This window comes from Pleurodeles waltl, chromosome 11 (assembly GCF_031143425.1).
Source record: "Pleurodeles waltl isolate 20211129_DDA chromosome 11, aPleWal1.hap1.20221129, whole genome shotgun sequence".
Lineage (NCBI taxonomy): Eukaryota > Metazoa > Chordata > Amphibia > Caudata > Salamandridae > Pleurodeles > Pleurodeles waltl.
This window is the reverse complement of record NC_090450.1, coordinates 256,850,410-256,922,498: the sequence shown is the minus strand read 5'-3', so window position 1 is coordinate 256,922,498 and position 72,089 is coordinate 256,850,410.

The window sequence follows — 72,089 nt, the reverse complement described above, 5'->3', positions numbered from 1 at the left end:
ACATTACTCTATCCCACACAATCCCATCCGGAACTGGTACAGCAGAAATATTCACAAAGGACAAGTCTCTTCGGACCATATGTGATGAAAAATGTGGTTTCAACACCTTCTCCACATGCTCAATTTCAGATCGTTCAGGAAGAAAATGACCATGTATCACCAGAAAAAAAGTAACAACAAACCCCAGCCACAGAAAAATAGTCATCACAGCCATGAAAAGCCACAGATAGTTCCACGGAACAACAAAATATGTATGTTTGAGCCAACACAGCATCTTACGTGGACCCAGGGCTGACGTTGAAGAGGACGTAGAGTCCGACACGGTATCATCAGTGGTGTTGAAGCAGCCGGAGGCAGTTCTCGCAAAAGGTGCAACCGTAAACAAAGGAGCAGATTGTGGCTTTCGCCTTGGTACGCTGTAGACTACACTTTCAGTGACATCAGTAGTACTCACAACAACTTGATCAAAAGATTCCAAATTATTCGCCGTCAGTGGAACAATTGCAAGATCAGCTTCCACCCTCCCCAAGCTCGGAGAGGAAACAGCGTTGGTGCAAATCACCTGCAGCGGAACTTCTTCCCCAGTAGTGAGAGGGATTCCGGAACTACTGGGCGTCCCTCTTGGTCTGCCGTGCAAAATCGGCCACATGTTGTAACTTGACATTATCAATGGAAACAAAGCGATTTCCTTTGGCCCCTTGCAGTGGTGGCAAAATCACAGTTCTCGTGCCGTGGATCCCTAGCACAGGGACCGGCACTGGATATGAAGGACCAAACTCCTTTTTCACTGCGACCTTTTCACGCACAAGATCCCCAATCCTGGGAATCCAACCAGTAGGCGTTACTGGTTTATCCTTTATTCCTGTGGAGGCAGCACTGGCAGAAGAGTTATCTTCACGGAATTGTTGTAAATCCTGCAAAACAGTGACACGATCATTTATGTCAAAGGGCGTATCTGCCGTCTCCACACCAGGACCATCTAGATCAGGAACATACATTTGTGTTCCATACAGGCACTCATATGAAGTACGACCCCCCAGGGACCTTCTAGGCAAGTTATTAAGTGCTCTCTGTACTCCATACAGGTGGGCTAGCCAACTACGACCCGTACCTATAACTCTGGCCGTTAAGGATTGCTTTAAATCGCGATTTAAACGCTCCACAACAGAATTTCCCTCAGGATGAAATGGAGACGAGAACTGGAGCTGGACCCCCAACGAAGCCATGGTGTCCCTGAATGCCTTAGAGGCAAAAGCAGGGCCCTGGTCCGAATGAAAAGCCGCAACTGTATATGTATCGACAAAGATGCGTAAATCTTTATTAACAGTTCGAGCATCAGCCGAGTGCTGTGGCCAGACCCACACAAATCTGGAGCACGAATCTACAGCTACCAATATATATTTGTATGCACTATCAGGGGTCAAGGAACCACAATGATCCAAGTACACACACTGTAATGGTTTATTCGATATTAGAAGGGGCGTCTGCTGCGGGCGTCTAGCCGTGGAAACTTTAATTTGTTGACAAATGTCACAACAAAGGACATACTGTTTCGTCTCTTTATAGAGACCAGGCCACTAATAACGAGCCTATAACAGTGAAATGGTGGCAGCCACGCCGACATGTGCAGATGCCGCCCCCTCATGTGCTGCAGAAATCAATCGAGGTCGCTCAATCTTATTGGGCATTTCACGTACACCAATGCCTGGAATTTTAACTACAGCGTTCAGCATACCACCCATGCAGTAACTATATTTAGAAGGGAATCCTTTAGGAAATGGTGTGCCATCAGCTGTAGCCTTTATAGCAGCCAAAATCTCTGTGTCTGGTTTGGAACTCGAACGAGTTACTGCGGCCACAGTGGCAACTGCCACTGCCGATTTCGCAGCTTCATCAGCCAAAGTATTCCCAGCAACGTGTATTCCAACGCGCTGGTGTCCAAGTGTATGTACAACATGGACTTTAGGAAGCGTCTCCTTCAGATCCGCAACCTTCCCCCACAGCAATTTGTGTTTTATGGTGTTACCCTTGGAATCTCTGAACCCATTCAACCTCCAGTAATGTAAATATTCATTGAAAGACTGAACACAGTAATAGGAATCACAAACCAGCAGTGTAAATTTTGCCGGATCCGCACGCTTCAAGGCTAACAACAGAGCCTTCAGCTCAGCCAACTGTGCTGTACAGTCTCCCAAGGTCTGTGTGTAAGTATGTTGGGGGCAGAACTTTTCCCCCTCCATATAGCCGCTCACCACCGCACATGCAGCAGAATAATGGTTTTATACGTGTAGCGTAATCAGGAATGTACGTTCTGCCAAAATTTAGAAACCCCAATAACGACTGGAGTTTCCGAACCGTATTAGGAGGTTGTAACTGAGCACATTTTTCCAAAAAGTGAGGCGCCAGGCACTTGCCCTCATCTGACAACTCATATCCCAGGAAAATGACGCTGGGGAAGGCAATCTTCGATTTTTTAAAATTAAATTTGTAGCCTATTTCAGCTAATCCCACAACAATGCGCGCTACCCGCCGTAAATGTTGCAGTAACTCGTCGTCTGTCAGATAGATATCATCAACATATGATAAAGCTTCAGGGTCCAACTCATGCAGAATTTCAGTTACACGAGCCGAAAATAGTCCTGGGCTATTTTTATACCCCTGAGGCAGACGACAAAACTTTTTTTGAGAGCCAAACGCACTAAAGCTCGTATAGTCCCTACTTTCGGGTGCTATATTTTGGCAGAAGAATCCATTCGAGATATCTAATGTGGTTTTGTATTTCTTACGCACTATATTATTCATGAGCGCTGCGCTGTGTGAATTTTGTATTGCATACGTGCGTATATGTCCATTTAAATGTCTGTAATCCACTACTATCCTATAAGAATGGTCCGGTTTAGCTACTGGAAATAAGGGATTATTCATCGGCGAGACACAGGATTCAATTACTCCCTGGTACTCCAATTGTGTAAGTATTTTCCTTACCGATGCCCTTGCTTCAAATCTTATAGGATATTGCGGTTGTGGCTGAGGCTCGCCTTTAATTGGAATTACATGGTAAGGTGAATCCCTATCCCATACCACATGATTTCTATATAAGGCGGGTGCTTGTGCCAGAGCCCATTCGATGCCATTGGACCCTGCGAGTTCTCCTGGAACAAGTGGTGAGAATGAAGGTGTAATCACCTCCTCCCCAACTGGACAATTGCGAACAAAGTCTGGGGGCCAATCCTATTCGGCCAGCAGAATGTCATACAATTTGACCACACGGTCCCAAAAGATGGCGTTGATACTGCGCTCAATGTCCCCTTCTAATTGTAAAGTTACTGTATAAACTCTATCGGGATCAGAGACACGCATATCTGCTGTTTCGACTTGTATGAAGTCATCAGTTGCTTTCACCTCCAGATGCTCTAGAAGATTCCGGCGAACTATTGTGACCTCTGCCGCGCTGTCTAACAGTGCTAGTGCCCATGTCTTGTTCTTCAACAGAACTCTCTTCTTGTGTGGCATGTCTAACTGAGACCGCCGCCACTTTCTTCTTTTTAAATTGCTGTTTTTGTTGGACCGGTTTCTCTTCCTTCTTGACAGAAACCTCCGATGAGCGTTGTGATTCCTGTCTCGGTTTCACGTACTCCGTTCTCCGCTCTGACCTCCCACCTCTCTCATTTCTCTTTTCCGATGAGTCCTGAAAGGGACGAGATTGGTGTGTATCAGTATTTTGATATCTATCAGGCGTTTTCAAGTTATCCCTATTCCTGAGATTATACCTAGCCTGCGGGGTCTCCGGTCGCGGAGATTCTCCCCTTTCCTTTTTAGGTGTTTGTTGTTTTTTCTCCCAGCGCTTTTTAGTACCCTCAGGTTGCTGTTGTTTAGTAGTATCCTTACTACCTTTACCCTGAAACTGTGGTTTCTGCGGTCTAGCCCCTAGGCTATCACGACCGATACTAGAATATGTTTCCGCTATTATTCTCGGCAGTTCCCGCTCTTGATTTAGCTGCGGGACGTCTCGAAGACGCATACGCACCACCAGTGCTACTACCTCCCCTTTTAGATTACTCAATATGATGGAAGAAACCGTGGCAAAATTGCCTATTAGTTGCATCCCTAAATCTGAGGCCGGGGCAGCCCCATATTCATCTTGAATTTGATTGAGCACCTCCGGTAAATTAGCCAATGTCGGTGTACCGTGTGCTGTAGTGTAGAGCGCGGCAAACACCGTGCCCCAGGTATTACAATGATCCACAGTAGGAACCATTCCATATGGTAAACACATCGTCAATATTCTATGTTTATCCTGAGGTCCCGTATGGGGAAATACTGCTTCCAGCGTATTAATTTTTTGCGCCAGCCAAAATGGAGTTTCCTCCCTTTTAGCCGGTACTTTACCCATAACTGAGTGTACAGTGGCCGGATTGATACCCGGAACCACTGCATGTGGTTGTGCCGGAGCAGCACGCGCTGGGTTTGTGTTGAGTGTCTGCATCACAAATTGAACTAACCGTCTATATGTAGCCGTTAATTCTGTATATAAACGACGAACTTCAGCCACCGCCAATTGAGCAACCGCTGGATGTGGTGTATATGTAGCCAATAAAGGCCAGGTAGGACCATCATTACTCAGTGGGCCGAGCCGAACTGATGCTATGGTGTGGGTTAGGGCGCCATCAAGCCAATTATTATGTTCTTGATAAGATAGAGGTATTTCTAAATATGCATATGCCCTGTATTGTCCAGGGACATTTGCCAGAGTGTAATCGTGAAATGTGTGTGTATTCCCATCAACTGCCGGAAATACTACCCAAGAATAAAAAAGTTCTGTTTTATAGGCCGCATGGGCGTCCACCACAAACGTAACTGGACCCCCCTGGTTTGTCAAACCATGTGCTAACAGATGTACCGTGAGCGGTTGTCGCATATTAACTGCAATGTTCATTACTTGGGGATTCGCCATTATGAATACAGCGCTGGGTCAGAGAAGGCACACCAATATTGGGGTTTTCCTTTCAAAGTTCAAGCTCGAACAACCGACCACAAAACAACAGGATATAACTATATTGTGGTGGCGGAAAACCTCAGCGCCACGGACGTCTCCGTTAACGGAACTGAGGAGTCAATATATATATGAGACCGAGAGAGTCAGCTGGACCCGAAAATTAGAGCCAGACCAATCGTTGGCGGCGCCATGTCACGTTGGCTCTCATTATCCTAAATGAGACTACTGGATTTCTAGGTAGCAGGATCGTTCACGTGTGGGGGACTGAGTCTGACCCACTTGGAAGGACCTCTGTCACCCTAAATCCGGTTTTGCTCTGGCTAACTAGCAGTGCCTCATCTCTCCCAAGGGGAAGGGGTGATTGGGCAGCCGAGCGCATGACATCTTAAGAACTTCTCAGGGAAGTCGTGGTCACTCAGATCCAAACCAGCTCTCTCATTTACAGTATGATCTCATATACAAATGACAAAGGCAGTTGAAGTTTTATATATTGTTTTAATAAAACGACTGCATTTTAGATATTAGGGCGTGAGCCGCAATAACCAGAACCATACAACACAGTAGGAGAGTGAAACATAAGAATAACGCTATCTTATGTTAATAAATTCTACTCTCTCTCAGTTAGTTATATTTTGAGCACAGCATGTTAAGCTTCTAACTTGCCTTTTAGATTCCCCGGGAAACCATCAACCCTCATACCTGAGCAAAGACCTGTGATCTGCTTCAGCATCTGCAACAAGGCAGTCAGCGTCTAGTTGTGGTTTTCTGGTCGGAATCTCCCTCTTGCGTGTATTGGGACAAGGAAGTGTTTTTATAACTAACATGTCAGCGTGATCACAAAATGTCCCTACGCAAGAATGCCAAAGACTAAACTCCTACCACGTCTATCCGCAATGTACCAGACTGTATCCTTGACTGAAGCACAGAGTGAACAAGAATGTGTTATTGAGAACTCCAGTGCTGAATTAGGCTTAACAGTGTGATATAAAAAATAAAACAAGACCGTAGAACTGGTTATTTGAAAAATAACAGTACGAAGCCGAATAAAAAGCATTTAGAGCAAAGTGCACAGAGGCTCTAAGCTGCGAGCAAAGGAATAAAATACATCCAGGGCAAAGTGCACAAAGGCCTAAAGCCTGAAGCTAATGCGCAAAGGATACATAAAACTGACCACACTACACGTGCATGTGTGCGGAGGTGTTTGGGGGATATCCCGGCGACAGGAACACAATTTCCTGTCATCTGATACTTTTCTGCCAGAATTTTCGTGGCCGTGAGACCAAGTCGCAAAAACCTCAGCAGCTATTCGACTCCCGCCAGGTGGAAACCTCCAGCCCGGCGAGCCACGGTAAAGTACGGGCAGGGAAGCAGCGGTTTGGCAGTGGCCAAACTGCCGTGGTCATAATATGGTGGTCTTCACCACTGGTCCGGCAGTAGTGAGACCGCACCGCTGCCTGGCGGTCCATGAACCACCAGGGTCGTAATGAGGGCCATTGTGACATCCCTGCAGTACTCTGTTCCTGCACCTCTTCCCTGCATCTCCGCCCAGGTTATTACTTTGCTGCACCTCTCCTATCAGCTGAATAAGATGCTGCACCATACCCTTTATGGAAAGTTGGGTGACCTCCACAGATTACTTTCTTTAGGATCCCAGACATGACTGCACAGCAGTGAACTATGGAAACCTGGGGCGCCTGCCAGAGTAATAGAAAGAAGAGTGAGCATCACTGCAACGGAAGGAAGACTGGCATTCCTGTAAAGAAACTGCTCTTTTGATGTATTGCTATTTTTTTTGCCCTCCGGTATGCTGAACTCCCAAGATAACAGACGCCGAGATTGGGACACTTAATAATGTTGTTCCACAATTCAATATTTTGGGGACATTTAACTTTCCACAAGGAATATATGATAGGAGTTTGAACAGTAAATAAAGGCCCCGATTCTGGTAGGTGACAGGCTACAGCAGCACAGCACCCAAAGTTGCAGTGCTGCTTTGCGTGAAAGGTAGGGAGCAGGAAAGTGCCATATTCACATAGAAATGGCACTCTCCTAACCTCTCTCTAACGCTGGCGCTGATTTCAGCTTCTGTGCGGCACACACACACTTTAGCACCATAGTGCAAGGGTGTGAGTGTAAGTCTAGCATAGGTTTTGTACAGCAAGTGTATCCATCCTGTACAAAATACTATTCTTAAACAAGTGGAGATGCTTTTCGTAATTTGCATAGGTTGTGGGTGCATGTCGATGTTTGCATGTGCTTTGGTTAGGGCTGGTTTGAGGGATTTGAGGTGGAGAATGGGTGGGAATCCCGAAATGGCGTTGGGGTGAGTGGGATGCTGCGGTCAATGAGGAGTCCAGACCCTGGAATGACTGCTGTAGGTCAGACAGGGCAGCGTGAATGCCATCCAGGTAAGTCAGCATCTGGGTGTTCTGGCCAGTCAGCCCCTGGATGGCATTGAATAGTGCAGTCTGGTCTACAGCAATCGTTCTTAAAAGATCAACAGCTACCTGACTGAGCGCAGCCTGGAACACTAGAGCAGGGGCAGAGGTGCCTGCAGCAAAGGTGACACTGCCCGTTTTAAGGAGGTGGCTACTGTCAACTGGGGGGGAACAAGAGAGAGGATGGAGATTGGAATGGGGGGGTGGATGAAGACACAGGTGTCACAGTCTCTCCAGGATCTGCCCCCAGTAGGGACTGATCTTCATTGAAGGCCTTCGAGGAAGATGTTGAATCACTTGTGGCCCCTGGCCAGTCCCCTCACCCTCCATGCCACTGGGTCCCTCAGTGTCTGCGCTGTCCACACCCGATCACCAGTGGCCAGCCTCACCTCCATCATTGTGGTTGCTGTCACCTTCACCTTGCCCAGCTGATGCCGAAAAAAAGTTGCAACAGTTTTAGTGTATCTGTGAGAACACAATTGGACACCAATGTACATCACATAACATTTGCAACACGTTCGTAGTCCCCCATCTCAGCTCCCATATCATGTATGCCTTTGCAACTTATAAACTTGTAGTTCACTCCGTAACAAGGGGTTTCAACAGCATGAGTAAACACATAGGCCTGGCTACATCTCTGACCCACTGAAATACAGAGCTAAAATTGATTCACTTCTCCCAAAGGGTAAGATTTTTGGATGAAAATTTACTGCTCAAGATGGGACACAACAACATCTATGTGATGTTACCTTCCATATGCAAATGGCTCTTTCAGTATCACATTACTCTCCATCATCATGTTCTTATCTGAGCAGGACTAAGGACACAAAAATGGCATCTGTGGGACATACAACTCTCTCACCAATGTGGACACATTCCTGTCTGTTGCAAATAATATAGTTTGGCAGCCACATTCACGTTGACAATCATAGACTGGTTTGCGTGCACATTTGTGAAGAACTAAGGACTCAGGTCCAACTGCTACTGTCCACATTAACTTACAAGAAGTTTGCTGGATAAACTGCTTTCAAACATGTGTCAGATAAGGAATGATGCCACTGTACACAGAATACCAATACTTTCAGTGCAGATGCACATTCTGATATTGTCATAGCACCAACTTACCAATGTCAAATCTCATATATCAGCTGCATCATAATTGTGCAGTTTGCCACAGTTACCAGTAATGGACCCTACATTCACAACACACATTTGTGACAACCATCTCACCTGGCTCAATCATGACATGAGGCATGTTTTGTGAAACTGTCCCTTATGTAATTGTGAAAATGTTGGTGATCTCTTTGTTTGCATGCAGCCACGTTGTTGCCCATAAAAGAACGTGCCTTGTGAGGAGGAACCTAGTGGCATCCTTCAGCACAAAGCAATACACCACACACAGGCACTGTCTGATCAACATACATCTTTGGAAATCCTCATGGATTTTGGATGTGTGCCAACCTCAATGTTGAGGGCATACAATGTAGCTGGAAAGCAACGAGATCAAAACATAACAATATCTACAGACAATGACTTACCCCCTAGTTGCTGCTGTTGAGCCCTCAACTGCCCATCAATCTCTGGGCAAGCCACCGCAAGGATGCGGGCCGTGAGGGAAGTCAGGGTGTGGCTCACCCACATGGATCGTTGGGAGGACCGCCACACCTGGCTCTTGCTGACCTTCTAGTTGCCAAACACTGGTACTGACACTTCTTCCGACAGTGCAGGCCTGCTGCTTGTGGACCCCTGGGTCAACAACTTATTTGTGGTGGCATCCAGATTTCCCACTTCTGATGGACAATGACCTGTATAGATGGCACAAAAGAGCAAGAAAAGAAAATTCAGCGTTACTGTTTGGCAGTACTGCTGTGACATTACCTTTTAGATATTCACACATACACTCAACAGACAGTTAGTAGACTTATTTTTCAACCAGCAAATTGTTACAAGTAGAGCGGAAATACTGATTTGTGGTGATTTCATGTGTACCATCAATACTTGCTAGCTTCTTATGTTACCTAATCAGACCTACAACGTCATCATGGCCAGAACTATGCAGCCTATCCTGTTGTGAGAGTCACCCCTGATTACTCACAATCATTGTGAGCTACTAAAGGCCTAACCACCTGTACAATCCTTTGACATAATCATACAAACAGATACATTGGCTTCCTGTCTAAACTCCCAAGAGTCAAAACCCATGGTCTGCATCGCATACAGTGACTGAGGGCAAGATAGAAGGGCTGCCATGTGTCAGTAAGAGCAGGGTTTTGTTGGTTGTATGAACAAGTGTGCTTTTGAATGGGACATACTGGGATGGATGATTGTGAGCCAGTGTCATCTGAAATTGATGGACCTAAAATTACTTTGCCTATGTGTGGCTCTATGACAGGTCTCAGCCATACAGAGCAACCTAATACTCATTATCTGCTGGAATCCCATGTGACAGGTGACCCTACAGCATCAGAAAACTCCCGACCCTCTACATTTGTAAATCAACATCAACACCATTCTAACATTGAATGCATGTTGTCAGTCATACTACTGGTGCATGGTCTACTGGCCACTGGTAGTCAGTGACCTGCTGTTTTTGTGATGAAATAGGATGTGTGTCTTACATAGACACAAATTACAGCTTACATTCTCAGGTTACTTAACATTGCCATGCACAGACATTTTAGTCATGGGTCAAAAAAAATCTGTCCCACCTACATCATTCTGTCAACTCCAAACATAACACTACCCACATTACCAAAAAGGAACCAAATAGCTTGTGAATCAGTAAGGAAGAGGTTACTCAGTCAGACATTCCCCAATCAGAAAGGAACCTGTTCCTCTGGGGTCCCATAGAGCTGGCTGTAGAGGGCCCTGTCATGTGCTTTGTCCAGCATACAGCAGCAAAAGACTAGGAGGTCTTGATGGCTGCAGTGTTAGGAGGCAAGTGAGTGTTTTTTCACAATGCGGCATACAAGTACACGGCAGAGGCAATGCACGACAGAGAAGGTCACAGCCATTGACTGTTGTGAGTATCCGTCACACACATAAACCTATTGCAGGGCCCGTCGTGAAGGCTACCACCCACTACACAGTCAACTTCCACTGATGGCCTTCAGGTAGCCAATTGTAGGAAAGTAGCCTCTTTTTAGCATGGTTACCCCCACTTTTTGCCTGTTGTCAGTGTGTTTGACTGTGTTCACTAGGATCCTGCTAACCAGGACCCCAGTGATTTTGCTCTCTCCCTTTAAACTTGGTTACTTGAACCACATACACCCCACATTTGGCATACTGGTGCCCCCATGTTGTATATGGTACCTAGGTACCCAGGGCATTGGGGGCCCATGCAAAGTGTATCTGAAGGACTGCCATTACAGCCTGTGTGAAAGGGTGCATGCCCCCTTTTCACTACAGGTCACTGCACCAGGTCACTGTAAGTCACCCCTATGGCATGCCCTTCTAGCCCAGAGGGCAGGGTGCAGGTTGGTCCCCCTGCACTAGCAGAGGTGCCCCATGAACAGAAGTTCAATTTTCCTGGATTTGTGAGTGCGGTGATACCATTTTATACATGTACTGGACATAGGTCACTATCTATGTCCAGCTACATAATGGTAACTCCAAACCTAGGCATGTTTGGTATCAAACATGTTGGAATCATACCCCAATACTTTTGCCAGTATTGGAAGTATGATTCCATGCTCTCTGGGTGTCCTTTACGGACCCCCAGTATTGCTCCTACCAGCCTTCTGGCGTTTTCTGGGCAGCCCAAGTTGCTGCCATTCGTCAGATAGGTTTCTGCCCTACTGCTGTTTTAATAAGGATTTCCTTTGGGAGAGGGGAGTAACACCCTCTCCTTTTGGAAATAGGTGTAACATGGCTTGGGAGGGTTAGCCTCCCCAAGCCACTGGTATGCTTTACAGGGCACATTTGCATAAACCAGTCTACACCAGTTCAGGGACCCGCAGTCCCTGCTCTTGTGTGAAACTGGACAATGGAAAGGGGAGTGACCACTCCCCTGTCCATCACCACCCCAGAGGTGGTGCCCAGGCTCCTCCAGAGTGTCCCTGGATTCTGTTATCTTGAATCCAAAATGGGCAGGGACCTGGGACCATCTTAGTGGCCAGGTCAGGAAGGTAACGTCAGAGCTCCCTCCTGATAAGTGGTCACTTGGCTAGGTGACCAATCCTCCTTTCAGGGCTATTTAGGGTCTCTCTCTTGGGTGGGTCCTCAGATTTGGCTTGCATGATTCCAGCAGAACTCCTCTGCAACCTCTACTTTGACTTCTAGCCACTGGACCCGTGATGGGACCATCCAGGAACTGACAATCTGCATCCACGAGAAAGACACTGCTTGCAACATTGTTTCCATGCCTCCTTCCAGATTCTGTAACATTTCCCTGGCTGTGCATCCTTTGATGGTAGGTAGTCTTCAGTCTGCATGAGAAGGAAGAAGTAATCTCCCTTGGAGTGAAGGAGTCATTCCCCTGCATCCGCAGGCACTAACTGCAATGATGACTGGCTGCATGGATCTCCTCTCATTCTGAGCTGCATGGTGGTCCGGAGTAGTCTTCTTGGTCCCCTCTACCAGCTGTCCAACCTTGGTGGAGGTAAGTCCTTGCTGTCCCATACAGGACAGTACCCATGTGCACCGCGTCTCTTGCAGGTACCAAGGCTTGTTGGCATCTCCTCCAAGGGATCTTCAGGCTCCTTGTAGCCGCAACCCCCAGCACTCCTTCATGTGATGCACCGCCCTCTGCATGCTTCTCTTGAGGCATGGGACCCTTCTCCAGTTGTGCTGTGTGGGCACCTTTGTGACTCCTGGTTCCTCTTCCAGTGGGTCTCCAGCAGGGGCTGCCCCTTCTTCTGTGGACTCTCTGCCTGGCTAAGGGTCCACCTAGGACTCCCCCATGGGTTAGGTTCTCCTGGACCATGCTGGTCACCAGCAGCTTCAGTTTTGCTTCACTGTGACTTCTGCCTTTGCCAAGGCTTGTTGGTGGCTTTTCCATGCCACTCACTGACTGCAATCATCCATCCAGCATGGGATGTCGACTGCATCCTCCAGGAACTCTTCACCTGCTCTAGGGCTGCATTGATGACCGTCTTCATCCTACTGTCGACCAAATCCTGCAACCACAGTTTAGTGGGTAGTGGCTCCTGCCCCCACTGGACTCGTCTGTGACTTCTGGACTTGGTCCCCTTCTTCAACAGGTCTTCTTCTTCAGGAATCCACTGCTGGTTTCTTGCAGTCTTGTCTGGGTGTTGCATTTTCTTATTTTTCTTCCTTTTGGGTGGTTTGGGGAAAATCCAGTAACTTCCTCCTTTCTTACTTGTGGCTGGGGGGCACAGTGGTACTTATCTTTGGGGTTTCCTAGTACCCCCAGCTCCCCTCTACATATTCCACTTACCTAGGTGGGAGTCTTACCTCTGCATTCCATTTTTTAGTATATGGTTAGGGCCCCCCTATGGTCACTATTGCCAATTGCCATTTGCACTGTTTTCTAACACTTTTTATGCCTATTCGTGTACTAGTGTACACATCTAGGCCCTTATTTATACTTTTTTTGTGTCGCATTTGCTTCATTTTTTTACGCAAAAGTGGTGCAAACTTATAAAATGTAATTGTATTTTGTAACTTTGCACCGCTTTTGTTTTGCTGCAGTGTTTTACTTACTTCCTAATGGAGGGTTGCCTCTCTAGTACTTTTTGGTAATAGTGTCATTAAAATAAAGTACCTATATTTTTGTAACCCTGAGTGTTTTCTTTCATGTGTGTAGGTGCTGTGTTACTACAGCGGCAATGCATGTGGCTTGCATGTCTGCAGAATAAGCCTTGGCTCCTCACCCACAGCTACCTCTAGAGAACCTGGCTTCTAGCGCTGCCTACAGTACACTAGTAGGGGATACCTGGACTTGGTATAAGGTGTAAGTACCTCAGGGACCCATTACAACCCAGGCCAGCTTCCTACACCAATATCCTGACGGCAAGGTCAGACAGCTGCCATTTTAGGGTGTGAAGCTGCACATTTTTCAATTGTTAGTAGGCCTGGGAGGAGTTATTGGAGTTCCTTTACGCAGAGCTCTGTGAAGTGCCAAAAAACTCTGCCGCGCTACACAAAGTTCCACAAGTGGAGTTGTGCATTAGATCATGTTGTCTGCTTATTTTTAGCATTGAGTGTTTGTCCCGCACTGAAAAATCTGTACAAATGGCTCCCTGCTTCTTTTCTGCTGCTCAAATAGATTTTCTACCCAATCAATCAATCAAGCAGTCATTTGTAAGGCGCGCTACTCACCCGTTAGGGTCTCAAGGCACTGACGGGGGTGGCGATCCAGACCTTAAAACAAGTGGCAGCTTTCTCAACGCGAACGGAAGGTTTCTCAACGCGAGCGGTCGCAACCATCTGCAACCTACCGCATTGAGAAATCTTGTAGGAGGTGGCCTTGACTAAGATTTTCCTTGCTCACGCTTGTCAACTCAATCTTGGCAAGTGCGAGTGAGGAAAAACTCCGCTACGCAGAGTTTTTCGGAACTCCGCACCCTAAGCGGAGCGCGGAGTGGAAAAAACTCAGCAAACTGCTCGAGCGAAGCGGAGTTCATGGCTCACCCCAAATTGTTAGTGCATCACCAGCTCTCTAAATGGAGGCTGGTGCATTTCTAAATGTCAGGCACAAACAACACATTTCTTGGCAAAATATGACACAATAAAATGAGAACCTTGACTGTGTTTTACCATGATAGTGCCACAGGGGAAGTACTACCTCAGTTGATAAAAAAAAAGTGCAAATAATATAGTTCAAAAATATTATTTGCACATAATGACAAAAATAAGATTTAAGATTTTTTTTTTAAGTCCAATTATTTGATGTTAGTGTGTGTGCTTGGATTACCAAATGACAATTCTACTGACTCCATGAAGTCAGATGTATTTTGACATTAAAAGTATTGGGTGACCAGTCCATCTGATCTTTTCTTTGCCATACATACAGATGTCTGAACCCAGCCATTGGCAGGAAGCGACAGCCTCAGGTGTTCCGGCTCTTTCCAGACCTTGCCACAATGGAAGAAAGGGACATCATCAAACAATATCATCTAAATAGGCAAACTATCCTGGATCTGTGGTAGTAGATGGGTCTCCTGGCTCACAATTTGAATCCAACAGCCATAACACTAATAGTAAAACTCATGGCAGCTCTGCATTTTGAACCCACTGGCACCTTTCCATACACTGTGACAGTATCTGGGGGCACGTCCTAGCCAACTTTCAGTGGTGTGCTACAAAACCTCTTTACTTCCTTGATGAAAAACATGAACAGCTACATCCAATTTCCACGTCCACAGGATTTGGTCACCGTGAAGAGAGACTTTTATTATTTGGGTGGAATACAACAATGTGGTTGGAGCAACAGATGTTACACCTATTGCCTTGGAGCCACCGCACAACAGAGAACAGGTCTTCCACAATTGGAAGAACTTCCATTCCATCAATGTGCGAGTTGTCTATTTACCAGACTTATACATCTCAACTGTGTGTACCATTTTCCCTGGGTCAACACATGATTCATTCATACTACGGAACAGCAATATAATCAGGCAGATGTCACAACTTGGGCCTGAGAGGGCCTGGCTGGCAAGTACAATATTACTTGTTGATCTTCTGCCTGAATACTAGTTTAGGAAGAGACAGTGGCTTGATATGTGAGTAATATTTTTATGTGCTGCTTCCGTGTAGGGGACTCAGTGTATTCTTACCGACCAAGGTTATTAGCACTGAGTGGAAATCTAACAATGCCAGGGGAAGTCTGCTTCAGTAAGGCCCATGGAAGAGCAAGAGGCCTGTGGAGCAGGCTTTCGGGCTACGTTTAGGTGCCTGGAACAGACAGTTGGAACATTCCTCTACTCACCCAACAAGGTGTTTCAAATCATGGTTACCAACATCCTATGCTCTCAGGAGCAACATCCCTATAAGTGCAGAGGAAAGAGACTGTGCTGAGCCCCCCGGTGAGGATGTTGAAATGCCCAAAGAAGATGACAGCGGTGAAGAAAGAGTTGACTTACATCAAAATGTGATTGACCATTTCTTCACCTGAGTGTAAGTTTACCTTTATAAGTTTTAACCTCCAATGTCAGTACAACTTGTGACTCAGGGAATATATATGTCTGCTAAGGTAATTTGTTAGGAACGGTCACAGAAGAAAAATCCAAAGCAAAGATGTAGTATATCAGAGTTTCCCTGACTTGAGTAATATTTTCATTGACATAGATGAAATGTGCTTATACTAAGTATGTGTGTCCTCAAGACTTGGCAACTGAGTTCAAGTTAATATGTGGTAAAAATAATTTTCCCTTGTTATTTTGTTTCAGGGTCCTTCACCATGTCATCTTCATTTGGGCATTTCAAAGTTGTGACATTTGCTGTGATGTGTTGTTGTTTGGAATCACAAAGTAAATGTGTTGATCCTGGGACAGACACCCACTTGAGATGGACACATCTTTTACAGAGACAACTTGCACTCTGATAGTATGGAAGTTCAGAAGAATGTATCAGACCTATTTTCTGTGTGTTGCTGCCATCAAGACAATATGTGCCACTTGAGTTGCTCAAACCACATATGTATGTAAAGCTCTTGCATACTGTTTTTCCTTCACATTGGCTAAATATTTAATTTGTGGATAGTGGAGGTAGCTGTTAATGTGTTTCTTCATAGGTGATTGAACTTTTTGTTAGCACATCACTGAATGGTGAATGTGTCATTGCGTCAGATACTGCCACAGTGTCCTGTACTGGTCATGTGCCCTCAAATGCTGTTACTGCCATGATGTAGACTATCGGAGTTATTGATCAAGGATTCCTATTGTGAGGGGAGGATTTATGGTTGCAAATGAAGTCATGCATTAGTGATAGTTTGCCTATTTCATTTAATACTATCGCATATTTCCTTTCTTCCATGGTTTAATGGTTGTGGAGCGTATAACCCTAAATGGCACAGACCATTTGGGATAGGCCTGGTTTTTGTAACCCAGATCCCATTTCTACAAAGACTTATTGCCAACATTTGTATGTATGAATAACGTAAACATTTCATCAATTCAGTGTAGCTATGTTAAGTGTCAACATGGCTGAGATACACAAGAAGTGGCATTTTAACCCATAGCATGACATGGTGACTGAGAATTACACTAGCTTTTATTTAAATGTGTGTAAATATGTAAATGAAGGACAGTGACACATAACATTCCACTATTGTTTTTCAGATCCAAAAACAGAGCATTATGGTAGTTGTAGTCATCCATTGACATCATAGACAATCCATGTTTGAAAAGTAAGGTACACAAATCACTTTCAATGGCTATTTTGGTGATTAACATGTTTGCAAACATGTTGTATAAACATATGGATATGATGTAAGTAGGAGAATATGCCACTTAGAAACACTATACTTTCCTGTGAAAAAGAATGTAGTTTTGGACCTGTTTTTGGAAGAACAACAACATGCATTGATAGAAAGTAATAGGCAGAGTCAATGCAAGGGATGATCCATGGGGAACTACACACAATCTGACTATAAAAATTGCATAATGTTTGAAGGAGAGCTATAGCCATGCTGCTAGTAATTTGCATGACACAACATATTTTGTGTTGTCAAAATTAGCAATATCTGTGTTGCTAAGGTGTTTGCAGCACACTACACATCTGACCTAAGGGCAGAACTCCATTAGTTATTAGAGAGACATATATAGGTCTAACTTACCAGTCTGCACTCAACCAGGTATTCCAGTCAAGCCTTCAGGATGGAGGATTTGAAGACCTTCTTCTCCCAGGGAGATAGTTGTACTAGGAGGAGCAGAGAAACAGCACCATTCTTCTGGGATTCCAGGTGACACTTGGAGGCAAGGGAACAAACATTCCCCTGCAGGTCATTCCACCTCTTCCTAATCTCCTCCTGTGTGCACAGATTGTTAGCTACAGCATTCACTCTGTCCACTATCCTGGCCCATATTTGCATTTTCTGGGAAATGGTGGTATTTTGGACTTGTGCTCCATACAATAGTGGCTCTACTCTAATGATTTCATCCACCATGACAGGCAATTCTCCCTCTGTGAAAGGGGGATGTCTCCCCCAAGCCATTATGAATTTTTGCTAAACACATCTAGTGCTCAAAAAATGAAGGGTACTAAATTAGGTCAATCTAACCAAAACACAGAGGGAGTGGAAAACTGAAAAAAGCATGCCTCCTGAGTTGTGAATTCTGGTGCCTATCTTGTATGCCTCAGTGTGATGGAAAAGGATAATGGTCTGAAATGGAGTGTGTTTTGTGGTGTGTTTTGCAGGTGTTCACAATTGTCTAACCAATGGCCACAGCCACTGTACAGTACTAAACTGGTCCCACAATGGACTCTTGCCATCATGGGGATGTCGAAGACACACCGCCAGCACAAGTGCATGAACTAGATGGCTCGGCGGGATGCCGCTGTCAAGATGGGGATGGAGTGCTAATCGTCGGTATTGGAATTGTCTGCATCTGCTGCGGGATGCCGCTCGCACAACGGAGTAGTCGCTGCCGTGGCGGTCCTAGAATTAGACGCACGCAACACATCTAAATACGGCAGGCAGGAGACCGCTGATGTGACAGTCTTTTCAGGCCTGCCACTAACACGGCTTGGCGGTAATACTGGCAAGATCTAAAACGGGCCCTTTGATTTGCAGAAGAGGAAATTAACTAGAGAAAGAAAATGTTCCCAGTGGTTCCTGGGTATTGACAGTAGGATCATGCATTACAGGGCTGCCCTCTCATTCAAGCATGCTGTATCTCTACTGCTCATGAACTCAGTGCAATTTTGAATGTCATCATCTCTCCTGCACCAAAATATGTCCTAGGGATTCCTAACAATGTTGTTGCCCCATGAGCCAAGATATTGTTAAGTGGTCGGGCCTGGTAGTGGCAAAAAGAGATGCGGCCATGCTCTGGGGATGCAAAAGATCCCCACTGTACAGGAATGGTGGAGAGGGATGGGCATGTACATGGCTACAGAGAAACTCACCTACAACAGCAGGGCCGCAAATTCTTTAAAGTATGGGGAAGCTGGCTTTGATAGTACCGACTAGGGCCATCGCAAGGAGGTGCCGGACTTCCATCCATCCCAGATACTACTTAAGACCACAAAAAATGGAGGGAAATGCCATGATTTGAGTGTCTTTTGTGCTTGCGTCCAAACCTCTCTGAATGCTACACTACTTACATGCTGCAATGATGGCACTGTAACCTACTCCCCATATTTTTATATTGATACAGCTGCATGTTGGGTACCACTGTGCACTGCTCCCTTTTTCAAAATAGAGATAATTTAAAAAAAAACATAATATTCCCTGTCTGGAAAATATTTATAAATGTGTAACCCAGATAAGCCCACTTGGATCCACCTCCATATTCTTCACTGACCAAAGAAGAGAGTGCACCACAGAGTCCTCAAAGGACTTTGGTGACTCAGGGCTGGTATGTTTAATAGCCAGTTTTCTAGAGGTATGGGGACATCTCCTAATATCTGTGGGGCAGATTTAAGGAAAGTGGCCACTTTCCTTGCGCCCTTAGCCTCCCTTTACCTGCACCATATCTAAGATATGGCACACCATGGTGCAGGGTAGGGGGCAATAGCATCACATTTTTTTACGCTGTTGATGTGCTGTTCAGGGTTAGAGCCAACATTTTGGCAGATAAAAAGCTATTCACTTTTCCCTTGGAAATTATTGGTCTTGAAAATCCAAAACAACATTTTGCATAACATTTTCTTTCATGTCTGTATTTTCAATTACTATATTTGCCACATCTATGAGTTTGAAGCCATAGACCTTGATGTTTGAGATTGTTATCTTCATTGTCTTTGGGATGGCACATGTAACATATTGTTCTACGTAAAACAGTACAGTCATCACCGTCAGTTCTAAATTTCAGTACATCTTTTATCCACAACAGCATGTAAATATGAGGAGCTCCTCTTGCTTGGTTCTCTTTACACCAAACAAAATCAGTAACGTCACCAAGAGGATTAACACTTTTCTTGCAGATGAAAGACAGCATAGCTTTAAACCTGTCACTGAAGTACCTTTAAACATTAGCATGATACAAACACCAAAGTTTTTCTGCTGCCTTCAAGTCAAAGTCCTTTATCTTAAAGTATAAGTTACTTATGTCAAGTAAACCATCCCCTGCATACTCTAAGCAACTAAGGCCCATATTTATACTTTTTTAGCACCGCATTTGCATCATTTTGATTTTGAATACAATTGTATTTTGTAAGTTTGGACTGCTTTTGTGTCACAAAATGACACAAATGTGGTGCTAAAAAAGTAGAAGTATGGGCCTATGTGTCACAAACCAAGTAGGTGCACCTACATTTTGAAACATACATTTAAGTTCTCTATGACGACAATACCAATACTCATTAGTACCACATTGACATGCCATTAAATGAATCAAATTGCATTACAACTTTTTCTGATTACCTTGAACTTTGTCAACAAATTCCTTTGCAGAGAGATTTTGAAGATTAACTCCTGTCCTGAGAATAAGATTTACAGCATAACATAGTCCAGGCAAGTCACTCTCATATAATAGATGGAATATAAATGGAATACACTGGTGAAATCTAGGGACCTCTGAATATAGTCTAGTTGACCTGTACTCAGCTGGTGGTATTTGTACAGGCGGATCATCATACCAGTCACCCACTCCTGTGGGAAATAGGTGTGGGAAACAGCAATCTTCTAGACGTTTTACCCACACACTCATTAGAACTCCTTTTGCTTGCATCATGACATTCAGATCAATAGCATCACCAATAACTTCTTTGGAATGGAGTGGGTAGATACTATAAAGTTCAAATATTTCTTCTAACTTCAATTTATCAACTGTTTCAGTCTGTCCACTTGATGCTAATGTTTCATGGATAAAAGTATACATCTTTAACAACATCACCATTTTGTAAATAACATTATTTTCTTTCAAGTATAATGTGGATTTTTGTACTTTATTAACACCCACTAATTCTCGCCAGAATTTTTGTTTTTGGTGGGCACACCATTTACTAGAATGATGAGTGGTTCATCAGTATCTCTCTCTATACCTACAGTCTCAACATTCCATTTAAAATCTAAAGGTAAGTGGACATGTCTTGCTTTAAGTCCTTTCTGTAGCTCTCAGGGTGGTAGTTTCATAGTCTTCGCTTCCATACATATTATTGCTTGAAAAGGGTGTATAGTTTGTATGTGAATTGATTTACACACAGTTAATTACACAGTTAATTGTTGAGGTTCTTCTGCAATTGACACCAATTCTAAACTGTTATGTATTGCTCTAGCTGGCCTTTTATTATCCTCTAAGGAATTAGAACAATACTTACTTATAGTTTCCTTTCTTGCCAAATCAAAGAACTCCTCTACAATAAAATCTATACCAAATTCCTGTCACGTATCTCTGTTTTCTTGCTCAGTTTTTGAAAATACAACAATATTACGTGTCTGGCTTTTATAGTGAGAGCATCGACAACAAATACAAACAAAGTTTGGCTACTCTGCAGAAACTCAGTTAAACTTTGCAATTTTTTTGAGTAACTTTTTCAATAATAATACTTGTCACCTGGTCCTCTATACCTCCGGTAAACAAATCCTCATTTTCCATAGACTCTTCTGCAAGACCAAAGAAACAAAACTGAACATATTCACAAACGTTTTGTACCTCTGCCACACTACCATGCAATAGAGCTCTATACATCTCTAGTAAACATAAGGCAGATGTTTTCACAAATTAAAGTCTCCTTACTAAATTTCTCATTTTCATTTTTGAGTAATAAACAACCAAGATTCTGAAGTGATGAAATGTGCTTCTACACACTTTATTTGAAAGACATGACAATTAATGCTCCTGTAAGTTAGTTATATTTCCTTACTTTGCATGGGTCCAATCCTTGCAGAATTGCAATTTTCAGTTTCAGACTTTTGCAAGGAAACTTATGTAGAAAAGTCTTTACTATGTCAACTAATTCTTGACGAACACTGCAAATACTGCTACATTTCCATTTGTATACAGGGGCCCGTCTACATTTTCCTTGTACCTAATCAGCTATTACTTCCTCAACATTCTTAGGAAACATCTTCTCTTTTCTAATCAGAGTACCATATTTCACCTCATAATATCGACCAGTTGTTTCTACTGCATGCACTAATGTGTTCTCCTGAAAATAGCTTTCTTCATTATAGAAAGGCTCAGTACTTGGCGTATGCTTCCATTCTCCACTGAATATTTTACAAAAATTACTTCCAACTCTTTTTTTGGCTTCTTTTCTTCATTGATCCAGTGTTCTCATTCTGGTCAGAATCAAAATAAATAACTTCCTTTTCAGCGCAAGTGCCTTATCAACTACTACTTTAACATGTTCTTTTTGTTTGAGTGCTTCTCTTCTCCTTTCATATTGCCTCATAGTTCGTACCAAATTCTGAATTATCTTACTATGAAACATTCTGGTCCTTATTTCCTTAAATTGCTTCTGGCCTCTTGTTAAAATATCTGCCTTAATATGATTTATTCTCTTGATGTCACTTACTTGTTCTCCTTTTTTCTCCTTTCTTAGCTGATTTGTGACCTTGCTTTTCATTCGTTTGGTTTTGCTCACTTTGCATTTTTCCACATGCTGTTTTAAAAAGGTCTTAGTTCTCTTACCAGTAGCTCTTAACTCTCTAACAACATTCTCTGCATTTTCTCCCCTTTCTTTCTGTTTTGTAAGGAGATAGTATCCTTTCCTCTGTTTCGTTCTTCTTTGTGTTTTGTTTGGCATTATAACTCTCTGCTTTTAAATAATAGGAGATGTCTGGAAAGAAAAAAAAAATCAATACATTTAATTTGTTATTATTTGATATTAAATTATAGCATTTAAACATTTAAGTTCCAATATTCACAGGTATATCACTGAGGTATACCAACCCTAATTGTGTTTGTTTTCATGTTTAAATCAGTGAGTGACTGGGTGTGTCAACATACACATCTATGTGTGCCTGGATGTATCTGTCTATGCATAACTGTATGCCTGCGTGTCTTATTCTATTATTTAGTGTGCCAATTTGTGTGTTACCGGATGCATTAGTGTGTGCATGGATGTGACACTACATGCTTTAGAGTGTGTCTGGGTGTGTGACTGCATGCATCAGTTTATACATACCTACAGAATACATTAGAGGTGGTTTAAATGTAGAAAAAGGAAGTTTCAGACTTGGCAATGAGTTTTAAATGCCTACTCTACCTGTTAGTAAAACTGCACACACAGGGCATGCTTTGCTAGTTCCAACACATGTTTAAAGAGCTACTTGTATGCATAAATAACTTAGAGTATCTGTACTTGATTGTATATGCAAATAAGTACATTGGTTTCTATCTATATGAATTACTGGAGGAGTAAATAAGTATATAAGAGTCTCACTGGCTTGCTACTGGTGTCTAGTTACAACCTACCTTAGAGGTTACTTATGTGTAACAAAATGAGAGTTTAAGGGTTGGAGAAGGGGTTTTAAATGCTAGGTCAAACTGGCAGTAAAACTGCACACACAGGCTCTGCTGTACTAGGCCCAAGACATGTTTGAAGGACCACCTTTCTGGATGGCTGACTAGGTTGAGTCAGTACTTGACTACATATCTTAATGAGTCTATGAGTATCTCTGTGGGTTTACCACCAGATATTTATAAGTATGCCAGTATATGGCTGGTTCTTTTAGTAACTATATGGGTCTCTAAATGTGTATATAAATAGCTGCATGAATTGTTTACTGGCTGTGTTAGTCAGTAAAGGGGTATGAATCTGTGTGTGCAACTAGCACTGCTGGATTCATAACTGCTGTGTAGGTGTGAGACAATTAGAAGAACCTCTGTCACTGTCTCAATGGTTGTGTGAGTAGCTGTATGCTTTTGAAATAGGTATGTGAGTTGCAGTATGGGTAGCAGACGGAGGTCCTCATTACGGGGCTGGGGGGACATAAGACCACCAGCCTCGCCGTGGCAGTCCTACAGCCACAGAGCCGGCAATAAGGAATGCCATATTATGAGTTGTGAGGCTTAGCGGATGCCAAGCCTCCACAACACTACCTGGCCCGCCAGTACACCGCTGCGGCCAGCGGTGAGCACCATCAACCTGGCGACAGGCCTCAGCCTGCAGTCCAGATTGCGGGGCTGCAAACCGCCAGGCTTTCTGTGGCAGCCACCCCACCACAAAAACCATGGCGGTCACGCACCCGGTGACAGGAATCTTCATTCTTGTTGCCGGCACACACATACACACATGTCTCCACACATGCATACATCCCCCCACTCACTCACATTCATCCACACAGACACCCCGACTCACTCGCAGACATGCAGACATACACGCACACTACTATTCACATTCAGATACATACATGCATGCATTCACCACCCCCTCTTACCCCACATTCGCGCACTCACAGTATCCCTCCACATTCACGCAGTCACATTACCCCCTTCTCAATCTCGAATCCACGCACTCACATACAGACACCCCTCTCATCCGCATTCATTCACACCCCTACCCCTCCACGCACACATACATTACACACTCCCCGCTCTGCGCACATGCAACCACACACACAGGCAGCCTACCACCCTTTCGGATGCCCACTTACCTTCTCCGTTGAGGAGGACGTCCGGGAGGGAATGGGTCCTGGCGGTCTTGCACCACCAGAACCACCACGCCAGCAGGACTCCGCCAAGCCGTATTGTGGCTCATAATACGGCGGACGGAGTCCTGCTGGCGATGCACCCAGTAACATTGGGGACAGCTGCCAGCACTCAAGATATGGCGGTCTGCAGACCACCAGCGTCCGCTGTCTGAGGTCTGCTGGCGGGTTTGGCTTTGGCAGTCTGGCAAAAACGCTGCTGAAGTCAAAATGAGGGCCTGGGTGTATAGCTGGAGGTATGAGTCTGTAAGTACATGTGTATCTCAGTGAAAATTAAAAGCAAATATCTTCCCTTTTAAGCACAACGCACCTTGTCCTACGGTCTACCGACAGCCTAGCTGGGTGGTGAGTTATGTGTAGTTAAAGGAGAGGTTAAGGTTGTGCAAAGGGGTAAAACTGCACACACAGCCTCTTCTTCAGAAGCCCCAAGACTTGTTTAAAGGACTACTTGTCTGGATGGCTGACTAGGTTGTCTCAATACTAGACTACATATCTGAGTGAGTGTATTAGTCCCTCGAAGGGTGTTCCAACCAGATGTTTAAGTAACTATGGCAGTATAAGGTTGGTTCTTTTAATTAGTCTATGGGTCTCTAACTGTGTGTATAAATGGCAGTTAGAATTGCCTGCTAGCTCTGTTAGTGAGTATAGGTGTATATGTGTGCCTGCAACTGACTCTATTATTGCTGAATACATAACTTCTGTATAAACATCTGACTCAATGTGTTAGTGGCTTTGTCTCTTTCTAAATTGATGTTGTGTCTTTGTATGCTTATATAAATACATACCTGCCTTGCAGTATGGATGGCAGACTGGATAGTTAACTGGACATATGGGTCTGGAAGTGTATATGTAACACACTAAAACTTCAAAGTGCATGTCTTACCTTCTAAGCACATAGCACATTACCCTATAGCCTACCTACACTCTATTTAAGAACACACTTATATGTAATCAAACAAAGTTTAAGGATTAGCTAGCCTTTTTAAATGCCATATTTTATCAATGTCATAAATTATTATGTTGCTTTGTGAAGGACTTGTGTGTAACTACTCACATATTTACTGATATTTCTCATATACATATAGGGCCAGATGTAGCAAACGATTGCGACTCGCAAACGGGCCGATTCGCAATTTGCGACAGTGCAAAATCGGAAATGGGATGCAAAAAGCCCATTTCCGACTCGCAAAAAGCGATGGGACCCGTTTGCGAGTCGCATCCGTTGCGACCCCATTTTGCGACCCGCAAATTGCAAGTCGCAATTTGTGAGTCGCAAACCTTATGCAATTGCAACTCGCAAATTGCGACTAGTCGCAAAAAGGCCAGTTTGCAAGTCGCATTTACCACTAACTCAGAGCAGGTGGTAACCATTACCAAAGTATAAAAGGAGACCCAGAAGGCATCTGGGTCACTCAAGATGGCGGACATATACCTGATAGCAGTGAGGAGGAGAGTCTACGCATCCCAGCAGAGGAGGAGGAGGGGCCACAGACAGGAGAAGATATATAGAACAAGGCAGACCCTTTTCCAGCAAACTGAAGAGGAGATCTATGATAAATACCGCCTTAGCAGCGCTGCCATTCTAGAATTAATAGATTTACTAAAACCACAGCTAGAACACAAGACTCTGCGTGGCTGCGCCATCCCTACGCATGTGCAAGTACTATGTGCACTGCACCTCTTGGCCTCAGGGAGCTATCAGGGGGTCATTGCCGTGGCAGGTGGGGTATCCCAAAGTGCAGTGTCAAGGTTCCTCAGGGCATTCCTAGATGCCTTAGTAGCGCACAGGTCTCAGTTCATATACTTACCAAGGAATGAGGCAGAAATTAACAGCACGAAGCTGGACTTTTACCGCATTGCCCACTTCCCCCATGTCATTGGATGTGTAGATGGGACACACATTCAAATATGACCCCCGCTAATCAGGAACATATTTTCCGCAACAGAAAGTGTACCCACTCACTCAACATACAGGTTGTTTGTGATGCCCATTACGTCATCACGGACATCGTAGCTAAGTTTCCAGGCAGTACCCATGACTCATACATTTTTAGACATAGTGGGATACATCAACGCCTGGAACATGGGGAGTTTGGAGACGGATACCTCCTAGGTAGAGCTGCATACACCTTGCAGACATACACACAGGTCACTGTGCACGACTATCTGGACTTACTAATAGTGTACTTTTGTGCCCAACAGGTGACAGTGCATATGCTCTAAGGCCATGGATCATGACTCCATTTTTAACACCCAGCAATGATTCAGAGAGGCAATACAACAGTGCGCATAAGAGGACCAGGAACCTCATAGAGCGCACCTTCGGACTCCTGAAGGCAAGATTCCGATGCCTCCACCGCAGCGGAGGCGCCCTCCAATACACCCCCATTACCGCCTTCAAAATTGTGGTCGCATGCGCCATCCTCCACAACATAGCCACCAGACGTGGGCTACCTCTCACCCCTGCGGACCCAGATCCTGATGAGGAAGAGCAAGAACAACCACACCGCCATCATGGGGATAGGAGTCTAGCTAATCAAGGCAGACTGAGACGGGAACACATTGCAACGCAATATTTTGGACGGTACGTGTAAACTCCCACCACACTCACCCATTAACCAAACACTCCTTTTGTTAAGTGGAAGAAAAATAACTGTTTTAATAATGTAATGCATGAACTATATACAAGATGAAATTGTCCATGGGCAGGGAAATGCCAACCACTCATGTGGCACATTAAAGCCATGTGCCACATTTGTTTGTCCGGGCTCTTGGCTAACTTCTCCTGCCCCTCCTGCCAGCCTGGCTGGTCCCAGCCACATCTATGGTGCTCTGCCTCCCACTCCTTAGCACCCTACTGTCAGTGGCAGATACACTGCTCACTGTGGAGCCCTCTTCACAATCTTGGGGTGTTTCCCCGGTGGCCCTCGACATCTCACGTGTCTCCATTAGTTCTATGATATGTGTGAGACGTCCCAGGCCCCTGGCAACATCCCCAGCAAAATGGCCCATCTCAATTTGCAGGCCAACTGTCCTCCTCGACAGGCCTGTTGTGTTGATGGCTAGCCTGCCGATTGATGTGGCCATCCTGTCCAGTCTTAACATAATCTGGCGATCCCTGCGCCGCCCTGCCTCTGCCTGACCCAGCAGTCCGGCCGCCAGTTCCCTGATGGCAGAGGCAATGTCCCCAGTGTTCTGGCACATCAGGTCCATCCGCCTGTTGAGGTGCCGCATGCTTGCATGGTTTTGTCTTTCAATGCGGTGCAGCACCCCACTGATCCTGCCCAATATTGTGTTCTGCAGGCGCTGACCCCGCAGCAGATGTGCATCACTGCTGGTTGGAGGATGAATCTGGAAATCAGACGCTCTTGCCCTGCGACGCCTGCACAATGGTGGCTGCCCTGTCCTTGCACCTGTATCCTCCCTGGCTGTTGCTGGGGCAGCTCCTGGCGTTGCTGTTGCAGCAGGCGTTACAACTGCAGGAATGCTGCTGACTGTGCATGTGGGGGTGCTGGAGGGTCCTGGGGTGTCCTCCTGGGCCTGGGTGCTTGGGGTGTAGGGGGTGTCTTGCTGGAGACCTGTGGGACATGGGGAACACACTGTCAGTGTCTAGTATCTTTTGCACAATTCCTAATAAACATTTGCCTATGCACTGCCTATTGGACTACATTTCCCATAATGCATCATTCTGGCTTTTTCTACCCTGAAATGGAGCTAATTTGGTTGTGCATGCACATGTGTACATGGTGGGTGGGGTATGACATTGATAGGGGTACAGGCTTATCACATGGTACTCACCGGTTGATGTGCTGGGCTCTGAAGTGTCCAGGTCCCCAAATCCACACACTGCCTCCGGCTCAAAGGTTTGCTCAATCCTGTCTTCAAGGGGTGTGGGTGGTGGCACAGATGATGGTCCCCCTCCAGTGCCTCTCATCTCCCGGAGCCTTTCTGCCACCCTCTCCTTGGTCCGGGAGCGGAGGTTATACCACCTCTTCCTTATGTCCTCAATTGTCCTGTGGCTCACCCCCAGGGCATTGATTTTCTCTTGCATTTCCTGCCAGATTTAGTTTTTGGTGGCCTCTGGAACAGTGAGGGCAGCTCTCCCAAAGAGCTCATCATGGTGCTGACAACATTCTTCGGTCAGCACCTCAAGCTCCCTCTCAGAGAATTTCATTTTCCTTTTTCGGGGGGTTCCCTCCATGGCTGCTGCAGCTAGCTCAGTGTGCAGACTAGCAGTTGTAAAAGGGTGTGGTCCAGCCTCCTCCCAGGTGTATTTGTTAACTTCCTGGCTGTGATGTCATCATCATGTGCCAGGAAGTGTTTCCAGAGTGTTTTGGTGTGCTTTCTGGAGTGTTCTGCTGCATCTGCAAGCAATTTTGAGGGAACTCGCAATTTGCGACTCCAACTCGCTAATTGCGAGTTCGTTTTTTGCACACTCGCAAACAGCGACCTCGCAATCTGCGGACTCGCACACAGCATTGCGAGTCCGGATGCGAGTCGCTAAATCGGACCGGTTTATTTCCTGGCATACCATATTGCGAGTCGCATTTTGCGAGTCGCATTGACTCGCAAAATGCGACTCGCAATTTTTATTTTTCCTACATCTGGCCCATACTTCCTTATTTAATAAATGTAACTAAGTTTACATATTCTTTTTAAATTTTTCTTCTCCCTGCTGGTCACTATACTTACTATACCTTACTACTATAACATGCTTTCCGTTTCATCTTCCTTTTCACTCATATGTACATGCTAGACACTTGCATCTATCTTACACATGCACATGGTTTTTCAAACAGATTTTTACTTTAAAATACAGCCTAATTCACATACCTGTGAAATATATTTGTTGTTCTGTGTGTTTGTCTCTTGCATCAGTCAGAATCTCTTCTCACTGAAAGAGCGCAAAAACCAAGCAGCAGAATGGTACACCACTCTCATACAAGGCAACCATTAATGGAACTTTCTCAACTTTGCTTGAAAAGTTACTCAGGCAGAAAATAAATCATAAGCTTATTTTACCTATATCACACTGTTTCAGAATATTCAATACATTTAACACTTTCTAATACTCTAAGGTTTTCCAGACAGCCCCAGCTGCTGCCACCTCACAGACAGGTTTCTACCCTCCTGTTGCTTGAGCATCTCAAGCCCAGAAAGGCAGAACAAAGCAATTCCTTTGGGAGAGGGATGTTACACCCTCTCCCTTTGGAAATAGGCGTTACAGGCAAGGGAGGCTTACATAATCCAGTCTACACTAGTTCAGGGACCCCCAGTCCCTGCTCTGGTGTGAAACTGGACAAAGGAAAGGGGAGTGACCACTCCCCTGTCCATCACCTCCCAGGAGTGGTGCCCAGAGCTCCTCCAGAGTGTCCCTGGGTTTTGTCATCTTGGATTCCAAGTTGGCAGGGCACTCTGGGAGCATCTGAGTGGCCAGTGCCAGCAGGTGATGTCAGAGCCCTCCCCTGATAGGTGTTTACCTGGGTAGCTGACCAATCCCCCTTTCAGGGCTATTTAGGGTCTCTCCTGGGTGTTTCCTCAGATTCGGATTGCAAGACTCCATAAGGAAACCTCTACATCCCTTACTTCACCTTCTTACCAAAGAAACTGAATCTGGACCCTCCAGGAACTCTACAAACTGCAACAAAGAAGCAAAGACGACTTCTGCAACAGTGTATCTTCAGCTCCTGCTAGCAACTGCAACTGTTTCCTGGTTGTGCATCCTCTGAGGACTGCCTATCTGCAGCCTGCACCAGAAGAACAAAGAAATCTCCCTTGAAAGGAAGGAGTCACTTCCCTGCTTCAGCAGGCACCCCTCTGCAGCAGTGACGGGTGTCTTGGTTCCCCTCTCCTGAAGAAGTGTGTGGATCCAGCAACATGGGTGGTGGACTGAAGTGGTCCCGATGGTCCTGAAGTCCAGCTGTCCAACTTTGGTGGAGGTAAGAGCCTGTCTCCCCACGCAATACAGTCCCTCCATACACCACGTGTTTTGACCTTGCCAAGGTTTGTTGGCATCCTTCCACAAAGTTCTTTGTGCACCGTGCAGCTCCGGCCCCCAGCACTTCTTCCTGTGACGCACAGCCTCCTGCGTGGTTCTCTGGAGCTGTGGGATCCCTTTGTGTAAAGCTGCATGGGCCTCCCGTTGCACCTTCTTTGTCCCCATGCTGTGGGACTACTGTGTGCACTGCCTGGTCTTCTGAGGGCTCGCTGAGTTGCTGAGAGCCCCCTCTGCCTCCCACCCTGGGTAGAGGCTACCAGGTCCCTCCTGGTACCAGGCAGCGCCATGTTCCGCTAACCGTAGGTGCCAAGGCTTGTTGGCAGAATCCAACAATGCAAACCAGACTGCAATCATCCAATCATCCATCCAGCGTGGGACATCATCTGCACCAACCAGGAACCCACAGCCAGTCTCTTGGGTGCAGTACTGACTGTTCTTCACCGGTGGTTCTTCTTTTGCACCTTCATCCGGGTTAGCAGGGGCTTCTGTTCTCCCTGGCTCTTCAGTGCTTCTTGGACTTGGTCCCCTTCTTCCACAGGTCTTCTGGTCCAGTAATTCATTGTTGATGGCTTGCAGTCTCTTCTGGTTCTTGCAAAATCTTATGTCACGTGTTCTTGTATGTTCTAGGAAAGTTACTATGATTTATTCTTGCTTTCGTGGGCTCTGCGGTGGGTTCTATTACTTACCTTTGGTGTTTTCTTACACTCCCAGCACTCTTTTGCACACTACACTTGCCTAGGTGGGAAACCGGCTTTTGCATTCCACTATTTTAGTATATGGTATGTGTTCCCCTAGGCCCATTTCTACCTATTGTGATTTTCATTATTTGTACTGTTTTCTGTTTTTACAGCTATTTCTGCAATCTAGTGTAAATACTGTGTATATTACTTACCTCCTAAGGGAGTATAGTCTCTAAGGTATTTTTGTCATTTGTATCACCAAAATAAAATACCTTTATTTTTATAACACTGAGTATTTTCTTTCATGTGTGTGAGTACGGTGTGACTACAGTGGGATTGCATGAGCTTTGCATTTCTCCTAGTTAGGCCTTAGCTGCTCATCCACACTACCCCTAGAAAACCTGGCTTTTAGACACTGAGGGGCATATTTATACTCTGTTTGCGCAAGAATTGCGTAGTTTTTTTTGACGCAATTCCGATGCAAAACTAACTCCATATTTATACTTTGGCGTTAGACGCGTCTAGCGCCAAAGTCCATGGAGTTTGCGTCATTTTTTAGCGTGGACACCTACTTTGCGTTAATGAGATGCAAGGTAGGCGTTCCCGTCTAAAAAATTTACTCCGCGGCATGTGCGCCGTATTTACACTCCCGGGCAAAATTCACGCCCGGGAGTGGGCGGGTCCTAAAAATGACGTACGGCCGCTCTTGCGCCGTTTTTTAGCGCCTGGACAAGGCAGGCGTTAAGGGACCTGTGGGCTTGGAAGGAGCCCAGAGGTGCCCTCCCATGCCCCCGGGGACACCCCCTGTCACCCTTGCCCGCCCCAGGAGGACACCCAAGGCTGGAGGGACCCATCCCAGGGACATTAAGGTAAGTTCCGGTAAGTACTTTTTTTTTTTTTTTTGTGGCATAGGGGGGCCTGATTTGTGCCCCCCTACATGCCACTATGCCCAATGACCATGCCCAGGGGACAGAAGTCCCCTGGGCATGGCCATTGGGCAAGGAGGCATGACTCCTGTCTTTGCTAAGACAGGAGTCATTTCTATGGGGGTTGGGAGTCGAAACAAATGGCGCAAATCGGGTTGAGGCGAAAAATTTGCCTCAGCCTGACTTGCCCCATTTTTTGACGCCCAAGCTCCATATCCCCCTACGCCGGTGCTGCCTGGTGTACGTCGTTTATTTTCACGCACACCAGGCAGCGCCGGTGGCTAACGCCGGCTAACGTCATTGAATAAATACGGCGCCCGCATGTCGCTTCAGAATGGCGTTAGCCGGCGCTAATTTTTTTGACGCAAAACTGCGTTAGCGCCGTGTTGCGTCAAAAAGTATAAATATGGCCCTGACTACATTTCACTAATAAGGGATAACTGGACCTGGTATAAGGTGTAAGTACCTTAGGTACCCACTACAAACCAGGCCAACCTCCTACAGGGAAGCCTTGGTTAATGTTTTACCTTCACGCTCATTTTTTTGTTGTTGAAGATTTTTCTTCGACCGGGGTGAAGTCACAAGTTGAGGCCACCGTCGCGGGAACCGTCTTTGGATACGTGTCACGGGAGGCCTCGGTCAAGTGTTCTGCATTCGGACTTTGAAAGTTTTTCAGGAAGAACACCATCACCCGGCACCAAGTCGCAAGTTGAGACCGACCAAGATGAAGCCCTCCTTGAATAAACTGCACGGGAGTCTCAGTCAAACTTTTACCTTCAGACTTAAAAACTTCGTTGGAGCTATTCTTCCCCAGTGTATGATGACCTTGCTCAGCAAGCCAATTTTGATGCAACGTCATCTGATTGCCTTTCCATAAGCCCCTAGTTAAATCCTGGAAGTCTAGAGCTCTGGAGCTTTTCAGCAGGACAAACCTGCTAGTCAGGTCGAGTTGCGGTCAACATTTTGATTGATGGCTTGACTCACAATGTCGGGCCGGTCCACTTATTTAGTTTTATTCCAAATTTGCTCCAAACTTCTGGATCTTTTTTCAGAAGAACGTTTAAGGTCCTTCAAGTTCCACAACTCACCCCAAGGTTCCAGAAGCTCCTTGGGGGTTAAGACTTCACCTCCCAGAATGCACCTGGTTCAAATCCTTAAATGACCACTAGCCACTGGTCAGCTGGGCTACTTTTGCAGGAGTTGATGCAGGGAACTCTGGTCAACTCATTTCTTCCTGTAGCTTACAAGTAGTCCCTTCTTGAGGTTTTAGAAGTAGGGCAAAGTCATTTTCTTGATGAAGCCCAAGTGTGCAGGTGGTGCAGTCCTTATGAGTGCAGTGTTCAGGTGCAGGCAAGGGGTCCAGCAGGGCAGTCCTTCTTCTTCTTGTTTTTTTCCAGTAGGCATCTGAAGTGTTGGGCAGCTCTGCCATATTTATCCTTGCTCCTGGGGTGGCAAACAGAGGGGTGCTCCTGTCCAATCATGTGCAGGCCACCACCGTCTTGAGTGACCTCTTCCTGGGAAGTGTGACAAATCCCAGGGATCAACATTCCGCCAAAATCCAAGATGGCAAAAATTCTATCTTAGAGTTTACATCTTGCTGAGTAAACCCACTGGTTTGGCTAAGTTTCCCTTAACACATCCCTTTCCAACCCTTTCCTAATCTAATCAACGGGCACCTGCTTGTCTGGGGCTGCAGGAAATGGGGGAGGACCAGTTGCCATCTCAAATGTGCTTCCCTCCTTTGAAGTCCAGTTTGGCTGCTCTCCCCCATCCTGCTCTACCATCTGCTGAGGCAGATCTCCTCCCACCATATGCTTTCTTTGTTTCAGCCCAGGCCACTTCACACCTCTTCAAGGCAGCCTTGCTCAGGCTGCCAGAGTTTGACCTATCAAAGAAGGGCACTGCAAGTCTGAAACTGGTAAATTTTCAGCAGGGTTCTAACATTCTTTCCCTGTCCAAGTTATATTAAATGCAACAGTGGCAAGTTGTTGGATTTATTATAATGTTTAATTTGATACCAAACTTGCAATATTTAGCTCCTTACTAATAGAAAATAAATCTTTATTAGTTTAAAATGAAGTATTTCCATATTAGCCTATGGAGCCCATTTACTACAATGAGGAAAACAAATGTGGCTATTTCTCCCTCACCAGGGCTTATAAAACAACTTTTTATAAAGTCCCTGCTTCTAGTTATTCTGCACCCAACCCCAGGGCCACTTAGGGTATACTTTAGGGGAGACTTATATGTATAAATAAGGTATCATATGATTTTGGAAGTACTATAAATGTAAAAGTCGAATTTGGGGTTAACTTAACTCAAAAGCAGCCATCAAGGCAGGCCTGCCTTCATAATGACACTGGGCACCACAGCAGTGCACCTATGGGTGTACTACCTATGCTGGTGCTCCTAAACCTACATGTCGTACCATATATTAGGAGCTTATAGTAGGTGGGTAAAGCCAATCATAATTAACATAATTTGTATATACCATTTTAATCAACTTAGACACAGGACCTGGGACTGTTTAGCAGTGCCCAGGGTACCACCACCAAAGGCAGAAAAACACCAGTTTGAGTGACAAACTGGAGGGCAAAAGGTGAGGGGCTGCTGCAATCAGCCCAGTTTTCCCACACTTTTACACTCCATTTGCTGCACATAAGTAAGTTTCCTCTTACACACCACTACTGGTATTACATGCTGGCTCCACAAGTTGTCTAGTCTTTTTACTACCCTTCTCCTATGCTCTGGTAGCTCCGTTACCATAGTGAACAAGTTTGAAACATTCTCTGCTGGCCGTAGGTCACATGTTCACAACACTTTAGACAACAACATGCTAATGTGTGAACCAACTGTAGCAGCTGTGGTTGAGTGTTTGAAATTATAAACATATTACAAACACCAATACTTTTTTTATTATTTCTCCAAAGCCAATCAATCACATGTGTACTTACTTTTATCTTCGATAACTACCTACTTTTAAGCACTAGCATATTTACACCATCCAATCAAATTTGATATTTTAAAGTTTAGATCCTAACCTTCATTTTAACTGTCTTTCATTTGAAATCTGTATCACTGAGCTCCAGCCTTCTCCTGTGCGCTACTTTAGCTTCCCTCCTAAATACTCAGAGTGTGGGTAGTGGGTCATAGCTATGCATTTTGGGCCAGAGAGTGTGCTAGAAAGAGTGGCATTAACAGGGGAGTGGGTTTGCCTAATGTGGACATTACTTGGGTTGGCCAGAGGGTTAAGGTGACATCAGTTGCTCCCTCTGGTTGAAAGCATTGCGGATTACCAACATGCAGAACTCATGATTCTGCACTGTGATGGAAATGACCTGGGCACACTTACTGGGACAGGACTGGATATCCTAATGAAGGACACCTTTGCTCAATTATTGGCACTACCCCCTCACTCTGCCTTGGTGTTGTCCAGCATATGCCGAAGACAGAAATGGAAGTGGTCAAACCAATTTTGTCCACAGAAAAACAAAGGGAGGAAACGTGAATAAAACTGTTTCTACATTCCCTAGAGACCATAACAAGGGTTCCATCTACAACAACAACAACAATTCATGCTTTGACATAGAAGATATATATAGAAATGATGTTCCCTTCACAGAAAAGGGCAACAGGGTGTTCCTTAACAACTTGAAAGACTGCATCCTGTTTTATGTGTAGTTATACTATACACACAATAAACACTAAGGCTCTTTTCACAGACGCACCTTCTCACAAATTCTGCTTCATTTGCTTTTGAAATCCTTTTTTTAAATTTCTTTCTCGATTCTGTAACGAATCCACAAAACAAATGCCAACATTCAATTGATACCAGCACATTTAAAAATAACTGCTGTATGAATGAACCTCTGTATCTCTCCAAGTGTTTGACTGACTGAGTGGGCCTGTGAGTGAGAGTTGGAGTTTCTGAGTGGGTCTGTCAGTGGGTGCGTGAGTCTCTGAGTGAGTTTGTGACTGGGTGTCTATGTATCTAAGTGGGGCTGTGAGTGGGTGTCTGAGTGACTCCCTGGGTCTCTGAGTGGGTCTGAAAGTGTGTCAGTGGGTCTTTCAATGGGTCTGACAGTGTCTGTCTGGGTCTGTGAGTAGTGTAAGAGTGTCTGAGTGACTCTGTGAGTGACTGTGTAACTACCTGTAGGGGTCTGTGAGTAGGTGTGTAAGTGCCTGCATGGGTTTGTGATTTGGTGTATGAGAGTCTGGGTGGCTCTCTTAGTGTGAGTGTGAGAGTCTGAGTGGGTCAATGAGTGGGTGACTAAGTGTCTGTGTGGATTTGTGACTAGGTCTGAGATTGTGTCTGTGGGTCTGTGAGTAGGTCTTAGAGCATCTGTCTGGTTCTATGAGTAGGTGTGAGAGTGTCTGAGTAGGTCTGTGAGTGTCTCAGTGGGTATGTAAGTGTGTTTGTGTGTGTCTGAGTGGGTCAGTGAGTGGGTGTTTGAGTATCTGTGTGTCATAAGTGGGTGTCTGAGTGAATGTGTGGGTCCATGAGTGGGTCTGAGAATGGGTCTGTGAATGAATGTTGGTCTCCAAGTGGGTGCATAAGTCTCTCAGTGGGTCTGTAAGTAGCTGCTTAACTCTGAGTGGTTCTATGAGTGGGTGGACAACTGTCTCAATGTGTCAGCAAGTGGGTGTAACAATGTCTCTATGGCTCTGTCAGTGGGTGTGAGAGTGTCTGTGTGAATCTGTGAGTTGGTGTGAGAGTGTCTGTGTGGGTCTGTGAGTGGGTGTGAGCATGAGTGAGTTTGTGAGTGGGTGTGTGAATATCTATATTGGTCTGTGAGTACATGTGTGAGTATAAATATATATATATATATATTATTATTGTTTTTTTTTAATACACAACATGATTCACAGTTCCGTTGCGGGACTCAAGTTGGCCCTGTGTAACTTAGGAGCGGGTCCACGGATCCTGTGCATGATCAAAAAGAAGTTTGTGGATAATGTTTTCAATATCAAGCCTACTTTTGCCACCAATATACCACACATATGGGGTCAGGGAACCTCTACCCCAGTGATACTCAAAGTACAGCCAAGGGGCCATATGTGGCCCTCCTGACATTTACATGCGCCCCCCAGGTCAACAGCAGCTCTGTGCTGCTTTTTGCTCGGCTCAGCACTAACACTAAAAAATGTTAAATAAACGGGTAAGTATTTATTTAGAGGCTAATTGAAGTTAAAGAAAAGGAGTACCTGGGGTGTCCTGGACCTCTTAACTTTAGAAACACCTTCATTACTAAAGACATCATGCAGCAAAAGTATAAAAGTATGATCTGTTTGAAATTCAAAAAGTGCATTTCAATAACATGCAGAACCGTTTCACCTTAGTAAACAAAATTATAGCAGAGCATTTGGTTGTATTTTATTTTAAAGTGATAGTTTTCAAACATGAATTTAGAAACTTTAATTCCCCCCCACACACCCTGACAACAATGTGGATTGTGAACTAAGGGCAAGATGTATCATTCTTCACAATAGCGATTACCTAATTGTGATTTTTACTTAATCACAATTAAGTAATCGCTATTGGAATGTATGAAACTCCAGGAGTTTCATACTGCGATTTGCAAGGGCTCGCAAATGGACTTACCTCATTAATATTCATGAGGTAGGTCGCAATTTGTGAGCCATTGCGAGTGGCTACTATCACAGGGATGGCGGCCTGCTGGGCTCAACAGACCACCATGTCTGTGATTGCTTTTCAATAAAGCAATCTTTTTTTCTTTAAACTGGAGCCCGTTTTCCTTAAAGGAAAATGGGATGCATTAAAAAAATGAAAAAAAAAAAGTTTATTTTTTATTTTTTTAAGAGTAGGTAGTGGTCCGCGGGACCACTGCCTGCTCTTAAAAAAAGTTTTGGCATGCATTCACAAAGGGGAAGGTACCCCTTGAGGACTCCTTCCCCTTTGCAAATGGGTTACCACCAAATTGAAATTAGTGGTAACTGCGATTGTTTTGCGACCACATTCACGGTCACAAAACAATCATGCATACCTCTGCGATTCAGTATTAGGAAGGGACGCCCTTGACACGCCCCTTCCTAATACCAAATCGGTATGTAGTCGCAAATCCAATTTGCAATTCGGTAACAAGTAGCAAATTGCTAATTGGACTTGTTACATACCAAAATGCATGTTTGCGATCGCAAAAATGTTTGATACATCTGGCCCTAAGAGGCGAGTCAGTTGTTATGTGAACTCTTTGCTGGGCAAGGGTTTTCTAGTATACATGAATAACATTATAGTTTATTAAATTAGACACAGAAGGTTTTGTACAGCATACATCCTGAAGACGTATTAAAAAGTCCTCAGATGTGTTGATGAAAAAAAGGAAAAAAAGGAGGTAAAGTGAAATAAAACATTTGCCTAGGATCACACCATTTGTGGAGAAGCCGAAATTTATACTCAAGTTTCTGGTTTCACATTGTGTAAGTTAGACATCAGAGGAATACGCTTCACTTCCCTTACAACCACGTTTCCAGTACCCCTTCCCCCCAGCCTTCTGACTACCTACCACTCTGCTGGCATCAATGCAGTCCTTAGTCACTTCACGGGCCTAACAGTGCAGCCCCTTGGAAACTGTTTGTGAGTGCCCATGCTCTACCCTTACACCTTCATATACATTGCACACCTCATTTCAGCTTCAGGGATTGTTTCCCGGTAGAGAAAAAAGCAGCCACAACTTTTTGCCCAACTTCAGGCCAGCCAATCAGAGTCTTTCTGTGGCACAAGGGGCCGTGGACCCATCACGACTAGATTTAGGACAAGTCTGCATCCGTTGATATCTATGTTTCTTTTTCTTTTAATATCTTTAAAACTACTGATCAGATTTACATCAAATAACAAACAGCACTCTTTCTGGACCAAAAGCTATCTAGTTGCCAAATCTAGTGTAAATCCATCCAGTGATTCGGGCTGTAGTCACGTTCAAAAACCCCTATGGGAATAAACATGGGAAACACACTTTTTGACCCCCCCACCCCTTTGTCCCAGCCCCCGCTTGAAGAATCAGGTTGAAACTTACCATGCGCAATAAGATACTGTAGTGCACTTTTTTGAAAATTTCATGAAGATTCGTCAAACTGCGCCAAAGTTATAGGCAAGTCAAAATACGCTTTTTCTAAGGTAAGTATGTCCTAATTATAACTACCTACTTGCAACCACATATATTTATATGTGTTGATTGGTAGAGCTTGTAGACTCGTAGTGACCTGTAAGGGTATCCAGGAACATAAGAAGAAATAAAGGCAATAGGTCTCCACATGGTTATTCAAATAGCCAGGTCTTCACTTTCTTGTGAAACTGAAGAAGTGAGGAGGAGGAGGAGGCTCTCATGTGCTAAGGTAGTTTGTTTCAGGTTTTGGGTGCAATGTAGGAGAACATGAGCCCTCCTGCTGTGCTTTTGTGAATGCGGGCCAGCGCGTGCAAGTGATGATAAGTGTAGGTGTTTGGTTTGCGGGTGGAAGTTTGACTGTTCAGTTATGCTAGTTCAGTGTTAGTGAAGGCTTTGTATGTGTGCGAGAGGAGTTGGAAGTGGCTGCGTTTGTGGATGGGGACTCAGTGCAGTGCTCTGAGGCGAGGTGAGGTATGGCAGTAGCATGGGAGGTTGATGATGAGGCTTGTGGTGGCATTCTGGATTGTCTGGAGTTTGTGTGTGAGCTGCTTGGAGTTTCCAGAGTAGAGTGTGTTGCCGTAGTTGAGTCTGCTCTTGATGAATGCCTTTGTGAAGGCTTGTATGGTGTTCTGTGGCAGCCATTTGAAAATCTTTCGGAGCATACGTAGGATGTGGAAGCAGGCCGTGCTCGTTGCGTTAACTTTTGCTATCATGTTGAGCTTGTTGTCCAGGGTGATCCCCCAGTTTCTAGCGTGGTCGGTTGTTGTTGGTCCTAGCTCGGTTGGCCATCAGGTGGCATCCCATGGGGAGGTCTTGTTTCTGAGGGCCAGTTCTTCTGTCTTGTCAGAGTTAAGCTTCAGGTACTTGGTCCTCATCCATTCTCCTACCATGATCATGTAGTTGATGAAGGTGGTTTTGGTGGTGTTAGTGTTGTCCATCAGGGGAAGGATGAGCTGGGTGTCATCACGTAGGAGATGATGTCTTACTTTGTAACAAATAGTGTTGGCAAGTTATGTCATGCAGATGTTGAAAAGGGTATGGCCAAAGAATAATCTCTAGGATATACCGCAGATCAGGTTCTTGTGAAGGATTGCAGTCTGATTTTTTGGGTTTTCCCCATCAGGAAGGGGCAGATCTATTTGAGCATGGTTCCTTTGATGCAGACTTCACGGTGCCTTTTGATGAATATGTTGTGGAAAACTGTGTCAAATGCTGCAGAGAGATTGAACAAGTTAAGGGCTGTTGTCACTCCTCAGTCTAGGATGCTTTGGATGTTGTTGGTGGCTGCTATGAGGGTGTTGTTGGTGCTGTAGTTTTTTTTTATCCTGATTGAGTGTTGCCCACCAGATGGTGTAGTCTGAGGTGCGTTGCAAGTTTTGAGTTGCTTTTTGATGGCCTTCTCTATCACTGTGGTGGGTAGGGAAGCAGGGAAATCAGATGGAAGTTACTCAATTGGTCTGGGTCAGCTGATGATTCGTTGAGGACGGTAGTGACTGCAGCATGCTTCAAGTTGTCAGGCAGTGTGGCGCATTTGATGGAGGTGTTGATATGGGTGAGGGTGGTGCTGATTGGTGCTCCTGCAAGGTTGTATATGTGGTGGGGACAGGGATCTGTAGGGGCCTTTGAATGGATGGAATTTATGCTCATGGCTGTGTCTTCTGTGGTGCCCATTTGGTTATGTTGTCACCTTGAAATGTGATGAGATCCCTGGGTTTGGTGGGTGTGCAAAGTTGCTGTAGATTCCTACGATTTTGTTATGGAAAAAGTCTGACAGGCCATTGGATAGCTATTGGGAGGGGGTGGAGCTGATGCCAGAGACAGGGGTGTGGTGATGTCCTCAATTATCAAGAAGATTTCCTTGCAGCTGTTGGCGCTCACTTTGTAGCAGTTTCCTAGCACTCTTTCCTTAGTGTCTCTCAGATCCTGGTGGTAATGGTTGAGTGCAGCCTTGTAGGTGCTTCTGTCAGTTTTTTTGTGGCTGGCTCTCCATTTTCTTTCTAGCTGTTTGCCGTGCCGTTTGGAGTCTGAAAGGTCCTCTGTGTACCAGCTGACTTGCTTATTGGTTCCTTTTTTACTTTTTGAGTTTGATGGGTGCAAGGCCAGTTATGACCATGTTACCATAGTGTTGGACCTGGCCCTTTTTACAGGGTCATCCCCAAACGTTTTGCCTCCTTCCTCCTATTTTTCCTGACCTGTTGTTGTTGGCTTTTGAACTCTGGGCACTTTACCACTGCTAACCAATGCTAAAGTGCATATGCTCTCTGTGTAAATTGTACTGTTGATTGGTTTATCCATGATTGGCTATTTGATTTACTTCTAAGACCCTAGTAGAGTGCATTATATGTGCCCAGGGCCTGTAAATTAAATGCTACTAGTGGGCCTGCAGCACTGGTTGTGCCACCCACTTTAGTAGCCCCTTTACCTTGTCTCAGGCCTGCCATAGCAAGGCTTGTGTTTGCAGTTTCACTGCCACTTCGACTTGGCATTTAAAAGCACTTGCCAAGCCTAAACCTCACCTTTCTATACACATAAGTCACCCCTAATATGTGCCCTAGGTAACCCCTAGAGCAGGGTGCAGTGTGGGTAAAAGGAAGGACATGTACTTGTGTAGTATACATGTCCTGGTAGTGTAAAACTCCTAAATTCATTTTTACACTACTGTGAGGCCTGCTCCCTTCATAGGCTAACATTGGGGCTGCCCTCATACATTATTGAAGTGGTAGCTGCTGATCTGAAAGGAGTAGGAAGGTCATATTTAGTATGGCCAGAATGGTAATACAAAATCCTGCTGACTGATGAAGTTGGATTTAATATTTCTATTCTAGAAATACCACTTTTAGAAAGTGAGCATTTCTTTGCACTTAAATCTTTCTGTGTCTTACAATCCACGTCTGGCTGGGTTTAGTTGACAGCTCCTTGTGCATTCACTCAGACACACCCCAAACACAGTGTACTCAGCCTCACTTGCATACATCTGCATTTTGAATGGGTCTTCCTGGGCTGGGAGGGTGGAGGGCCTGCCCTTACACAAAGGACTGCCACACCCCCTACTGGGACCCTGTCAGACAGGATTGAACTGAAAGGGGACCTGGTGCACTTCTAAGCCACTCTTTGAAGTCTCCCCCACTTCAAAGGGGCACATTTGAGTATAAAACAGGGCCTCTGCCCTACCACCTCAGACACTTGCTGGAGACAAAACCTGAACCAGAACCTGCATCCTGCCAAGAAGAACTGACTGGCTGCCCAAAGGACTCTTCAAAAACCAACTAAAAGAGGGGTTTGGAAAAAGGGAGATTTGGATAGAAAAATCCTGGTCCTGTGTATAGAGCTCCCAATACATGTACAAAAACAAGGTATACACAGTTCCACAACGTAAGTATAATCAGGAAAACCACATTGGGTCCTGATCTAAGAAAAAGATCGTAAAAAAGAGAGAAGAAAGAAGAAAGAAAGCCAGGTCCCTGGAAAATTAATTATTTTGGAACAAGAGCCCTCACTCACCAAAGGTGACATGCTTCATCCTCGGGCTTTGCTCCACGTCAGGCCGGCGCTGCAATGCCTGACGGGTCCTGAAGAATCGCGTTAGATCCATAGGACATCAATAGCGAGAAACATGTTGACCTTCTGGTGAATCGTACAGGGGATCCTGTGCGTACAATTCCTAACCTCAAATTGAGTGAGGAAGTGAATAATATTTTGGGGAGCGTAGACCTTGTTCTTTTCTCTCCCCGCTCTTTGGTTTTAATCATGACAGTGGTTGGATTATTTAATAAAATTTGCCTAACCTCTAGTTATTTTTAAATAGAATTTTTCCAATCCTATACCCTATTCTTTCTAAACCGGGCATATATCTCAAAAGACTTAAGACACTTCATATCACATTTCAGTGATATCTCTACAATTTCTTATTGCATCTTTTATCGTTTTAACCTGCAAATATCCAGATAAATATTATATATTTTTCTAAACACTGTGTGGTGTATTTTTGTGGTGCTATATTGTGTTATTGTACGATTTATTGCACAAATACTTTACACATTGCCTTCTAAGTTAAGCCTGACTGCTCAGTGCCAAGCTACCAGAGGGTGGGAACAGGATCATTTGGATTGTGTGTGACTTACCCTGACTAGAGTCAGGGTCCTTGCTTGGACAGGGGGTAACCTGACTGCCAACCAAACACCCCATTTCTAACATTGGTGATCAGCGGTGAGGATAGGATTTGAATTTGTGCATTGACATACAGTAGCTAAGTATTTCACTACCTACCCACAGTTGAAGGTCAACTTGATTTTTCATCTTTTTGTTTTTGGTTCTCTGATGTCCTCCTGGATATATTGTTGATATTTTGGACTTTGGTTTGGGGTTTTTGTCTGTGATACCTTGCCAGATTGGGTATGGATACCAGCTTCACAGAAGACTACGATGTGTAAAACCTTGTACCTGTTGAATCCCTCACCAAGGCTGAGCTGAGGGTGCTTTACAGAAATAAAGGACTTTCTATATCAAGGAGATCCACTAAGATGGAACTGCTGGATACCTATGTAGCCTGGGGGGAAGCACAATGGGCAGAGGAACAGGCAGCAAAGAACCAAAGGAATAATAGCCCTGACAATGATTATGAGGAGGACTACTCAGATGAGGAAAGAGAACCAGTGAGAGATGAATGGCTCCTAGCTCAAGAGTGGTGGATGGCAGAGCTAGAGGAGGAGCTTGAGACTGCTGAGGCAGAGAGAGCCTTAGCCCAGGAAAAAGAAAGGATTGCAGCTCAGGAGCTGAGCTGCGAAGAGCTGAAACTGGAAGCCAGAAGGGCTGAGTCCAGTTCAGATGGTGGCAGCAAAAATCTTGTATCCAGTACTGCTGAAGAAGTGCACAGGCCCAGAGATGTGGTGCCCGACTTGAAGAAGGGAGTTGACACACACCAGGCGGTTCAGGAGTATGAGGTAGTTCCCGTTATGCCCAGGGTCCCTGAGGAGGATTGGGGAACTGGCACAGGGAGGCATATTCCTACTCGGGGAAGGACACTTTACTGGCTCTAGAGGAGAGTGACAGGGAAAAGGGTTCCACCCTGATGGACGTCCTGGGTATGGAGTGTGGAGACATCCCAGAAGAGTGTGGGTTGAGTGTCAGGGACAGTCAGATACTGTCTCACCAGTCTCAGGAGGGAGATGTAGAGTGCTTTTTCAAGGCTGAGTCACTGGATGGTTGCGTGAAGGGTACTTTGGTTAATACATGTGAGGGGCTGAATGATGTAATTGCTGGAGAGCATATGTCTGGTCCTTATTTTCCAGAGCTACGCCAACACCAGGTGGAGTGTGAGTTCTCTGACCCCAGGGAGCTTACAATGGAGGCAGACTTCTGGATGAGTACCAGAGAGTCTGAAGAGGCATTGGGGTATGCTCCTGAAGGGAGTGGTCTAGGTGTTTCCCAGCCAAGTGAGGTGGGAAAGGATTGCAGTGTCCCAGGTAGGTCTCAGAGTAGTGGAATGGGTGAGGGACCCCATGTCCAGTCTCAGAGGAGAGGGAATGGGGATGGGCTGAGGCCCAGGGTGCCCGAGATCCGGTCCCAGGTCCTGGAGGGTTCCATGAGGAAACGCCAGGAGGGGAGCCTAGCCTGTACCGTAGGGTCACCTGTTGAGGGAGATCCTGCAGTGTCAGAAGAACTTGGGGGGTGACTGTAGCCAGCATCCCACCAGTTCTGGTGTCTGGCAGTACCACTACTAGTGAGGGGGTGCAGAAGTCCAGACAGAGGGTTGAGAGGGGGCTGCGGACCCCAGTGGAGGTCCTGGAGAGTCAGGGGTCACCTCTGAGAGCAGAGCCCCCCAGTAATGACCCAGATGAAACCATTTCTTGTTTGGGGGAGATCCATACTCTGCCAGATGGGCAGTGGTCAGTAGACCTGAATCAGCCAGACTCTGTGTGGCCCTTGGGGACGGTGTGTCCCTTGTGGGGGGTGAGTGTGCCCCCCAGGAAGTCCTGGCGTGCCAGGCAATTGTTCAACCTCAGGGTGGTGACTCTGGGTTGGATGACCAGGTTCAGGGGTTAAACTCTGGCCTGGTGGGGGGTCAGTGTGCCCCCCAAGAAGTCCTGGTGTGCCAGGCAATGGTTCAACCTCAGGGTGGTGACTCTGGGTTGAGGGACCAGGTTCAGAGGGTAAACTCTGACTTGGTGGGGGGTAGGTCTGCCCCCCAGAAAGTCCTGGTTTGACAGGCAGTGATCCAGTCTGAGGTTACAGACCCTGGATTGGAAGGCCAGGGTCAGGGTGTCCCCCTGACCTGGAGGAAGGGGCTACTGATAACAGTGCCCCTACCATGTTGTCTTCTGGGGGGGCCACTCCTAGTTGGGGGGTGCTGGACCCCAGAAGGGAGGGTAGGGGGAGGGAAGCCTCACCCCGGGCCCTAGTCCAACCTGAAGGTACAGACCCCAGGTTGGAAGACCAGTTGCAGGTTAGCAGCCCTGCACTGGTGAAAGAATGGTGCAAGGCTGCTTCTAGTAGCACCCTGACCATGTTGGACTCTGAGGGTGCCGCTCCAGGAGGGAGGGTACAGAGCCCCAGAGGGGAGGACCAGGTTCAGGCTGTCATCCCTGACCTGGTGGAAGGGAGAGTGGTCAAAGGGTGCCTAGCACTTGGGGCTACCGCCCCCCACTCTCCATAGTCACAGTGGTTAGGGAGCTTTGAGAGGCCTGGGGCCTGGCTCTCATCCCTGACAGCTGTCAGTGGCCACTGTGACTTGCTGTCCGGGTGGACAGAGTTACCCCTGGGGAGGGGACAAGAGTCACACCCTGGGGGTAGAGTGGGCAAAACCACTGTGTTGGCCCTGGTGGTACTATCCGGCCCCTGGGATACATCTGTGAGCAAAGTAAGGTTAGGTGCTGCACAGATGGCATCCACAGGTGAGGAGAAAGGTTCCCCATGGGTTGACTTAGTGGACCCTGAGAGTATGGACAGAGGGATCCAATTGGAGTCAGGAAGGCAAAGAACTGGAACATGCCCCTGCTGTTGTGGTCCTGGGTCCTTGTTCTGTCGCCTCAAACAGGGAAGTACATCAGGATAGTGATTGTTCTCCCCTGGCTTTAGGCTGGTGGTGGGTCATGTTGGACCTGGCCCTTTTTACAGGGTCATCCCCAAACTTTTTGCCTCCTTCCTCCTATTTTTCCTTACCTGTTGTTGTTGGCTTTTGAACTCTGGGCACTTTACCACTGCTAACCAGTGCTAAAGAGCATATGCTCTCTGTGTAAAGTGTACTGTTGATTGGTTTATCCATGATTGGCTATTTGATTTACTTGTAAGACCGTCGTAGAGTGCACTATATGTGCCCAGGGCCTGTAAATTAAATGCTACTAGTGGGCCTGCAGCACTGGTTGTGCCACCCACTTTAGTAGCCCCTTTACCTTGTCTCAGGCCTGCAATTGCAAGGCCTGTGTGTGCAGTTTCACTGCCACTTCAACTTGGCATTTAAAACTACTTGCCAAGCCTAAACCTCCCCTTTCTCTACCTATAAGTCACCCCTAATGTGTGCCCTAGGTAACCCCTAGAGCAGGGTGCTGTGTGGGTAAAAGGAAGGACATGTACCTGTGTAGTTTACATGTCCTGGTAGTGTAAGCCTCCTAAATTCATTTTTACACCACTGTGAGGCCTGCTCCCTTCATAGGCTAACATTGGGGCTGCCCTCATACATTATTGAAGTGGTAGCTGCTGATCTGAAAGGAGCAGGAAGGTCATATTTAGTATGGCCAGAATGGTAATACAAAATCCTGCTGACTGGTGAAGTTGAATTTAATATTACTATTCTAGAAATGCCACTTTAAGAAAGTGAGCATTTCTTTGCACTTAAATCTTTCTGTGCCTTACAATCCACGTCTGGCTGGGTTTAGTTGACAGCTCCTTGTGCATTCACTCAGACACACCCCAAACACAGGGTACTCAGCCTCACTTGCATTCATCTGCATTTTGAATGGGTCTTCCTGGGCTGGGAGGGTGGAGGGCCTGCCTTCACAAAAAGGACTGCCACACCCCCTACTGGGACCCTGGCAGACAGGATTGAACTGAAAGGGGACCTGGTGCACTTCTAAGCCACTCTTTGAAGTCTCCCCCACTTCAAAGGCACAGTTGGGTCTAAAACAGGGTCTCTGCCCTACCACCTTAGACACTTGCTGGAGAAGAAACCTGAACCAGAACCTGCATCCTGCCAAGAAGAACTGCCTGGCTGCCCAAAGGACTCACCTGACTGCTTTCTACAAAGGACTGCTGCCTTGCTGTTGGCCTGCTGCCTTGCTGAACTCTTGCCTTGCTGCAGAAGTGCTCTCCAAGGGCTTGGATAGAGCTTGCCTCCTGTTCCCTGAAGTCTCAGGACCAAAAAGACTTCTTTCTTTCAACTGGACTCCTCGTGCAGCGAAAAATTCACCGCACGCCGACCTGGGACGACGACGCTCGACTTCGCAAGGAAAAGATCGACGTGGCACCTGCGATGCAACCGGAACTTCGACGCATGGCCTGCCTGGACAACGCCGTCCAACTTCCAGAGAGGAAATCGACACGGCGCCTGCCGTGAGGGAGAAAATTCCACACACAGCCCACCGGAACAATGCGCAGCCTGACAACAAGCCCAGGATTCCACGCACAGACCCCGGGGCATCTGAAAACCCCCCGACCCACAGAAGAGACTGTCCGCGCGCCGGAAATCAACGCAACGTCTTCCCCACATCAAAAATAACGATGCAAATCCGTGTGTGAAGGGGCGAAACCAACGCACACACCCTTTTCCACGTATCTCCTCCTCTGTGGCCCTTTGCAGAGATTTTTCACTCCAAACCAGGTACTTTGTGCTTGAAAGAGACTTTGATTGCTTTTTAACGACTTAAGACACTTTATATCACTTTTTAGTGATATCTCTACAATTTCTTATTGAATCTTTTATCGCTTTGACCTGCAAATATCCAGATAAATATTATATATTTTTCTAAACACTGTGTGGTGTATTTTTGTGGTGCTATATTGTGTTATTGTATGATTTATTGCACAAATACTTTACACATTGCCTTCTAAGTTGAGCCTGACTGCTCAGTGCCAAGCTACCAGAGGGTGGGCACAGGATAATTTGAATTGTGTGTGACTTACCCTGACTAGAGTGAGGGTCCTTGCTTGGACAGGGGGTAACCTGACTGCCAACCAAAGACCCCATTTCTAACACATAGGAAATAGATTTGCTTCTTTTGCTCATGCCATTTGGCAAATCTTCACAATTGATTTGATGTAAATCTGTTCAGTAGTTTTTGAGAAATTAAGGGCCGTATTTATACTCTGGTTGCGCCGAATTTGCGTCGTTTTTTTCGACGCAAATTCGACGCTAAACTAACGCCAACTAACGCCATATTTATACTATGGCGTTAGACGCTTCGGGCGCCAAAGTGCCCGGAGTGTGCGTCATTTTTTAGCGTGAACCCCTTCCTTGCGTTAATGATATGCAAGGGAGGCGTTCCCGTCTTAAAAAATGACTCCCAGGCCTTTACGTGGTATTTATACTCCCGGGCAAAAGAGACGCCCGGGAGTGGGCGTGGCCAAAAACGGCGCATTTGCGCCGCTTTTTAACGCCTGGGTCAGGCATGGCGTTAAGGGACAAGTGGGCTCAAAATGAGCCCAGAGTGCCCTCCCCTGCCCCCAGGGACCCCCCCTGCCACCCTTGCCCACCCCAGGAGGACACCCAAGGACGGAGGGACCCATCCCATGGACATTAAGGTAAGTTCAGGTAAGTATTTTTTTTTTTTTTTTGTGGCATAGGGGGGCCTGATTTGTGCCCCCCTACATGCCACTATGCCCAATGGCCATGCCCAGGGGACAGAAGTCCCCTGGGCATGGCCATTGGGCAAGGGGGCATGACTCCTATCTTTACAATGATAGGAGTCATGTTGATGGGGGATGGGCGTCGTTAAAAAATGGGGCAAGTCGGGTTAAGACGATTTTTTCGACGCAACCTGACTTGCCCCATTTTAAGACGCCCATACGCCATTTTCCCCCTACGCCGGCGCTGTCTGGTGTACGTGGTTTTTTTCCACGCACACCAGGCAGCGCCGGTCTGGTAGCGCCGGCTAACGCCATTCAATAAATACGGCGCCCGCATGGCGCTTCAGAATGGCGTTAGACGGCGCTAAATTTTTTGACGCTAAACTGCGTTAGCGCAGTTTTGCGTCAAAAAGTATAAATATGGCCCTAAGGGCCGTATTTATACTCTGGTTGCGCCGAATTTGCGTCGTTTTTTTCGACGCAAATTCGACGCTAAACTAACACCAACTAACGCCATATTTATACTATGGCGTTAGACGCTTCGGGCGCCAAAGTGCCCGGAGTGTGCGTCATTTTTTAGCGTGAACCCCTTCCTTGCGTTAATGATATGCAAGGGAGGCGTTCCCGTCTTAAAAAATGACTCCCAGGCCTTTACGTGGTATTTATACTCCCGGGCAAAAGAGACGCCCGGGAGTGGGCGTGGCCAAAAACGGCGCATTTGCGCCGCTTTTTAACGCCTGGGTCAGGCATGGCGTTAAGGGACAAGTGGGCTCAAAATGAGCCCAGAGTGCCCTCCCCTGCCCCCAGGGACCCCCCCTGCCCACCCCAGGAGGACACCCAAGGACGGAGGGACCCATCCCATGGACATTAAGGTAAGTTCAGGTAAGTATTTTTTTTTTTTTTTTGTGGCATAGGGGGGCCTGATTTGTGCCCCCCTACATGCCACTATGCCCAATGACCATGCCCAGGGGACAGAAGTCCCCTGGGCATGGCCATTGGGCAAGGGGGCATGACTCCTATCTTTACAATGATAGGAGTCATGTTGATGGGGGATGGGCGTCGTTAAAAAATGGGGCAAGTCGGGTTAAGACGATTTTTTCGACGCAACCTGACTTGCCCCATTTTAAGACGCCCATACGCCATTTTCCCCCTACGCCGGCGCTGTCTGGTGTACGTGGTTTTTTTCCACGCACACCAGGCAGCGCCGGTCTGGTAGCGCCGGCTAACGCCATTCAATAAATACGGCGCCCGCATGGCGCTTCAGAATGGCGTTAGACGGCGCTAAATTTTTTGACGCTAAACTGCGTTAGCGCAGTTTTGCGTCAAAAAGTATAAATATGGCCCTAAGTTCAAGGTTTATCTGTAATGTTGGCGTCCAGATCTGCTCTGATTAGCCCATTTAAAGGGAACTAGTCAATCATGATTGGTTGGTCACAACCAGACCAATCCGTTGGTCAGCATTTCCTGGACTCTGGGACATGGTCCTTATGTTCTAAAAATGAATTTATAAAAATATCCCTGACCCTAAAGGGCATGTGGGTGGGTCCCAAAGAGACGCTCCCCCCCCTTTCTCTAGCTGGCCACAACATTGACAACATGTTATAGCAGCCATTACAGGATTCTTGGACATGGTCCCCATTGAAAAGCAATCTAGTGAATGGCATATTTTGAAGGTCACAAAAAGGAGCATGTATAAAGTGTCATAAAAGATTGTAAGTACATTAGAACTCATTTATTCATGGTGCCATACACACTGTATGAACTGTAGTGTATTCCAAGGTGATTTTACTCTGTGTAAAATGCTGGTTCTCTGCTGGGATTTGATAAACCATGTTTGAGATTAAGGTAGTCATTACAACATTGGCGGTAAAAGCCGCTGCCGCGGAATTCCACCACGGTCATTATGACCCAACGTCCGGAATCTGCCAAAATTTAGACACCCACACAAATACGCCACACCAAAGGTCAGTGATATACTGGCGATAACAAAACCTCCGATAACAAAACCTCCACCGTCACGCCAACAGGAATACTCCCACACTATCATGACCCACGAATCCATGTGGCAGTCTTTCAACCGCGGTATTCCATTGGCGGTACACACCGCCGTGCTCAAAATACACACACATTTACAAAACACAACCACATTGGACAATTTGAAATACACACACCTGAAACACATACACACACCACTCCCACACACCCAATACAATATAAAACACACACCCACATCACCCACAAACCCCTACGACAAAAATCGAGAAAGAAGGCCAGAGAGAGACACCACCATCAACAACACTAGCATCCACAGGCACTCAACATTATCACTCACATAACATCCACGCACCTCACACAACACACCTCTAAATATCACCTCACACATCGCAACACACACCGCCCCACACATCACCCACACCACCCCATGGCCCCGCAAAGACACCCCAGGTTCTCTGAGAAGGAGCTCAGGGTCATGGTGGAGGAAATCATCTGGGTAGAGCCACAGCTATTCGGATCACAGGTGCAGCACACCTCCATAGCTAGGAAAATGGAGCTATGGCGAAGAATCGTAGACAGGTTCAACACAGTGGGACAGCATCCAAGAACACGGGATGACATCAGGAAGAGGTGGAACGACCTACGGGGGAATGTGCATTCCGTGGTCTCAAGACACCACATCGCGGTACAGAGGACTGGCGGCGGACCCCCACCTCCTCCCCCACAACTAACAACATGGGAGGAGCAGGTCTTGGCTATACTGCATCCTGAGGGCCTCGCAGGAGTAGCTGGAGGAATGGACTCTGGTAAGCCAAATCTTAACTATTACATCCCCCACCCTACCTGCATGCCATCACATACCCCCACCTTCGCCCTCACCCCCATCACTCCAACTCCTCACACATGTCCCAATATCACAAACCACACATCCCAAACCCAAGCCCTGCATGCAACACCAAAGCATGGACACCAATCGCCAAAGCATGGCCACTGCACATACCCATACATCCACCTAAACTATCAGCACACAAGGTCCTACACAGGAATGCAAGAACTGGGGTACACAGTCACCCACCCATTGCACACCATGGCACACACAGATGCAATAATCATGCCTTTACACCCCTGCAGGACCACTACCCAACGTCACCGGACCGGAGGGTCCAGCCATGTCCACTCCACCAACAGAAGAGGCCCACAGTGATGACAGCAGCTCTGTCCATCTGGATCAAGATGACCAGCCCAGCCCATCTGGGACCTCGGGACAGTCGGTTCCCCTCACACTGGCACAAGCCACTACAGAGCCCGCCCCTCTGGAAACACCAGCACAGCACCCACCCAGCGGGCCCATACCTCTGTCCCCAGGACACGTCAATCAGCAGTGTGTCCACCACTACAGGGAACCCAGGCTAACCCACCACCCCAACAACAACAGGGACCTGGGGGCAGTGGCAGTGGGCACATGGTTCAGGGGACAGAGGCACAGGAACACAGGGGAACTGGGAGGGCCACTGTGCGAAAGGGGGAGGACAGGCCCAGGGAACCCACTCTCCACGAGGCCCTCTCCAACATCATAGGAGCCTACCACCATTCCCAGGGGACGATGACAACGGTACTGGCCAAGTTTCAGGAGACCCGTTGGCTGCAGGAGGAACAGTATTTTGGCTTCAGGGAGGAACTCAAATCCATCAACTCCACCCTGGGCACCATTGTAGGGGTGCTGAAGGAACTTGTGAACACCAGGAGGGACACTGTGGCACAACAAGGGGCCCCTGACACTAGCCTGGACGATGAACTGCCCACCACCTCCGCCGGCACTAGTGGACAGGAGCCACCGCCAGAGGACCACCACACCAGCACCCCACCCCCTTCAGAGGGAGAACCACCCCGCAAACGGTCCCTGAGATCCAGGACAAAGACAGAGAATGATGCCAAGACCCCGGCCAAGAAATGAGACCGACGATCGTCATCCATTTGTCCCACCTTGTCACACTGTCCATCCTTAAACTGCCCCAGCTCCACTTCCTATGCCCCTTTGGACAATGTACCTGTGAGACTAATAGACTGGACTCTGCCATGGACATTCCTCCACTATCACCCCTGACCAATTTTACAACCCCCTCCAATATTGAGCACTGAAATAAACACCCTTAAAGCACAAAACAATCAGGATTCTGTCTGTGATTTCGAAATAGTGTATTAGAAATTACAGTGGCAAAATGGTCTTTCAAATGTAATGTCAGCATACCTATGTCACACAGCTCAAGTCCATGAGGAAACAAAGCAGATGTCACACAGTGGGACCCATATCTGTGAAATCATAAGGGAAAGTGACAACTCAGTGACCATACACTGGGTGAACATGACAGACAGTAGAGAGGTAGTAGATTTAAATTAGATGTAGCAGGCAGTGTTGTCTTCTTACCTGTGTCTCACTGGAAATATTGCAGGATCACTGTGTTCCTGTTGTCGATGTCCTCTTCTTCTGCTTCCTCTTCTTCACTGTCCACAGGCTCCACAGCTGCCACAACACCTCCACCTGGACCATCCTCCTGCAGAAAAGGCACCTGTCGTCGCAAAGCCAGGTTGTGAAGCATACAGCAGGCCACGATGATCTGGCATACCTTTTTTGGTGAGAAGAATAGGGAACCACCAGTCATATGCAGGCACCGGAACCTGGCCTTCAGGAGGCCGAAGGTCTGCTCTATAATCCTCCTAGTTCACCGATGGGCCTCATTGTAGTGTTCCTCTGCCCTTGTCCTGGGATTCCTCACTGGGGTCAGTAGCCAGGACAGGTTGGGGTAACCAGAGTCACCTGCAAATGTCGAGGGACAACTGTTAGACACACACTAACTCATAGGGACATACGCCGACCCAGACAACTATTCCCACTGTATTGGGTCCCTGTGCTCACCTAATAGCCACACCTTGTGCCTCTGGAGTTGTCCCCTCACATAAGGGCTGCTGCTATTCCGCAGGATGTAAGCGGCATGCACTGAGCCAGGGAAATTTGCATTAACATGGGAGATGAACTGGTTGGCCAAACACACCACCTGCACATTCATGGAATGGTAACTCTTAAGGTTTCTGTACACATGTTCACTCCTGCGGGGGGTACCAAGGCCACATGTGTCCCATCAATGGCACCTATGATGTTGGGGATTTGTCCCAAGGCATAGAAATCACCTTTCACTGTAGGCAAATCATCCACCTGAGGGAAAACGATGTAGCTCCGCATGTGTTTCAGCAGGGCAGACAACACTCTGGACAACACGTCGGAAAACATAGGCTGGGACATCCCTGATGCTATGGCCACTGTAGTTTGAAAAGACCCACTTGCTAGGTAATGGAGTACTGACAGCACCTCCACTTGAGGGGGGATTCCTGTGGGATGGCGGATAGCTGACATCAGGTCTGGCTCCAACTGGGCACACAGTTCTAGGATTGTGGCACGATCAAGCCTGTAGGTGATGATCACATGTTGCTCCTCCATTGTCAACAGGTCCACCAGCGGTCTGTACACCGTAGGATGCCGCCATCTCCTCACATGCCCCTGCGGACGGTGCCTATGGAGGAGAACATCGAGCAGAGAGTCAACCAACTCTGAGGTACGTAAACACAGCTTACTCAGAAAATATTAGCAATTCGACATTTGCCTGTATGAGTGTTTAGGCAAGGCCTAGGTATGTGTGACGCAGTCAAAAATAATGCCATGTGGGCCCATGAAATGGCGGCTGCCTGACCTGTAAGGTGGGACAATGGGATATGAGGTAACTGCGCTGGCGTTGTACACCGTTGCGGTAGGCGGTCGGAGACCACGGCGCAATTCTGCATTGGTTAACATTGGACCCTATGGGTCCCAGGAGCCAATGACGATGTACGCCGGCGGTGACGGTACGCACCGCCGTGGACGTGACCGCCATTTTCTATCTGTTCAATCACTCAATACCTGATCTTCGACAGGAGAGGACCTACACTGCAAGTGCTGCTGTGACCTCAGTCTGGAAGAGACAATGGCTTGCGTCTGGGGAAAGGGCCCCTGCCTTCACATCGGAGGAGTTGGACAAACTAGTGGATGGGGTCCTCCCCCAGTACACGCTACTCTACGGTCCTCCAGACAAACAGGTGAGTACACTGTGAGCATGCTGTATGGGCCATGCCTGTTTGGAGTTGTGTGGATGGAAGATACGGGGGTGGGTGGGAACGAGGCCTGCATGATCGATCGGTGAGTGTATGTGCGTCTGGGCAAGGGTGGGAACGTGGGCCGATGATTGTGACGGTCCGGACGGTTTCCTTTTGCCCTGTACTATTCCTCTAGGTCTGCGCCCACCAGAAGAAGGATATTTGGCGTGCCATCGCCAAGGACGTCCGGACCCTGGGGGTCCACCACAGATGGAGCACCCACTGCCAGAAAAGACGGGAGGACATTCACTGCTGGAGCAAGAAGATGTCGGAGGCCCAGCTGGGGATGGCCTCCCAGCGTGGGAGGGGTGCCCGTCGCACCATAACCTCCCTGATGTTCCGGATCCTGGCGGTGGCGTATCCGGAGTTGGATGGGCGCTTGAGGGTATAACAGCAGTCACAAGGGGGTGAGTACCATCACATCCATCTGACTCTGCGTGCATTGGAGGTGTCTGGGTGGGGGAGCTGGAGAAACTCATGGATGGGGTCCTCCCCTTTACACGCTACCCTACGGTCCTCCAGAGAACCAGGTAAGTACACTGTGAGCATGCTGTATGGCAATGCCTGTGTGGAGTGGGGTGGATGAAAGATAGGGGGGGTGAGAATGAGGCGTGCATGAAACGACAGTGAGTGCATGTGCATCATGGCAAGGGTAGGAATGCGGGCCAATGACTGTGACGGTGCAGTTGGTAATTACTTCTCTTTTTCCCCTGTACAATTCCTGTAGGCCAGCGCCCACCAGAAGAAGGATATTTGGCGTGCCATCGCCAAGGAAGTCTGGACCCTGGGGGTCTACCACAGACGGAGCACCCACTGCCAGAAAAGATGGGAGAACATTCGCCGCTGGAGCAAGAAGACAGCGGAGGCCCAGCAGGGGATTGCCTCCCAACGTGGGAGGGGTGCCCGTCGCACCGTGACCCTCTTGATGTTCAGGATCCTGGCGGAGGCGTACCCGGAGTTGGATGGGCTCTTGAGGGTATCACAGCAGCAACAAGGGGGTGAGTACACTCTCATTCTGCTGATTCAGCGTGCACTGGAGGTGTCTGGGTGGGGGAGGTGGGCTGTGGGTTCCCCTAGGCCAGGGCGAGTTTAGTAGTTAAGCTCCCTTCTTCAGGCAGGCCCTGTGGCACCCCACCCCACCTGTGTACAGTGCCAACTACACCTAGTCTGGCTCCTGTGACATCCATGTGTGCAGAAATCAGCCATAGCCTTATAAGCCATGTCCCAGGGATTGAATATTGGAATCCAAGTGCGCGGCATAGTGCAGGGGGCTTCTGTGTCTGTCGTGTCCGCCAACTGTAGCGGTATTTCATGCTCTCAACATGTCTTTTTTCTGTCTTCCCCCCCCCCCTTTTTGTTGTCTCCCTGTTCTTGTGTGCATTAGCATCATAAGGCGGAGGAGCAGTGGCACCAGAGCAGGAGGGAGCTGCATCCACATTGTCCTGGAGGGCGACACTATGGAGCCTGTAGTCACCAGTGGGACGGAGGACGAGGGGAGCTCCATGGCGGGGACAGGAACTGACACCAGCGATACGGACTACTCCTCTGATGGGAGCTCCCTTGCGTTGGCTGCCCCATCTGTGCCCCCCGCATCTACAGGTACAGCCGCCACCCCCTACCAGCACTGCCCTCCCAGCAGCCCCTCAGCCTTTGACCCGTGCCCGCTCACCCAGGAGGGTGGGCATCACCTTCGCCCCAGGCACCTCAGCCCCTGCCCCAGTCACCCCTGCTGCCCTCAGTGAGGAGGCCATTGACCTCCTCAGGTCCCTCACTTTTGGGCAGTCTACCATTTTGAATGTCATCCAGGGTGTAGAGAGGCAGTTGCAACAGACCAATGCATACCTGGAGGGCATTCACTATGGTCAGGCAGCCCTTCAGCGAGCTTTTCAGACTCTGGCCTCAGCACTGATGGCAGCCATTGTCCCTGTCTCTAGCCTCCCCCCTCCAACTTCCTCCACCCAGACCCACACCCCTGTACCTCAGCCTATCCCAAGCACACCATCCGACCAGCATGCACACACCTCAACACACAAGGGAAGCTCTGGCAAACATAAGCACCACACATCCCACAGGCACTCACGCAAGCATCACACACATGCAGACACACCAACATCCACAGCCTCCACTGTGTCCCCCTCCTCCTCGTCTCCCTCCTCCCTCCCTGTCTTGTCTCCACTCACACCTGCATGCACTACATCCTCAGCCACTACGTCCATCACCAGCACACCCTGCTCACGTGCAGTCACCACCCCCACTACCATTCACACATCCCCTGTGTCCTCTCCCAGTGTGTCTGTGAGGCCACCTCCCAAGGTACACAAACACAGCCACACACACCCCCAACAGCCATCCACCTCACGACAGCCTACAGCCCATGCACCTTCACCAAAGTCACCAAACGTACACCTCCTACAACCACTACCTCTTCCTCCACTCCCAAACCCCCTCCAGCTACCCGTCCCAGTGTTCCTAAGAGACTTTTCCTGGCCAGCCTTGACCTCTTTCCCACTCCTCCCCCACCCCTTCAGTCTCCTAGGGCCCGACACTCCAGGTCCCAACGTAGCACCTCAGCCACAACATCGGCAGAACCAGTGGTGCCAGTAGTCACCGGATTAGGGAGTGTAACAGGCAGCAGGGCAGCCAGTGTGGCAAGGAGCCACAGCACGGACAGTCCTCCACCTGTCAAGCATAAAAAGTTGGACAGTGCCCAGCGGGAGAGGGGAAAGAAATCAGCCACCAAAGCCACTCCGAGGGGTACAGTTGTGAGTGTGGAGACAGCTGCGACACCATCCAAGGTGGGGAAGGGGCACATTAAAACCGTCAAGTCTGGGAAGATCAACACGGCGGACAAGACCGCCAGCTGCCCCGCTGCCCAGGAGAAGACCGCCAGCAGCAGCCCCGCTGCCCAAGACAGAACCGCCAGCAGCAGCCCCGCTGCCCAAGACAGAACCGCCAGCAGCAGCCCCGCTGCCCAGGAGAAGACCGCCAGCAGAAGCCCCGCTGCCCAGGACAGAACCGCCAGCAGCAGCCCCCCTGCCCAAGACAGGACCGCCAGCAGCAGCCCTGCTGCCCAAGACAGAACTGCCAGCAGCAGCCCCGCTGCCCAAGACAGAACCACCAGCAGCAGAACAGCCAGCAGCAGCCCCGCTGCCCAACACAGAACCGCCAGCAGCAGCCCCGCTGCCCAAGACAGAACCGCCAGCAGCAGCCCCGCTGCCCAAGACAGAACTGCCAGCAGCAGCCCCGCTGCCCAAGCAGAACCGCCAGCAGCAGCCCCACTTCCCAAGACAGAACCGCCAGCAGCAGCCCCGCTGCCCAGGAGAAGACCGCCAGCAGCAGCCCCGCTGCCAAAGACAGAACCACCAGCAGCAGCCCGCTGCCCAAAACAGGACCGGCAGCAGCAGCCCTGCTGCCCAAAACAGAACCGCCAGCAGCAGCCCCCCTGCCCAAGACAGAACCGCCAGCAGCAGCCCCGCTGCCCAAGACAGAACTGCCAGCAGCAGCCCCGCTGCCCAAGACAGAACCGCCAGCAGCAGCCCCGCTGCCCAAGACAGAACTGCCAGCAGCAGCCCCGCTGCCCAAGACAGGACTGCCAGCAGCAACCCCGCTGCCCAAGACAGAACCGAACCGCCAGCAGCAGCCCCGCTGTCAGAGTCACCAGATCCTCAGGGTCTGCGCACGTTCCCAACACGTCCACCACTGAACAGCTCCAAAACTCTGATAGATAAATCACAGAGGCTAAGAGAGTTCAAGAGGGGAAGTGGGGATTAGGAAGGGAAACATCTGGGAAGGAGACCTGTAGTAAGAAAAAGGTTAGAACAGACAATATGAAAATTATATCTCCTGAAATCAATACTAGACTATGATTCTAAGCATAGTCATTCTGAAAACATGAAGAATCTAAGAATTACGTTTAAAATGACTAAGTTTCAAGATGGCCGGATACCTGTAAGGGAATCAAGATGGATTAAATGAAAACTTTCTTATTCAAGTACTTTCCTTTACATGAGAATCAGAAAAACATTCTGACTAAATTTTAAACCAGTCATATAAATCCTTTTTTGAGAATGCATACTAGGACCATACAATATTGCATCTAGAAACTCTGATCTTCTGTGTACTCTTAAAATGTTTCAACACCAATTGCGCATATTGTAGATTTAGATATATATATATATATATGTATATAAAGTAAACACCATAAAAGGATTGTGCACCATGAATAACACAATATGGATTCAGGAAAATAAATCACATAACTTATCAACTCGAATATTACATGATAAATATCTTCGAATAGTGGCATACAATAAACAACATGAATTAAACTCGAGGAGAAAATTGTGGGTCTTGCCGATTCGAGTGTCACCATGTAAAATGCCAAGAAATGGTAGTACGCAATGAATATCAAAGTCAAATCATCATTAAACGAATCGTGCGTCTTGCCGATTCGTAAACCACGATGTAAATGCCAAGAAATAACAGCTCACAATGAATAACAAGATCAAAGTACAATGAAACGAATCGCGCGTCTTGCCGATTCTTAAGTCACCATGCAAATGTCAAGAATTGGTAGTGTGCAATGAATAACAAGATTAAATTATCATGAAACGAATCACACGTCTTGCCGATTCGCAAGTCACCCTGCAAATGTTGCAAACACTCAAGCGCATATTTCACACGTGCAAAGTACTCAGTCAAATCATAAAAGAATTAGGCCCAAGAACATGAGACTTCTCGATAACGGCGTCGGAGGCCAGCCCAACCACCGTCTTACCGCCCAGAACAAGGATCTCCAAATGAAGAATGAAAGTCAGATGTCTGGAAGACCAAATAGGCCACCGGGACAGGAGCTCAGGAAGTAGCTGCTGCTCTGCACCGGGACCTCTGAATAGTGAGCACTTGGAGCTGGGCTGGCTCCTTTTTATAGAGTCTTGGCCCAGCCCACAACCTCACCCAGGCATGTTGCAGGGAAAGTCTCTAGAAGGCCCTGGAAAGGGACCACACCCTAACACACTCTGAAAGCCTGCAGAAATACATTGCAAATGAACAGCATTTGTAAGCACATTAAAAATAAGTCTTCAGGATTGAACTCGGCAATGCAAAAGGTTAAACAACAACATATCAGCACAATGCATAAATTATGTTGTTTTGAGAGTGCTGGGTTTTTGCATTCTAGTCGCCAATAGAGCGCGCACTGCCCTGGTGTTGACACCCGCTGCCCAAGACAGAACCGCCAGCAGCAGCCCCGCTGCCCAGGAGAAGACCTCCAGCAGCAGCCCCGCTGCCCAAGACAGAACCGCCAGCAGCACCCCGCTGCCCAAGACAGAACCTCCAGCAGCAGCCCCGTTGCCCAAGACAGAACCGCCAGCAGCAGCCCAGCTGCCCAAGACAGAACCACCAGCAGCAGCCCCGCTGCCCAAGACAGAACCGCCAGCAGCAGCCCCACTGCCCAAGACAGAACCGCTAGCAGCAGCCCCACTGCCCAAGACAGAACCGCCAGCAGCAGCCCCGCTGCCCAAGACAGAACCTCCAGCAGCAGCCCCGTTGCCCAAGACAGAACCGCCAGCAGCACCCCGCTGCCCAAGACAGAACCTCCAGCAGCAGCCCCGCTGCCCAAGACAGAACCGCCAGCAGCACCCCGCTGCCCAAGACAGAACCTCCAGCAGCAGCCCCGTTGCCCAAGACAGAACTGCCAGCAGCACCCCGCTGCCCAAGACAGAACCTCCAGCAGCAGCCCCGTTGCCCAAGACAGAACCGCCAGCAGCAGCCCAGCTGCCCAAGACAGAACCGCCAGCAGCAGCCCCGCTGCCCAAGACAGAACCGCCAGCAGCAGCCCCGCTGCCCAGGAGAAGACCACCAGCAGAAGCCCCCCTGCCCAAGACAGAACCGCCAGCAGCAGCCCCGCTGCCCAGACAGAAACGCCAACAGCAGCCCCGCTGCTCAAGACAGAACCGCCAGCAGCAGCCCCGCTGCCCAAGACAGAACTGCCAGCAGCAGCCCCGCTGCTCAAGACAGAACCGACAGCAGCAGCCCTGCTGCCCAGGAGAAGACCGCCAGCAGCAGCACAGGCCACGAAAAGACCACCACCAGCTGAACCGCTGCCCGGGACACCACCGCCAACAGCACCGCAGGCCAGGACGACCGCCACCAGTAGAACCGCTGCCCAGGACACCGCCGCCAGCAGCACCGCAGGCCAGGACAAGACCGCCACCAGCTAAACCGCTGCCCAGGACACCACTGCCAGCAGCACCGCAGGCCAGGACAAGACCGCCACCAGCAGAACCGCAGCCCAGGACACCGCCGCCAGCAGCACCGCAGGCCAGGACAAGACCACCACCAGCAGAACCGCTGCCCAGGACACCGCTGCCAGCAGCACCGCAGGCCAGTGAGCACCAATGATTCTGACGCTACTGAGGCCGCCACGGTCAGGATGAAGAACTCTGGGCAAAAAGCCCGCTCCAGAACCAGTGGAGAAAGGCATCCACTACCTCAGTCCTTGGCAGGATGAAGCACTCTGGGCACAAAGCCCCCTCCAGGACCAGTGGAGAAAGGCATCCACTACCTCAGCCCTTGGCTGGATGAAACACTCTGGGCACAAAGCCCCCCTCCAGAACCAGTGGAGAAAGACATCCACTTGAGAGACTGTGGCTTTGCACTCCCCAGGATTGAACAGTGGGCAAACCACCCACTTTAGAGACTTGAGAGACTATGGCTTTGCACTCCCCAGGATTGAACAGTGGGCAACCCACCCACTGTAGTGACTTGAGAGACTGTGGCTTTGCACTCCCCAGGATTGAACAGTGTGCAAAACACCCACTGTAGAGACTTGAGAGACTGTGGCTTTGCACTCCCCAGGATTGAACAGTGGGCAACCCACCCACTGTAGAGACTTGAGAGACTGTGGCTTTGCACTCCCCAGGATTTAACAGTGGGCAACCCACCCACTGTAGAGACTTGAGAGACTGTGGCTTTGCACTCCCCAGGATTGAACAGTGGGCATGGAGCCCCCTCGTGGATCTGGCGTCATGCACTCAACCGGCTGAGGTGCCCCCCCCTTTCCCCTGAGGTGCCTGTTTTATTTCTATCTGATGCCCCTGCAGTGTTCTCTCCGTCTTGTTTGGGTATTGAGTGTGGGCCTCGCCCATGGCTTTTGGGCCCAGTGATCCACAGACTGTGATGGTGGAATCCCTTGGATTTGTTTTCTTGGTGTATATAATTGTATATAGTATAAATGTATATATTTGTAAATATTTGTGATTTATATAATTGAATATATAACAATTATTCGACTCATTTCCTTTTGTCCTTGCATTCTTCCGGGGGGGGTGGGGGTGTAACTGTAATGCATCAACATGTATTAGTGTGTGTGTTGTAGTGGGTGAGGTTGGGGGTGTTGCATGTTGCGTGTGTGTGTCACTGTTTTTTCCCTCCCCCTCCCCTGTGTTGTAGGTGCAGTACTCACCGTGGTCTTTGCCACTAGCGTTCGTGCTCCTGGTAGAGGAGCAGGAAAATAAAGGCTGGGAGTATCTGAAGTTCCGGTTCCATGGCGTCCTGGTTCCTCGTGGGATGTGTAGAGGTGAGCGTTTTCCCTTAGAAGTCATGTTTCTGCCGTGTTTTTGTTTGCGGTGAATCCGCCCCGGAAAAGGTGGCGGATTGGTGGGTTGTAATAGTGTGGGTGGTACATTGTCCTCCGCCTGTCTGTTGGCCGTTACTGCCGCGGTGTTTATTTGTACTGCTGTGCCGGTCGAAGTGTTAAAGTGGCTGTCTATGTTCGCGGTTTCCGCCACGGTCGTGATTCCATTTTTTTTACCGCCGGCCTGTTGGCGGTTTTACCGCCGCTTTAACACCGACCGCCAGGGTTGTAATGACCACCTAACTGTTTTTCGCTATGTCTTTCCCTTAGACGTTATGGAAGATGCTATAGAATCTAAAATGAAAGCATATTTTCTGTAAATTCACAGTGTCTCTATCAGCCATGTCAGCAAAGATCTCTTGCCTTCTTATTCACCAGTGACAGGAAGAAAAGGTCCTCTCAGCAGCATATTAAATTATCGGCCTATCCACTACAGAGTTGTTGCCTTTCATGCATTAGAAGTTCTACTCTATTTGGTAGTGACTATCTCCAGCTTGTTTTCTCTGCCCACGTCTGACCCAAACAGGGAAAACAAACATGTTACCAAGGCACAGGTGCAAATGTCTAGCACTATTGTTTTGCTCTTTTCTAGAAACAAACCACAGATGTCAGGGTTTGTCTGTGTTTGTGTCTGAAAAAGAAAGAATAATGTCTAAGTGGGTCAAAAAACCTGGGGCCTGATTTACAAGCCCCTTGCACCACTGCTGCATCATTTTTTTTTATGCAGCGCTATCAGTGCCCTACACAGCTCCATATTTACAATCAGTTTCTAATAAGTGAGACCCCTGGAATGCTGCTCAGCATTATGAGATTCTGAAAATGCTAAGCAAACTATTACTAGTTTGCAGCCTGCCACACTCCTTATTTGCAGCAAATGCAATTCTAAAAAATGTGTTCTTTTTATTTTGTTTTCCTTTGTTTCCTTCCATGATGTTTCAAAAATACCAACAATGCTCTTCTGCCCCCTTCACTCAATGTTGATATTGATTTCCATATTGCTCATGACTTTTATAAACTTATACATATATACAGTAGTGTAATATATCAAATTTTCTAGTTAGTCAGAAATGCACTGGTTTTTTTTGTCAGTTTTGTCAGCAAAATTTCCATGCTGGTAAAAATGGTCTCTTTCATTTTACCCACAGGTATCTTCTTGCCATTCGGAATACAGTTTCTATAGATATTTATTGTCATACTAGCAGCCACAGACATAATTGAGACCATCTTTATCAAAATCAGTAGTAAAACTGGAAATCTTTTTAGTGTCCCACTCTTGTGTCATATGGTATCTATTCACGGTCTTGATTAAGTAAACCTGCTCTCCTCCTATTTTAGGGAAACTTCATAGACTAGATGGGAGGGGTTCTATCTGTTGGTCCTTGAGACTTGTGAAGTAAAGACTCTGGCCAGATTTATCAGAGTTGTAGCATCACCCTTGCACAACGTGAGGGGGCGCAAGATGTTGCAAAACATATTATTATATTTACCAACCCTTGAAAGGCCACCTTCTGTGGGCCTGCATTACTTGGTAAATCTGGAGTAACGTAAGGCAGCGCTAGTCGCTGTCTTCCATTACTGTGCACCAGGGCGGCGTTCTATGGGTGGATCTTGAGTGGGTTTGGCGCATTCCCAGATTTACCAAGAGTGGTAGCCCTGGCAATGCATCAGAATGCTGCACATTCCCCAGCGAAGTGTCACAAGGAGAAATATGTTTATATCTCCTAGTTTTTTCCACTTTCTACATGTGCTGCATTCTGCAACATACATAGACAAAGTTAAAAGTCTCAGAGGCTTGTTTTTGTGCAACAAGGGCCACCTCCCTGCACAAAAGCAATGCTGCCTGGAACACAGGCACCCTTGCACCATTGACTGCATTGGTGCTAGGCAGAACATAGTGTCCCAATGCAAGAAGAGGACGGGAATGCACCATTAGCCTTGCCAAGTGGAACGAATATCAAGTTAAATTAGCACATTTTAGTGCTGGTGTCCACATTACCACACTAAAATGCTTTGTCACGCATTATGAGGCACTCACGGGCATATTTATAGTCCCCTAGCGCCACCTTGCACCACAATAACGTCATTATTGTTTACATTAATATGGCCCAACGAGGCTGAAATCCCCGCACCATATTTACAGAGTGGTGCAAAGCATGCATTGCGCCACTCTGCAACCCTTTGCGCTACATTATGCCTGTGCCAGGCATAATGTATGCAAAGGGGACGTTCCCTCATTAGGGGGGCTGAAAAAATGGCACAAGGAAATCAATGAAATTTCCTTGCTCCATTTTTCACTAAATTTTTAGGGGCATATTTGTACTCTGGTTGCACCTGTCTGTGAGTCTTTTTTTTTTAAAGCAAAAACGGCACAAACTTACTCTATATTTATATTTTGATGCAAGACTCACCTAGAGTCAAAATATAGAAGTTAACGTCACTTTTTGGATGTGTGAACCCACCTTGCGTCAATGAGATGCAAGCTATGCGTAACCGTCCAAAAAATGATTTTAAGCTCGTAGCGTCATGCAAAAATGGTGCACGGGTGGGAGGCAGGTCTAAATAATGGCGATAAGCCTGCATAGTGCAATTATTTAACGCCTGCATCAGACCAGGCATTAAGGTACCGGTGGACCAATTTCCATGGCCAAACACCATGGAATGGGCCCACAGGTGCCCACCCCAAGCCCCAGGAACACCCCCACCCACACCAGAGGATGGGGGACCCCATCCCAGGTAATTAGGGTAAGTACAGGTAAGTATTTTTTGAAAAGTTTCTTAGAGCCATTGGGGGGCCCTGATATGGCCCCCCTTCACAGCACTGGGTGCAATGGCCATGCCCAGGGGACACTGGTCCCCTGTGCTGGCCAATGGGGTGGTGGGCATGACTCCTGTCTTAGGTAGGAATATATATATATATATATATATATATATATATATGTGTGTATATATATATATATATATATATATATATAATCAGTAGGTAGCTGTAGTTAGAACCATTTTTCTATAGAGAAAGCGTTTTTTGTCTTGCCTATATCTTTGGCACTGTTTGATGAATCTTCACGAAATTATAGAAAAAAAGTGTTGTGGTGATTCTTGTTGCACACTGATTCATGAAGCAGAGGCCCATAAAAAGAGGGGCGCGACAAAAGTTGTGTTTCCCATGTTCATTCCCTAGCATCTTAAGACATGCCTACAGCCCAAACCACTTGACAGAATTTTACCAAATTTGGCAGAAAGCTAGCTTTTAGTACATAGATTGTTCTTTTGCTCATTTGGTGGAAATCCATTCAGTAGTGTAGGAGATATTTAAGGGCAAATACATTTCTATATCTCTGGCCGCGAATAATGCACAAAATTCAAACATTTTCACCAAAACATGTGTAAAAAAGAAGCATTGCAATTGGCTGACCGCAACCTGACTGGAAAGTTGTGACTGCCATTTTACTTCACAGGACACAGTCCCTGGGGGTGAAAATTCAAATTGAATTGAAGGTGTCATAAGGGGTCAAGGTGAAATTTCCCTGACCCCAGGCATGTGATATAGGTGTGTTTTAGGGGCAAATTATAGGTGTAATATAATTTTGTGTCGCAGCACATGATGTTTGTGAACATTTGCATATTTTCAAGAATTTCCACAAATTATTTGCAAAATATTCATTTATTGTATTGTATTTTGTAAGTTTGCGCCGCTTTTGCATTAAAAAAATGGCGCAAATGCAGCGCTAAAAAAGTATCAATATGGGCCTCTGTTTTTTCAGTGTACGTAGATAGATAGATAGTAAAACTTTGCCACTGTGCTTACCTGTAGAAATCTACCTTCACAGTATTTTTGCCCACGATTTCTCGATGTGATATTTGGTCCCACGATATTTTTGGTTTCGATATTCTGTCTAAACACCTCTTATTTAGATTAGAAAGCTAAATATCCAGAACAGTGCCCTTACACAATTGTTTTTCCTTTATAGTTGGCATAAAAAAGTTATTCTTCACGAGGACTCTAGTTTGCCCGATTGTAATGTTGCTATTCAGAAGTTATTACATTGTTACAATCCAAGGTTGATATCTTAACCTTTTATTTCAACTCGCATACTGGTTATAATACGAAATCAAAAACAATACTAAAAAATATGTTTTATCTCTCCACCTCCGTCTTTTCTAAGGATTATGGAACTGACTTGTTCAACTACAGTTCAAAGATTGGGACTACAACACGACAGGGCAGGATGTTGAGAACAAATTATCTTTATGGAGTTTGAGCAATTGTCGGCCTTTTGGCAGACTGAGCATTGACCAAGGTGTGTGGGTGGCTTTTTTCCTGGCTTGCAAAAGGCCCCGTGGCAAACTTTGTGTACCACTGCTCATGATACTATTTCTATCCGGGTTGGCTCCTGGTTCCCTCACAGAACTACGGCTCAGGAAAGGGTAGAGACCTCTGTCCTGCAGAATTAAAAGGAGCAGTCTCTGAGTAGGACTGAAGAGCACATTTTGCATGCTGTAGGAGAGGCCTGTCAGCCACCAATTCACTCAGCACCCCCAGTCCCAGGCTCGACATAGTCATTGTCAATTTGAAGACCCTTGGTTTACCTTAATCTTCCCGAAGTAGAGGGAAGTATACATTTACTGTTGTTAACTCCATGTGTATGTATCGTGAAGATGGATATATCGACAAGGTACATATGTGGAGTTAGAAATAGAAACTGTATACACATAATACTTCGGAATATTTAGGAGCCACATAATCCTGTCCGCAAATCCACATTTCTTAGTCACCATTCGGAGAGCAAATAGAAAATTCAGCACGCTTGCATGCCAGAATTAGTGATACTCTCACTACTGACAATTCCTGGAGCACAAATAGCATTTTGGTAGTCCTCTGAATGATTGGTGTCACTAGATTTCTGTGTTGGATCAATCCCGTTTAGTGACGCGGTGAGGTGTTGACATAAGTGCTTGCAAGTCTTGCACACTTTTTAAAGTTTTGCAGAAACAACGTATGATTTATTTTAGGCCACCCTGCCCTTATGTATTTTCTATCAGTGACTTAACAACTTTAATTAATTTTTGAGGAAATATTTATTTTTAATTCTTCTAAATGATTGTGAGTTATAGATACAGAAAGGTAGTAAAATCCTCTTAAGTTATTATTGTATTGTCAAAACTTCGTTTAAAGATTTTGTGCCAAAAACTTTAGGTTGTTTGCAGTCCTGAGCAAGGACTAGTTATTGTTCTCAAAGTGTTTCTGTGGATGCACGTACATTTTTGTGACTTTGGCCTATGGGCGGATGTATAAAGGGATAAGTGGGCAGTTCTTTTTAATCAATGACTTCTGGTTTGCGTTGACTAAGGATACACTGCAAACGTGAAGCAAATTGGTTGCTTGTGGGTTGTTTCGATTGTTTTGCATGTCAGGAGGATTTTACATTCTGATAGATCGGCGGTAATAACAAAACATAACAAATAACAAATACAGACTTTAATACTTCGATTTTACCAATCCCATTGTGCTGAATTAGAAAGCAAATTCCTTTATGTGTTACTCATAATACATATTTCAAGAAGGTTCAGGACTACTCAGTGCAAAATGGTTCTAGATATACTGTATTTGTTTGGTTGTGACATTTGAGTCGACACTATCGCGCGATTCACTGTTTCATGAGGACCAGATTTGTTGCATTCATAATGGCACTATTTACATTTGCTTTCTGCCATAATTGCCACTCCATGGTTGGCCTGAAGAAAGCATATTTTGTATGATGTATCCTTTTGTTAGATACACCGCAGACCATTTGGTTTAGTTTTCTTTAACCTGTCCCATGCGTCAGATGGTCGAGAGCAGTCCAACGACACATTAGGTGTGTGATTAGGACAGCTCCAAGTGGTGCTTCCCCCCTGGGCCGCCCTTCTGCACACCCACACCAGGGATGCAGCAGAAGCCCTTCTGCTGCCACCCTCGACTCTCCCCATGCCATCTGATGAAGTCAGCGCACACACCACAGATATGTCATAAGTGTCATAAGAAGTTGAGGCGATTCGGTGGAAGCCATTTGCGTCCTGCACTTCTTCAGAGAAACAGATATGTTTCTCCTCGGGGAAGGAGGTTACGGGAGAATAAAGAGGCATCGGGGGAAAGGAAAGAGTTTTCCTTTCCCACTGATGTTTCTTTGGTGTACATTCCTGCTTTACGATTGCACATGGGGCAACAATTGTGCAGCAGGAATGCCCACTAGACACCAGGGATTCGTTTTTTATGTTATTTTTTGTGTTTCAAGAGCGTCTCCTTGGGGAAGGGTCGCTCCCCTTTTGGGACATATGTTGTTGCCATTTCTGCCCACCTTAGGGGGCAGATCAGCTCTATATGATTAGGTCTTTCTGTCCCAGAGGGGGCCAGAAGCCACAAGAAATTAGAGATTTGTTTTTTTATTGTATGTTTCAGTAATATGTTTCAGTATGTTTCAGTAAACATGAGGCTGAGAATCCCTGAGGTTGAGGCTGTGACTAAGAATCCCCTAGGCTGAGGCTGAGACTCCCCGCTGAACTTCCAACAAAGTAGTAATTATATCCCCGCAAGCACCAGGTAAAAAGCTCAATAAAATTCCAACAGGATCCTATCCAGTCCCGCTGCCTTCCCAGATGCCCAGAACAAAGGGCCTCTTTCTATTTCTCCATTTAACAGGGAACATCCAAAGCTGATTATTCACCCTCATCTTGCAACAATTGATTGACTAAATCAACACACTGTTTGATCTTGCTCGGAGGAGTGGGCAAGTCTTTCTGACAGAGTGTTTGGTAATATTCTTCGTGCACCTTGACAATGGATTCTGGAGTATTAACTTTGTGCCCATCCCTAACTGTAATAGTATTATTTTCATTGTGCACCTATTGCTGCCACATTCTCATCTACAGGACCTTACCTATGCTTTCGCTGTATTCGTAGCTTTCAGCCCTATGAGTTTGATAACCCTCCATTATCTTTTTGGCTTAGCAACTATTGATGTTAGCCTTAGCAGCTGCAATCTTTTGGAGGAGCTCATACTCTACTTGCCCCTCAGGTACAATCTTAACATGAAGAGCTTCCAGTTTGACCAACTCCTTATAATATTCCTTTACCTTGTTTGCTTGTGTTTTCTGGCTGTGAAAGCTGAAGCTAAAGGTTTACCCTCTAATACCAGTTTTCAGAGAGTCCTGTATGATACCAATAGCTGTACTCCCTCTATTTCTATTCATTAATTCAGCCACTCCTTCATATGTTCAAATTATCTAGATTATGTCTGATGTAATGTTATTGAAGCAGTTATTGGACACTCAAGAATCAAAGGGTTGTGGCCCGAGAAGAGGCAGGGGATTTTCGCTTTACAGGCCTCCCTCAAAACACTTGGTGAGACCAAAAAATAATCCAGATGAGTATACCTCATATGAGGATAAGAAACATATGTGTAACCTGGATCAGAATGTTTTAGGTTAGCCAGTCATAGATGAGCCCATGGATCTCCATGAGCTGCTGTACTGCCCGGTAAACCTGTGGCTTCAGGCCCACGTATACCTTTGCCAGCGGTAAAGTCTGTGCAAGCAGCGCTGACCTGGGGATCGGGACCCCCTTCTCCACCAGCAATTTCATTGCAGTAAAAGGCTAGTGGAAACGGGGTGCAGTGGGCCCCAGGGGGGCCTCTGCCCTGCGCATGCATTTGCCATGGGCAGTGCTGGGGCCCCCATACCCAGCACCATTGCAATGTTCACTGTCTGCTTTGGTGCACCCTCTGCACTACAGCATTGTCGCCGGCTCTATTACAAGCTGGGGACAATGCTGTAGGCCATTTCAGGGACACAGTGTATTTCTGTAAATATGACGCATCCCCGCACTTTCAAAATGACGCAGCACGGTGCGCCAAGCTGGTTCTGGGCCACACTGCATCATTTCTATGTAAATGAGGCCCATAATGTCTTGCCCAGAGTTGTCAACCTTAAGCCAACCTGGCCAGTTAGACTTATTGTTCAAATCCTGGACATTAACTGTACAAAAATGCCACATTTTCTAAAATAGCATGTGGAATACGAAAGAATAGCACAGAAATATCTGTAATGCCTGATAATGCCCTAGAGAATATTAACCAGAAGTACAACTTGTACCTTCATTATTAGTTCAGCCCACCACCAAAGACATTGGCCATAATCCCTCCTCGGGCAACCAATATGAGCCGTTTCACTTAAATAACACTAGTTGCTTGGAATATCCACACTCCTTGTTTTGCTCACTTCTTCAAGTCACCCCCTACCACCCTAACCCACCCTGAGAATTCCCCATCCCCCCAAACCACAATCCTTCCCCAATTTCCCCCAACCAAACCATCCCCTTTCATCATATGAAGCATTTAGACGCATTCACAGTCTGTGTGATGGAGAGTGCACCTTTTTCTGTGCTGAGTGTTGCCAGTAATGATAAGTTATGAACACAAAAAAATAGATATCCCATCCTGTCCAAAGATAAAACACCCCCAAGTTTTTCCCCTATACATTTCAGAATAATCAACCATATGCAACCTAAAGTCTGTTCCCCAACAATCACATTAGAAGAACATTCTCCATTCTAGACAAACCCCTTAAATCTCTTGAGACATGCTGACATTGCCCAACCATCAGTGTTCCACCCATATATATATGTCAAAGTTTGCCAATTCATGCTATCTAAATATTTCTTAGCCTTAATTTCTGAGGTATATATACTTCTTTGCTTATTGTTGAGGATTAACTTAAGTCTCATTGGATTAAGGAGAAAAACCTGAACCTGTTTATCCTGAAGTGGTTTCATCAGCTAATTCAACCTTTAATGTCTTTCTATTATGAGGTGACAGAAATCTGGCTTTACAAAGAGGGAATGTCCATCTGCAGTATGTTTGGAGTTCAGATGAGCCTTTTCAAACACCATTTGCCTGAGAAGGAAGTTACTGAAAAAGGCCAAAATGGCTTTAGGTTTCAGTGTGGAGAATGCACTCTTCTGATCCACTTGTTTCATCTTGAGTGTGTTCATATGCACTCATTGAATCTCATGTTCCCACTACCAACCCTCAAGCTTTGGGAAGGCACCTTGACACAGTTTGATCACAAACCTCTGAACATCATTGCCCTCCACACCTTCCTTAACCCCGAGAATCCTTAAAATATTTCATCATCACGATTCTCAAACTCTTCTAACTTTCCTTTCATTGTATGTCCGTTAACTGTGAATCATGTGCATCTGTCTGTTCCCTTACAGAGGCAATATCTGTTTCCAATATTGCAGCACTGTCCTCCACACCGGAAATTCTTTCTGCTATCTCAGAGCAAGTTTTATAGATCTAATGTATTGCCACCTGCAACTTCCTAGTGGCAGCCTGGGCTGTCCAGTTATCGGTACAGGTCTCTTCCTGATTTCCGATATATCAGAATACCCTGATGGACTTCAGAGCAGACAACTCTGCTGTTCTTATCATTGTCTGAGGAAGGCAATCTAGGGTTCGAGCTAGGTGCTCAAAGGCATGCTGAATAGTCAGAGTCCTCCTTATTTCCATCCCCAACTCCTATTCCCTTGACTGAGTCACTTGCATCAATTATTAGGCTGCTTAATGAATCATTCTCTG